Source organism: Myotis lucifugus, unplaced genomic scaffold, assembly GCF_000147115.1.
Source record: "Myotis lucifugus unplaced genomic scaffold, Myoluc2.0 scaffold_1172, whole genome shotgun sequence".
Classification (NCBI taxonomy): domain Eukaryota; kingdom Metazoa; phylum Chordata; class Mammalia; order Chiroptera; family Vespertilionidae; genus Myotis; species Myotis lucifugus.
In genome coordinates this window covers 684-72772 of record NW_005872220.1, presented here as the reverse complement: position 1 = coordinate 72772, position 72089 = coordinate 684, and the positions used below count along the sequence as shown (strand labels likewise).

The window sequence follows — 72089 nt, the reverse complement described above, 5'->3', positions numbered from 1 at the left end:
GGAACTTGAGTGCCCGCCTTCCTCCCGCAGCGCCCACTTTTCTCTTTCCCTCCGGGGCGTGTTGCGGGGGTGGGGGGAGGAGGCTCTTCTCCCCAAGTTGCCGGGTTTCTCCCATCTCCGGTGGGAGATGCGGCTCTTCCTCAGGGGGCAGCAGGCGCACGCAGAGCACACGCGGGGCCGCGAGGGCGGGTGCTCCCACCTCGGGCCGCCCCCTCGCCTCGCCCCCATCCCCGTCCTCCTGCCCGGCCAGCGCGGGCCCCGCGGAAACCGGCCCCGGGGCTCCGGCCTCTGCTCCCCACCGCCCACCGCCTTTCCCCGCGTCTTCGGGGCTGCGAGCGCGGGTGGGACCGGAAGCAAGACCCCTCCGCCTGACTGCCCCGCAGCGCCTTTCCGAGGGGGGCGCTCCTTAGGGCGGGAGGTGGGAGCCAGTCTGCAGGCGGCTCCACCCCCTGCAGGAAATTATTGTCTCTGGGGGAGAGCAGGCGGCCTCCCAGGTTGAAGGATGGCTTGTCAGAGGCCCAGGAAGAGGAGGGAGGAGGGACAGAGCCGCTAGCTGCCACTTGGTGCTGGGTCGCTGCTCTGTGCCAACAGCCCTGGGCTCAGCGCACTTACGGGTTTCTTCCTTGTCCACTGTAGCAGGAGGCTGCACCGTGTAGCAGGATACCGAACTCACATTATTCATTCCCAGCTTCTCCTGCTAAATCTATGATCTGATTTTAGTTCCGTTGTATTTACAGTTAATCTCAAGAGACTGGTTTTAATGAAATATGTAAATGCAACTATGTTTGGTAAAACTACGTATAATTTATCCTAAACACTTTTCCTAATTTGTTGTTTAACTGTTCAGTAATTATAAAATATGTGATGAATTCTGTAATGTAATTAAAAGCTGGAAGCTTTTTTTGTTTTGTTTTTTAAATAGTAGCAATGTGGAATACCATACTTCTTTCTACATTTTTCCCAGTTTGTTTTCATGCCTGTCTTTTTTTTGGCTTTTTTATTTTTTATTTTAATATTTTTATTCTTTAAAGTATTACAAAGTAGTAAATATGTCTCCTATTCCCCTCTCTGCTCCCCCCCCATGTCTGTGTTTATTGGTTATCATAATTTCCTCTTTTTCAAACGTACTCCATTGGCAGTGTTGGGAAAATTGGACAGATACATGCCCCCCAAAATGAAACTACACCACCTACTTACACCATACACAAAAATAAACTCAATATGGATAAAAAGACTTAAATGTAAGTAGTGAAACCATAAAAACCCTAGAAGAAACCATAGGCAGCAAAATCTCAGACATTTCACATAGCAATACGTTTACTGATACATCTCCTATGAAAAGGGGAACTAAGGAGAAAACAAACAAATGGGATACATCAAAATAAAAAGCTTCTGCACAGCAAAAGAAACCATCAACAAAACAAAAAGAGAGCCCACTGTATAGGAGAACATATTCGGCAATCATACATCTGACATGGGGTTAATATCCAAAATATATAAGGAACTCATACAACTTAAAGGGAAGAAAAAAATCCAATTAAAAAATGGCCAAAGGACCTAAATAGACACTTATCGAAAGAGGACATACAGTTGACCAAGAGACATGAAAAAATGCTCAAAGTCATGAATTATCTGAGAGATGCAAATCAAAAGGACAATGAGGTACCATCTCACACATGTCAGGATGGCTACCATCAACAAGTTAACAAATGACAAGTGTTAGTGAAGTTGTGGAGAGAAAGGAACCCTAGCACACTGCTGGTGGGAATGCAGGCTGGTGCAACCATTACAGAAAACAGTGTGGAGTTTCCTCAAAAAATTAAACATGGATTTGCCATTTGACCCAATGATCCCACTTCTAGGAATGTATCCTAAGAAATGCGAAGCACCAATCAGAAAGAATGTATGCACCCCTATGTTCATAGCAGCACAATTTACAACAGCTAAGATCTGGAAACAGCCCAAGTGCCCATCAGTTCATGAGTGGATAAAAAAACTGTGGTACATTTACACCATGGAATACGATGCAGCAGTAAAAAGGAAGAATATCTTACCCTTTGAGACAGCATGTAGGGACCAAAAATATCTTCATATTTTTGGATTTTTTTTTTCTTTTTGCTTTTCTGGTTGGGTATTTTTTTGCTTCTTTGTATTTCAAATCTTTGACTTGATTCTTGCGATCCTCTTGTCTGCTGTTGGATCTCTGTATATTATTCTTTATTTCAGTCAGTGTATGCTTAATTTCTAGTTGGTCTTTTTTCATATCCTCCGGGGTCTCACTAAATTTATCGGCGGTTTCTAGAAAATTCTTGAAAAACCTTATAAGTATGGTTTTTGACTCTATATCCAGTAGTTTTCTTTCGTCCATTTCTGTCATTTGTGACCTGTTTCTTTGTTTTCGCCTTTTTTATGCTTCCCTGTGTTGGTAGAGTGGTTTTGTGTGCTAGGTATCCTATAGGGCCCAGTGGCTCAGCCTCTCCAATTACCTTAAGTGGACACTCTTGGTGCACCCTTTTATGGGCTTTGTGCACAGTCTTGTTGTAGTTAAGCCTTGATTGTCGTAGGTATCACTGGGAGGAATTGACCTCCAGGCCAATTGGCTTGAGAATCAGCTATGTCTACGGTGGGAGAACTTCTGTGCTAAAGACACCCTTTTGGGGCAAGACTTGCTTCAGTGGGGCTTTGGTGCTCACTGAGTCTGCCCCCTGAGTGTGTCCCTTATGGATCTGAGGAGTTGTAATATGGATGGTCCCACTTTGACCACTGGGTACACTGGCTCTTGGATCTCTAAGGAGGTGCTAATTTAGCCTCTTCCTGAGGCTACCCAGCAGGAGCTACGAAGAGATCTTCAGATTCCCCTTCATTGTTTGGGGTTTTGAGGTGCCCAGATGAGGCCCAGCTGTGAACCAATGCAAGCTGCTCTGGGGCCTTTGGCTTTCTCTTGGAAGTTCTGGGTCTGTCTGGCCCAGCTGCGGTTTGTTAGGTAATTTTCAGATTGCAAAGGTCCAGGGCTTTCATATGCAAAAGCCTCTGCAGCTTGGGTGGGGCAGGGTCTCAGGAAATCAACAGGGCAGATCAAGCAGCTATGGGTGATCCTCAGCCCTGCCGTAAGAGGCCAGGCGTCTCAGCATCCAGTATTCACTGCAAGCACTGAGAGAAAGCAGCCCTCAGGTTCCAAGTTCGGCCCACTGCCAGACAGTCTAGCCCAGGGGTAGGCAAACTTTTTGACTCAAGGGCCACAATGGGTTCTTAAACTGGACCGGAGGGCCCGAACAAAAGCATGGATGGAGTGTTTGTGTGAACTAATATAAATTCAAAGTAAACATCATTACATAAGTTGTTGTGAGAGGCAGCAATTTCAGGTGTTTACCTATGCCCCCATCTTGGTTCTCCCTCTATGCAAGTATTTAAAGCTGAAATGAGTGTGGTCCTTTCATCTGCTCTATGGTTTCAGCATATCCAGCATTAGTTCCCAGCAGCTCAGAATCTTTAAGGAAGTATCTAAATCTAGAAATGGTGTCCATGGAGCTTACTTTGAAAGCAATGTCTGATTCAAACTTTGGCCATATATCTGGAAGAAGCCAGTGCTGCAGGAGGAGGTGGTATGAATGCAAAATGAATCCAGGGCCCTGAATTTTATTTTCAGTGCAGTATTTTCCCTTTTGATATACTATAGGTATGCTGAAGTTTCTGTAAAAATATGGGGGCCCATTTACATGTGTCTAGCCTTTCTCTCAGAGTATAATTTTAAGAAAATATTAATATAGGTTATTGGGTACATTGTATCCTTTCCCTTAAACATACTAAGCTGATGTGGCTCAGTTGGTTGGCATTGTCCAGTGCACTGAGGGGTTTCCAGTTTGATTCCAGGTCAGGGCACATGCCTGGGTTGCAGGCTTAATCCCAGGTAGGGGCATGCAAGGGGCAGCCTTTCAATGTGTTCTCCCATCAGTGTTTCTCTCTCCCTCTCTAAAAGTCAATGAAAATGTTTAAAAAATAAAATAAAGAAGATGGTGGCCACTGTTTGGGGAAAATATTTAATGGCCTGAACTTGGCTCAGGTAATGCAAATAGAATATTGCAAGTAAAGAACAGTATTTATTTGTCAACTAATTGAATATGGAATTGAGAAATGAGTCACACATTATCACCTTGGCAGTAATGAGAATGTGAAATCTAATAATATATATTTAATCCATTAGAAGAGGAAACATGAATAGTCCATTTTAGAACTTTGGAGTTGGACTTTCTGGCCTGCCATTTAGATTATCTACTCCTTGATGACAGAGACTTTCATACTAAGTTGTTTTTATTTTTTAATTGAGCTTCATTTTTTTATTGTTGACACTATTACAAATAATCCTATTCTTCCCCCTATGCCCACCTTCACCAATCACCCCCCCTTCCCTCTGGCCATCATCATACTGCTGTCTGTGTCCTTGGGTTATGCATGTACATTCTTTGATATTCCCTTCACCTTCGTTCATCTAGTCCACCCCTCCCACTGCCCCTCTGACAGCTGTCAGACTGTTTCATGTATCCATGCCTCTGTTTCTATTTTGCTGGTCAGTTTATTCTGTGCATTAGACTCCACATATAAGTGAGATCATATGGTATTTGTCTTTCTCTGACGGGCTTATTTCACTTAGCATAATAATTTCTAGGTCCATCCATGCTGTCTCAAAAGGTATGAATTCCTTCTTTTTTACAGCCACATAGTGTTCAATTATGCAAAGGTACCACAGCTTTTATATCCACTCATCTACGGATAGGCTATTTCCAGATCTTGGCTATTGTAAATAATGCTGCTACGAACATAGAGTTGCATATATACTTTTGAATTGGTATTTCAGTTTCTTCGGATATATTCCCAGAAGTGGAGTCGCTGACTCAAAAGGCAGTTCCATTTTTATTTTTTTGAGGGAACTCCATACTGATTTTCCATAGTGCCTGCACCAGTCTGCATTCCCATCAACACTGCGTAAAGGTTTCATTTTCTCCACATCCTCACCAGGACTTGTTTGTTGATTTGTTGACAGTAGCCATTCTGACAGGTATGAGGTGTTATCTCATTATTTAAATTGAATCTCTCTAATGATTAGTGACATTGAGCATTTTTTCACATGTCTATTGGCCATCTGTATGTCCTTTTCAGAGAAGTTTCTATTCAGGTCCTCTGCCTATTTTTAAAAAATATGTTTTTATTGATTTAGAGAGAGAGAATGGGAGAGGAAAAGAGAAACATCGGTAGAGAGCAACATCAATGTTGAGAGAGAAACATCAATAGGTTATCTCCTGCACACACTCCAACTGGGGATCCTGCAACCTGAGTATGTGCCTGACTGAGCATCAAACAGGAAACCTTTTGGTCCATGGGACAATGCTCAACCTACTGAGCCACACTGGCCAGGGCCCTTTCCCTATTTATACTTGGATTGTTTTTATTCCTGATGTTGAATTGTATACTTTATTTATATATTTGGGAAATTATCAGATGTATTTTTGCACAATATTTCCTCCCATACTGTGAGTTTCCTTTTCATTTGTTTATGGTTTCTTTTGCTATGTAGAAGCTATTTAATTTGATGTAGTCACATTTGTTTATTTTTCTTCATTTCCCTTGCCCTAGGACACATATAGGCAAAAATATTGCTATGAGAGATGTCTGAAATTTTACTGCCTATGTTTTCTCCTAGGCTTCTTATGGTTTGTGACATTAATTTAAGTCTTTTATTAATTTTGAGTTTATTCTTGTGTAAGTTAGTGGTCTAGTTTCTTTCTTTCTTTTTTTTTTTTACATGTAACTCTCCAATGTTCCCAGCACCATTTACTAAGAGATTGTCTTTATCCCATTGTACATTCTAAAATGTTCAAACACATGGAGGCTAAGTAGCATGTCATTAAACAATGAATGAGTTAACAATGAAATCAATGGAGAGGCAAAAATTACCTGGAAACAAATGAAAATGAACACACAACAACCCCAAATTGATGGGACACACAGTCTAACCCAGCCGTGGGCAAACTACAGCCTGCGGGCTGGATCCTACCCGTTTGAAATGAATAAAACTAAAAAAAAAAGACCGTACCCTTTTATGTAATGATGTTTACTTTGAATTTATATTAGTTCACACAAACACTCCATCCATGCTTTTGTTCTGGCCCTCTGGTCCATTTTAAGAACCCATTGTGGCCCTCGAGTCAAAAAGTTTGCCCACCCCTGGTCTAACCCAACACTTAAAAGAACTAGAAAAAAAAGCAGCAACAAACAAAGCACAGAGTAAGTAGAAGGAAAAAAATAATATAGATCAGATTGGGAATAAATGACAGAGACTGAAAAAAAATACAGAGGATCAATGAAACCAAGAGCTGGTTCTTTGAAAAGGTAAAACAAAATTAATGCACCGTTAGCCTGACACATAAAAAAACAATGAGAGAGGACTGAAATAAAAAATCAGAAATGAAAGAGAAAGAACAACTGACATTACAGAAATACAATGGATTATAAGCAGACCCTATGAAAAACTATGCCAACAAATTGGACAACCTGGGCAAAATGGGCAAATTCTAAAAATATACAAACTTCAAAAACTGAACAGGGAAGACTTATTCCTTCATTGTAATAAGACTATTCAGATTTTCTGGTTCAGTAATCAAAAATCTTTCAGCAAATGAAAGATTGGAGGGCTTCACAGGCGAATTTTGCTGACCATTTAAAAAAGAATGAACACCTGTCCTTCTCAACTATCCCAAAAAATTCAAGAAGAGTAAAGACTTCCAAGCTCTTTCTGTGAGGCCAGCATTATTCCAATTCCAAAACCAGATAAAGAGTACAAAGGAAGAAAATTATATGCCAGTACCTCTGATGAGCATCCTATCTAATAAAAGACAAAAGGGTAATTAACCATACCTCCGTTATGCTTCACATTAGCTAATCTATGAGATATGCAAATTAACTGCCAACAAAGATGGCGGCCAGCAGCCACACAGCTGAAGCGAGCAGGAGATTTGCTTGCTCCAGTGATGGAGGAAGCCAAGGTTCCCCGCCTGCCACGGCCCGGCTCTGAGCTTCAGAAGCAACAATGTTCCAATTATAGAAGCTAAACAAACCCCAGATACCTTCTTTCAGCCAGCTGCAGCCTCAGAGCTGGAAGCGCCAGTGAAGGCAACAGAGTTTCAATTGTAGAAGGTAAATAAGTCCCAGAATTTAAAAAAAAGAAAAAAAGGAGAGGCTAGGAGCTTCAGTCGCAGGCCAGCCTGAACACAGCCCTTAGCTTCTCACCCAGACTGGCCAGGCACCCCAGTGGGGAACCCCACTCTGAAGGGGGTGTGGCCAGCTGCATACAGCCATTAGCCCCTTACCCAGGCTTGGCAGGCACCCAAATGGGATTCCCACCCTGATACGGGACACCCTTCAGGGCAAACCAGCCAGCCCCTATCCATGCACCAGGCCTCTATCCTATATAGTAAAAGGGTAATATGCAAATTGACCCTAACATCAGAAAGGCTGGGAATGACTGGTCATTATGACACACACTGACCACCAGGGGGAAGATGCTCAATGCAGGAGCTTCCACATGGGGGAGCTCTGCTTAGCCGCAAGCCAGGGTGATGACTGCCAGTACAGTGGTGGTGGTGGGAGCCTCTCCTGCTTCCTCAGCAGCACTAAGGATGTCTGACTGCTGCTTAGGACTGCTCCCTGCTGGCAGATGGACATCCCCCGAGGGCTGTCAGGCTGCCAGAGGGATGTCTGATTGCCAGCTTAGGCCCAATCCCCCAGGGAGCGGGCCTAAGCCAGCAGGTGGTCATCCCCCGAGGGTCCCAGACTGCGAGAGGGCACAGGCCCAGCTGAGAGACCCCCCCACCAAGTGCACAAATTTTTGTGCATAGGGCCTCTAGTAGATACTGAAATCCTCAACAAAATATGATCAAGTCAGACCCAGCAATACACTAGAAAGACCATACACCATGATCAAGTGGGAGTTATTCTGGGGATGCACAGCTGGTACAATATTTGCAAGGCAATAAATGTGAAACATCACATAAACAAAATGAAAGATAAAAATCACATGATCGTGGTGTCAATAGATCCTGAAAAAGCGTTAGATAAAATCCAGCATCCATTTATGATAAAAATTCTCAGCAAAGTGGGAATAGAGACATCATCTTTCAACATTGTAAAGACCATATATAAAAAACCTACAGCCAACATCAGACTCAGCAGGCAAAAACTAAAAGGATTTCCCTTAAGATCAAGAACAAGACATGGATATTGCTTTCATGCATAGTAATGCAATTCCTAGCCACAGTGATCAGACAAGAAATAGAATGTTTTCCACTTAAACATTTGTAAAAAACCCCTCTATCCCTATTTTTTAAAAAGACAGGGCTTTGTTATCATACATTTACAATATGAGACTCATTTTATATTGACAAAATGCATCAAAGTAAAATAGCATAGTATGTTAAGTTTTTTGAAGTTGCTCCACTAGTTATTTTTATCTTATGGAATAGCAGTTTGTGTAAGAGAATCATGTACCTGGAAGCACATTTATCTATTAGGATATGTTTTAAGTACATTATAAATGCTTAACACAGGATTTTTCTTCTCATATCAAATGAAGGTGCTTGTTCATTAATCTTAAGATTTTAACCTTGCCCCCGACACATGTAATTTAAAATAATTTTATGTCAACACATATTACTTATTTTCTTGAATTCTGAATCCATTAAATTGACTTGACTTGCAAATTAGCTTCATACAGATGAATGTATAATGTGTTATGCAACAGCCATGTATGCTTTTTCCTGTAGGTTATATGTAATCTATTACAAAGTATTTTAAACTTTACTCCCCCTCATAAAAATATCTGCTTCAGAGAAGTTTATTTGATTTAGCTGGGCAGTTTAAAATAATTTTCTTGGAACTTGTATTAGCTTATTGCAAAAGATTTCAAAACAACCTAAGCGTGGTCTGGCATTCCAATAAGCCATAAAACATGATTCTTATATTTTATCACTAAGCAAACACCTTAATTTCTCAAATTCTACAATTGGTAAAAGGAGCAATGTATTATCTCTACTATTACAGTCATTATTCAAAAAGGAATAGTATCACATTTCATTTTTAAATAGCTATCAGATGGAATGCTTCAATTGGAATATTTATTATCTGTCTCAATTTAAAAATAATTAAAGAAGTGCTTAAATTTAATCTAGAAAACATGAAATATATTAAAATAAATTTCTAAGGAAAATAAAAATCTTACTGTTTCATCAAGTTATTATTAAAGTGCAGATAACTAAGGCATTGGTATATTCCTTTTGTATTATATTCTTTCTTAAGTGGAAATAGGTGTCTGTTTAAAATGTCATATTAGCCCTGGCTGGATAGCTCAGGTAGTTAGAGCATTGTCCCCATAGGCAAGGTTGTAGGTTCCATCTCTGGTCAGGGCACAAACAAGAATCAACCTATGAATGCATAAGTAAGTATAAAAACCAACCAAACGCCCCCCCCTTCCTCTCTTTCTAAATTTAATAAATTCAATGCCATATCTAAGTCACTTACCTGGTATACTTCGGTGATCACTTAGCCTAACATTTTGTGTTGATTATATTCCACAATATATTCTACATTGTACTCTTAAGAGAAAACCTGCCACTATTATACTAAAACTCTATATTCTGTAGTTTAAGTGTGTATATTCTGTATTTTACAGAATATTCTGTATTCTGTGTTTTCTATACTTCCGTATTTCAGTATCAAAATTTTAATATGTCAATCATATTCCCCTTATAAAAATGATTTAGTTTAGCTGTATATTGTCCAAAAATTACATATTGGTAAAAAGCAAGTGTCTATTTACAAAGGCCAGTGTGTAGGACTAAGAGGGGATAAAACAACTAAAAAATAAGTGCATTTAAAAATGTTGTATGCTCTAATAAACTTTAATTCTGAGTATTCTGAGGAGTACATATGCATGCATTACAGCACACACACACACACACACACCTGCAGAAGAAAGTAAATTAATGCACATGAAATAACTGCAGAACAAAAGATTATTAATTTTGAAATAAAATTCTTAAAATAGAAAACAGATTAGTGGTTGCCCAGGTTAGGAACAAGAGGGAAGAGGGTGTGGTTATAAAAGGGCAACACAGAGAGGCATCCTTGTGGTGATGAAAGCCTTTTGCATGTTGACTATTGTGGTGATGGATACACACAGAAAAAATTTCATACCACACGCACACCACACAAATAAGTACAAGCGAAACTGGGGAAACCTGAATTAAATCCATGAATTATCAAAATCAACTCCTGGTTGTGATATCATAATATATATGGGATCTTGTATTATTTCTTTGTTTGTTTGTTTTTAATTTTGTTTTATTGGTTAAAGTATCACAAAGAGTATTACATATGACATATGTCTCCTTTTTTTCCCCTTGAACTTCCCCCGGCCTCCCCTACCCTCCAGTGTCTTGTGTCCATTGGTTGTGCCTATATGCATGCATACAACCCTCCCTGGCCATCCCACTGTAGTTTGATAATTGCTGCTCTGCTTCTGTATCTATTTTTGTTCATCAGTTTATAATGCTCTTTATTATCCATAAATGAGTGAGATCATGTGGTATTTTTCCTTCATTGACTGGCTTATTTCACTTAGCATAATGCTCTCCAGTTCCATCCATGCCGTTGCAAATGGTAAGAATTCCTTCTTTTTTTACAGCAGAATAGTATTCCATTATGTAGATGTACCACAGTCTTCTAATCCATTCATCTACTGATGGGCACTTAAGCTGTTTCCAAATCTTAGCTAAGGTGGATTGTGCTGCTATGAACATTGGGATGCATATATCCTTTCTGGTTGGTGTTTCTGGTTTCTTGGAATATATTCCTAGAAGTGGGAACACAGGGTCAAATGGGAGTTCCATTTTTAAATTTTTGAGGAAACTCCATACTGTCCTCCACAGTGGCTGCATGAGTCTGCATTCCCACCAGTGGTAATGGAGGGTTACTTTTTCTCCAAGTCTTCTCCAGCACTTGTCGTTTATTGATGATAGCCATTCTGACAGGTGTGAGATGGTACGTCATTGTTATTTCGATTTGCATCCATCAGATGATTAGTGACTTTCAGCATGTTTTCATATGTCTCTTGGCTTTCTGAATGTCCTTTTTTGAAAAGTGTCTATTTAGGTCCTTTGCCCATTTTTTGATTGGATCATTTATCTTCCTTGTAAGTTGTATGAGTTCCCTATAAATGTGATAACATTAGCAAATATGTTCTCCTATGCACTGGGATTTCTTGTTGTTTTGTTGATGGTTTCTATTTCTGTGCAGAAGCTTTTTATTTTGATGTAGTCCCATTGGTTTATTTTCTCTTTAGTTTCCAATGCCTTAGGAGCTGTATCAGTGAAGAAATTGCTTCGGCATATGTCTGAGATTATTTTTGCCTTTGGATTCCTCTAGTATTTTTATGGTTTCCCATCTTGCATTTAAGTCCTTTATCCATTTTGAGTTAATTTTTGTGTATGGTGTAAGTTGGTGGTCTATTTTCATTTTTTTGCATGTATCTGTCCAATTTTCCCAACACCATTTATTGAAGAGACTGTCTTGACAATTTCTGGGTTCTCTATTCTATTCCATTGATCTATATGTCTGTTCTTGTGTCAATACCAGGCAGTTTTGAGAACAGTGGCTTTGTAATACAGCTTGATATCTAGTATTGAGATCCCACCTACTTTGTTCTTCTTTCTCAGGATCTCTGTGGCTATTTGGGGTCTTTTTTTATTCCAGAGGAATTTTTGGAAAGTTTGTTCTAGGTATTTGAAATATGCTGCTGGTATTTTAATGGGGAGTGCATTGAATTTATAGATTGCTTTGGGTAGTATGGACGTTGTAATAATGTTGATTTTACCAATCCATGAACATGGTATGTTCTTCCATTTGTTTATGTCTTCCTATATCTCTTTTTTCAATGTCCTGTAGTTTTCTGAGTAGAAGTCTTTTACCTCTTTAGTTAAGTTTATTCCTAGGTAGCTTAATTTTTTTGGTGTGATGGTAAATGGGATTGCTTTTTTAGTCTCTCTTTCTGTAAGTTCACTATTGGTGTATAGAAATGCCAGTGATTTCTTGGCATTAATTTTATATCCTGCTACATTGCTGAATTCATTTATTAAGTCTAATAGTTTTTTTATGGAGTCTTTAGTGTTTTTTATGTACAATATAATGTTATCTGCGAAGAAGGACAGTTTTATTTCTTCTTTTCAAATTTGGATGCCTTTTATTTCTTCTTCTTGTCTAATCACAATGGCTAATACTTCCAGTACTATGTCGATCAGGAGTGGTGAGAGTGGGCATTCCTGTCTTATTCCTGTTCTTAAGAGAAATCGTTTTAATTTTTGCCCATTGAGTATGATGTTGGCTGTGGGTTTGTCATATATGGCTTTTATTATGTTGGGGTATGATCCTTCTATTCCCACCTTGCTGAGAGTTTTTATCAAAAATGGGTGTTCGATTTTGTCAAATGCTTTTTTCTGCATCAATTGATATGACTATGTGGTTTTTATCTCTCAATTTGTTTATGTGATGTATCACGTTTATTGATTTGCAGATATTGTATCATCCTTGCATCCCTGGGATAAATCCTACTTGGTCATGGTGTATGATCTCTCTGATGTATTGCTGGATCCGATTTGCTCAGATTTTGTTGAGGATTTTGGCATCTATGTTCATGAGGGATATTGGCCTGTAATTCTTTTTCATTGTGTTGTCTTTACCTGGTTTTGGTATTAGGGTGATGCTGGCTTCATAGAATGAGTTTGGAAGTGTTCCTTTCTCTTGAATTTTTTTGAATAGTCTGAGGAGGATAGGATGTAGTTCTTCCTTGAATGTTTGGTAAAACTCCCCTATGAAGTTGTCTGGCCCCAGGCTTTTGTTTGCTGGAAGCTTTTTGATGACTGCTTCAATTTCTTCCAGAGTTATTGGCCTATTGAGATTCTTAGCTTCTTCCTGATTGAGTTTTGGAATGTTGTATTTTTCTAGGAATTTGTCCATTTTACTCCATGTTGTCTAGTTTGTTGGAGTAGAGTTGTCCATAGTATTTTTTAACAATCATTTGTATTTCTGTGGGGTCTGTTGTTATTTCGCCTCTATCATTTCTGATTTTGTTTATTTGGGTCCTCTCTTTTTGCTTCTTGGTGAGCATGGCTAGAGGTTCATCAATCTTGTTTATCCTTTCAAAGAACCAGCTCTTGGTTTCATTGATCTGTTGTATTGTGTTTTTGGTCTGTGGGGAGGCTGTTTCTCTCTTTTCCATGTCCCGCATGGAAAAGGAAACAGTCCATTTGCTGAGTGGAGGAGCTGAGGATTAAGAAATTAAAGAAAGACCAAGACGCAGACCAGGTCGGCGCCATCCTCTCTGATAGAGAGGCGGCACAAAGCGGCCTGAGCCACACAGCAGGTTTATTTTAAAGGCCTAGATTTACATATCTAGTTCCGCCCCTGCCTGATTAACATGTCAGCCTTATTGGGGAAGCATATTCCTAGGGCGTAGCTGCCTATGCTCTGAGTTCAGCTGAGAATAATTATAAGAAAATGCCTAGGTGCCTCCCAGGCGGCCCTCTACATTGGTCTCTATATCATTTATTTCTGCTCTAATCTTTATTATTTTCTTCCTTCTTTTCACTCTGGGATTTTCTTGTTGCTCTCTTTCTAATTCTTTGAGTTGTAGAGTTAGATGATTTACTACCACTTTTTCTTGTTTTTTGAGTTAGGCAGGTAGAGCTATAAACTTCCCTCTCAGGACTGCTTTCATTGTGTCCCATAGTTTTTGGATTGTTGTGTTTTCACTGTCATTCGTTTCAAGGATGTTTAATTTCTTCTTTGATCTCATTGGTAACCCAATCAATATTTATTCAGCTTCAGAATATTTGAGTGTTTTGGATTGTTTTTATTGTTTTTATTGTAGTTTATTTCTAATAATGTAAAAAGAAATAGAAAATAAAAACAGGAAAACAAAGAAAAAAAGAAAAAAAGAGATAACAAAATAATAAAAACTAAAAAAATAAAAATGAAAAAGTGAAGTGTTCCTTTGGCTGGCTTAAGATCCCAGTCTTCTGTACTATTGTGTTTCTCAGGTTCCAATTACTGGGACTGAGAGTCTCTCTTTAGGCCTGTCCCTTTGTACTCTCATAAGCTATTTAGGTTGTTGTTGTTTTTTTAATCCTTTGTTTTTTTGTATCCATTCAGCTACCCAATGCTTTTTCACTGGAGCATTTAACCCACTTACATTTAGGGTTATTATTGATAGATGTTGGGGTCCAATCCCAGGAGGACGAGGAGTCCCCAAAGGTGTGGACAGAGTCAGCCAAAAAGGAATGACATGGAGACAGCATTCAGTTGATCAGCAGCCTAGCCAGGATCTCTAGCCAGGATATCCAGCCAAGTTCTGTCTTTTATTGTCTTACTAGAGGCCTGGTGCACGAAAATTTGTGCACTCGGGGGGGAGGGGGTGTCCCTCAGCCTGGCCTGTGCCCTCTTGCAGTCTGGGACCCCTCGGAAGATAACGACCTGCTGGCTTAGGGTGGCAGAGGGCAGGCCCAATCCCTAACTGCAGCCCCTGATAGGGCTCAGAGCAGGGCCTATTGGGGGTTGGGGTGCCGCCCCCTATCATGCACAGAGCAGGGTGGATCGGGAGGTTATGATGCCACCACTAGTCACTCTCAGGGTAGAGCCAATTGGGGGGTTGGGGCACCGCCCCCTGTCACACTCAAGGCAGGGTCGATGGGGAGGTTGCGGGGCCACCCCCTGTCACACACAGAGCAGGGCTGATCAGGGGGTTGGGGCACTGCCCCCTGTCACTCACATAGCAGGGTCCATCAGGGGGTTTGGGAGCTCCCCCCTGTCACACACAGAGCAAGGCCCATCAGGGGGTTGGGGAGCTCGGCCCTGTCACGAACAGAGCAGAGCCGATCAGGGGGTTGAGGTGCTCCCCCCTGTCACTCACAGAGTAGGGCTGATAGGAGAGTTTGGGCACTGCCCCCTGTCACACACAGGGTGTTGGGGTGCTGCCCCCTGTCATGCACAGAGCAGGGCCCATCAGGGGGGTTGGGGCTTCGTACCCTGTCACACACAGAGCAGGGCCGATCAGGGGTTGAGGAGCTCCCCCCCTGTCACACACAGAGCAGGGCCCATCAGGGGGTTGGGGAGCTCCCCCCTGTCACTCACAGAGTAGGGCCGATAGGGGAGTTGGGGCACCGGCCCGTGTCACACACAGAGCAGGGCGGATCAGGGGTTTGGGGCACAGCCACTGTCACACTCAGGGCAGGGCCGATGGGGAGGTTATGGCTCTACCCCATCACACACAGAGCAGGGCCTGTGGCGGGGGGGTTTGGGCGCCACCCTCTATCACCCACAGAGCAGGGCCGATTAGGGGATTGCGGCGCCGCACCCTGTCACACACAGAGCCGCAGGGCGATCGGGGTTGGGGAGCTACTCCCATCAGGCACAGAGCAGGGCTGATCAGGTGGTTGGGGCACCTTCCCTGTCATGAACAGAGCAGGGCGGATAGGGAGGTTGTTGCCCCGCCCCCTGTTTCACACAGAGCTGCAGGGTGATCAGGGGGTTTGTGCGCTGCCCCCTGTCACGCTGATCCCGGTGCTGGGAGGCATATTACCCTTTTACTATATAGAATAGAGGCCTGGTGCACGGGTGGGGGCTGGCTGGTTTGCCCTGAAGGGTGTCCTGGATCAGGGTGGGGGTCCCCACTGGGGTGCCTGGCCAGTCTGGCTGAGGGCCTGAGGGCCATTTTCAGGCTGGCGGGTGACTGAAGCTCCCAACCTCTTCTTTTTTTCTTTTTTTTAAAATTCTGGGCCAGTTTTACCTCTGAGGCCTCGGCTGTTGAAAGCAGGTTTCTGGCCTTTGTTTACCTTCTGTATTTGATACAATGTTGCAGTCCAGCTGGCTGAATCCTGGCTGACTAAAGCAGGTTTCTGGGGTTTTGTTTAGCTTCTATATTTGCAACATAGTTGCTTAGAGTTGCAGCTGAGAGGCCGGCAAGTCAGGCGGGGAACGTTGGAGTCTGCTGTCACTGGAGCAAGCAAGCCTCCCTGTTCGCTTCAAGCTGCCTGGCTGCCTGCCACCATCTTGGCCGGCAGATAGGTACTTATTTATTGCCATTTTAATTCTGTATGTCTAGGTTTCTCTCTGTGTTTCTCCTTCTCATTACAGCCAGCAGTTCCTTTAGCATTTATTTTAATGCTAGCTTGGTGGTGATGTACTTGGTTAGCCTTTTTTTTTTTGGTCTAGGAAGTTTTTTCTTTGACCATCTATATTGAATGATAGCCTTGTTGGATATAGTAATCTTGTTTCAGATCCTTGTTTTTGATTACCTTGAGTACTTCATGCCATTTCCATCTGGCTTAAAGGGTTTCTGATGAGAAATCAGGTGTCAGCATTATGGGATCTCTTTTGTAGGAACAGTTTGCTTTTCTCTTGCTGCCCTTAGGATTCTCTCTTTGTCTCTAAATTTTGGCATTTTAATTATGATGTGTCTAGGGATGGGCCTGTTTTGTTTCTTCTTACTTGGGGTTCTCTATACCTCGTGAACTTATGTGCCTTTTTCCTTTACCAGGTTAGTGTAGTTTTCTGCCATTATTTCTTTAAACATGTTCTCTATTCTTTTCTCCCTTTCTGCCTCTTCTGGTAAACCTGCTCTTCTAAAATTGTTACATTCCATGTTGTCCCACAACTCCCCTAAACTGTCCTCCTGTTTTTTAATTTTTTTTGTTGTTGTTCTCTGATTGAGTGAATTTTTTCAACCCTGTATTCTAATTCACTGATTTGATCTTCAGTTTCCCCTAATCTGCTTTGTATTTCTTCCAATGTGTTCTTTATTTGTGTTATATCACTCTTTATTTCCGACTGTTCTTTTTTCAGTTACTATATCTTTTTTCATGCTGTTGAGCATCTTTACCATCATCACTCTGAACTCTGTTTCAGATAAATTTCTTATCTCTGCTTTATTTATCTCTTCTCCTAGATAATTCTCTAGTTCTTTCATGTGGGGGTTGTTTCTTTGTTTCCTCATTTTGGCTGTCTGTTTGAGTTTGTGACTATAGCTCTCAGTCTCTGGTGCAGAACACTGTTAAAGGCTGTTTCTGATTAAGTAGACCACATAAAGACTCAAAGCCTCCAGAGACTGCCTCTGCCTAGAATCGCGGTTCTCAACCTGTGGGTCGCGACCCCTTTGGGGGTCAAATGACGCTTTCACAGGGGTCGCCTAAGACCATCAGAAAACACATATATAATTACAGATTGTTTACAGTAGCAAAATAACAGTTATGAAGTAGCAACAAAAATAATTTTATGGCTGGGGGTCACCACAACATGAGGAACTGTATTAAAGGGTCGCAGCATTAGGAAGGTTGAGAACCACTGGCCTAGAGACTGATAGACTTGAATTGCCTCCAGGCAATCATCCTCAGGTGTGGTGAGATTTTTCAACAGGGTGGGGCAGTTGCTTCTGCCTGGAAGCTAATTGTTATTTTTTTGTCTCTTAGGTGGCTCCGGGCATGGTGTTTTCCAATAAGGTGAGTCAACTGTCTTCCCCCGAGGCAAGGCAGGTGTCTATGTGGGAAAGATGTCCTTTGCTGCATGAGAGAATGACTCAGCCCAGGAAACTGGGGGTGTTTGTCTTTTGAGCTCTAATCCATGAGTCTACAATCCTGGCTTCTGCTCACACAGCTCCAGTCCACTCCACCCTCCCTCTGCCAGAGCACAAGGTGGGAGACTCCACAGGGAATGTTTTGCATTGGCCCTTTAAGAAGGTGCCTGAATTTTCAGCTGTCACTCCCTGGCAGATAGCAACCTTGCTGCTTTTCACTGCCAGATGGTATGTGGGTACCCTCCTCAGTTGTGTTGCTCTCTGCTGAGGGGCCCAGCTTGGGGATTAGATTCCAGAGTTCTTAGTGGCACCCCCTTGCTCCCCCCGCCCCACCCCTGCCACAGCTGAGATATCTCTCTGCAACTTCAGTTGCTGTCTGTAGGCATCCAACCAGCCCTTCCCCACCTCTGCCCCTCCTACCAGTCTTTATGCAGTCTCCACTTTCGGTCCTTGGGTATCAGGGTTCTCTCCTGCAAGTCTTCTGTTGATTATTCAGGAAGTTTTTTTGTATTTTAGTTGCAATTCCAGTTTGTTCCTGGGAGCATGTCCATGCACCATCCTCTTACTCTGCCACCATTTTTAATCCCTGGGAGTTGATTTTCTTTTTAAAGGGTTGTCCTTGTTTTGTCTAATAAGTTTCCTCCAGCAAATTTGTGAAGTTTGTCCCTTCTGGAGTGTGCAGACATTCATGTATGTCCATTTATAAAATGTTTAAATCTTGCTTCCTAAGATTTGCTGCTGGGTCTGCATTGCTTAGCATTTAGCCAAAGATTGGATCAAAGTTCTCTTTACACCTCATCAGTTAGGACTTCCACTTGCTGATGGATCTGTGTGTTGGCTCACAAGGACATTCAATGATCAGGTCATTTTCAAGTCTGCCCTGGTTTTGCACATCCCAGAGAATGAATGAATCAGTTGTGGAAGAGTGTTCCACATGTTTCTTGGTTACTCTTACAGGGAAAACACATTAATGACAGCCTTTGAACTGGAATTGGAAAATGTTTGCTAAGGGATTTGGTAAGGCATCCATCTCTCAGTCATTTTTCATTACAAAACAAATACTAGTCTACACATTATGAATTCCATTAGCATAACTTAAATGAGTGTGCAGGAAAGCAGAACCAGGGCATTATTTGAGTCTTAGATAGGCATGAGGATTCCAAGCAATACCTTTCTACAGGGCATCTGCTCTGGGTCCAAAATTGGTTCCACAAAAATCTAGGAATGGGAAATTTTAAATTCCAATTGCTCGTTTGTCCAAGGAAACGCAGAAACTCAGAGTTGACCTAACGTTTACTCTATCTCTGGTCCATAGAGAAACTCCAGGGTCCACTGACCTGGAGTCCTGGTGACTGGTTCCTACCTCTCTGCAGCCGGGTCATGTCTTTGATCCTCAGTGCAGGCTGAATCAGGAATGCCAGAGCCTTCAGGTCACCTGTCACTACAGAGAGCCTCTCCTGTAAATCTGAGGAGCAAATAAGGTACAATAGGTCATTTTCTAATTGGGCTGCTGAAGGAGGCAAATGCTTAGTCATCATAGTTTAAACCACTCCCACACCCAAAAAACCAGTTGGTCTAGCTGAGCTGAGTTGTCTTGAGAATTTTTTGTTGTTGATTTGGTTAATTGTTCTTTTACCAATGAAGGCACTCGTCCCTCAGCAGGGACCCCTTCACCAGCAGCAATTTTTGCGGAAGGTCCAGGCACTCAGCTTCTGAGTTTCCATTTCCAAGCAATTTTGCGAACTATTGAACCAAAGAACAAAATGGCAATAAATGGCCACAGAAGAATAACTCCCTAAATTAAAATCTATGTGTTTGTCTTGCTGTAAGATGTGTTTACCAAACTTTCACATTTTCCTGGTGCGTTTTATGCAATGTTGGTTTCTGTTGCTCTTCATTTTGGCTAGCTCCTGAAATCATTAGCAAATGTAGTAGGAATGTGGTGAGCTCTTAGATAGCTGGTTTTGCATTAGCTGTTGCCTTGGGCCTGCTCCTGCTCCTGTGTGTTTCACCCACCATAGCAGGTGTGGTCCTATTGGAATTGCTGGATCAACTACTACACTAAAAGGAGTCTCTGTTGGTGTTCACATGTTTATACCAGTTACTGTGGACTATGGAGTCAACCTATTTTACCTTCCTAAGAAATGGACTAAAGATGAAAAGACAGGAGTTGCTGATAGAGAAAGATGTAAGCAAGGGGAAATGAGTATTTAGATTTTAAGTTTGTAAATCTTAAAGAATATAGAACATGTATGGAGCACAAGAGGCTTCATAATGGTGAAGATGATCAGCTCAGTAAGCGAATTACTGAAAAATTTGGCTAAAGGGATTTGAGGAAAAAATAGATATTTTATGTCATTAAAAAAATTATCTTACCCTTCAATAAAAACAGCCTCTCTTGCTTGCATTTTACTTTTCTTGTTTTTTTATTGCATCATAAAATTCCTCAATAAGACATTTTCCTGGTGAAATCTTTACCATCCAGTTTGCCTTCCCTGCACACCTTCCATAAACTGTCAACTCCTTCACCAGTTACAAAAGTACAGCTTGAAAACTTCTTCAGTCTGATTGTCAACTGTAAAGATATTAATATAATAATAATTTATAATGATAATGGAAAAGTATTCCATCACAATAAAAAATGAAAAATCCCTGATATGTCTAAAGTGGGCAGGATTTACATAAGGAAAAATACTACCACGTCGCTAATAGTGTCAACAACAAAAACAAACCAAAAATCCAAAGATGAAAGTATTGCCCTGCCTGGGAGCTCAGTTGGTTAGAGCATCATCCAGGTATGCCAAGGTTGTGGGTTTGAATCCCAGTTCAGGCACATAGAAGAAGCAACCATGAAAGAATAAATAAGTGGGACAACAGATGTTTCTTTCTGTCTAAATAAATAAGAATATTTTTAAAAGTTTATTTAAAAAAATAACTACCAAAAGATAAGAGGAACATATAATAGGACTTAAATAAATTGAGAGACATCATATGTATCTGCATATACTGATTCAAGAGATTATCAGTTAAAATTAATTCTCAAGCTAATTAAAATTTCACTAAGATTTCTTTTAAAACTTGGAATACTGATCAAAACTTCATTTCAAATAATTTCAAGGTAAACATGGCCAGGAGGAGCCAGAAAAAGCATATTAAAGAGGGGGAACATTGAAACTGTAAAACACTACAATACGTTTTATAAAGAAGTTAAAATAGTGCAGTGCTGATGCAAAAAGAATCAGACAGTTGAATGGATAAAACAGACCACCCAAAAACAAAAAACATAACCTGAGAGTTTAATGCACGGTAAAGTGACATTTTAAACTAGGTGAGAAAAGGTTTGGGACAGGTGAATAGCCATTTTTTAAGTAAGTTCTTAAATGTGAATGTTATGCCCAGATTTCAAAATCCCCAAAGACAGACCACCAGGGAGCCGAGTCCGATGCAAAAGCAAAGAGTCATTTATTCAAACTAGCTAGTTTGGTCCCTCTGCCTCCCCCACTGACACAGTGGAGTGACAGGAAGCAAGAGAGCCCGGAGTCTTGGAAAAACAAAGAATTTATAGGGCTTGGGTCAGGGGGTGGGGGCTTACTCGGACCACTGATTTGGCCGATTCCGGTTGGTTGAGTGATGGCCGGGGGGCTAATGACGCAAGGGTAGGGTGCAGCTAGGGTCTGGTTACACAGAGACAGAAGGTGGCTAGCATACTTTTGGCCTTGGGCTAGTTTCCTTGCGTTCCTATTGGCTGAGATAAGGGCTGGCTGAGCAACTGATACATTCTATGGCTTTTCCTTGAAGAGGAGTTAGGAACACGGTTATCAGCCCCGTTCTGTCCTTTCATTCCCCCCTTGTCTTGGAACTTTCGGCTCAATCATGAGACGGACTGAACTATCAACTGAACTATTTTTATACACTTCTTGACAAATTGGACTAATCTGTTAATAATGCAAGGGCCGAAAGTCAACAGCATCAGGAGGATTATAAGGGGTCCGCCGAGGTCCGCTGTCTTCTTGAGGGTGATCTGCAGCAGGTGTGCCTGGTTAGAGGTCACCTTCCAGTCAGGCTCCTTGCTGTCCTGGGCACAGAAGAAGCTGGGCTTGTGACCTGGCAGAGACAAACTATAACAAATGGCCCGGTGGAAGGGAAAGAAACCCTTTTAGTTTTAACAACCTCTATTGAAATAGGATTTTTCTTTTTTAAATTCCTCTATGGCTATCAAAAAGCTAAATTAATATTAATTTATCTACTGTATTCAATTTGGCCTGATGTTTGCATAACACAACAAGAATGGTAACTGACTACCTTTGCTGGAATTTCATGACTGAATCTTAACGTGCCCCGTAGGGCCAGGAAGCCAAGCCATTCAGCCGCCATCAGGCCTGCCTGCAGCATCTGCTGAGTTAGGTGAATCCCTCACCTGTAGTAACTCCACCTGAGCTCACACTCTAGGCTTTAAGGCCCATCTCAGTAGCCCTCCTACTCGTTGCGGCCCAGAGTGAGTGGGGGTTCCGCAGGGATGCAGAGGCATCCTTATTGCTCCCCTTCTACTCTTGCCAACCGCCGTTGATGGTAGGGCATGGGCCTGACGCTCCAGCGCCAGCCATCTTCAGGGCTCCCAAGCAGGATACCAGGCTTTTCCTGTGGCACTCTTATTGGCTTTAAGTCTTAAGAGCTCAGACAGGTTTCTTTAAAACATGACATTCCAGTCAAAGTTTCCAGTTAATAAAATTACTATTGAAAACCGGTCTTATTGATTTCATGCAAAGAAATGTATTGCCATGACTTATTAAGCATTGCCAGATTTCAGAGGAATTATATAAGGAGAAAAACATACTGATTTGCTCTAAGATTTTCTGATTTTTCTTGTTAGTCCTTTTAACGTTTCTCTTCTTCTTTCTAAATTTCATACTTTCAGATTAGCTTTTAAACCTTCTTTTATGTTCTTTAAAAATGCACAACCATGCCTCAGACCTTTCATTCCAAATAGGCTTTTCCCAGCTCTCTACAGCGAGGTTTGTACTATCCCTGACAGTACGGGCTGCCAACTGTTAGCTGTCTTTTAATAGAGACCAAAACCTGATGGGTATTCTTCTTTGCCCAGTTGGGCACCTGCCCTCTTGGCAGCCAGACACCCTCTACTCTTGGGGTTCACCCCACACAGTCCCCTTCCAGGATAGCCAACATACATTCAAACCTGCAAGAGAATTAAAGGTTAATATAACATATCAATATAATGAAACATAATATTGGCATCATGGCCGCTTCAGGCAGCCAAATCCTCCGCTACTAAACATGAGATATGGCAGGGCTATACAAACATTTTAGGGAGGTGACTAAAGTCCACTCTTTGATCTTTCTATATAAGGTAAAATTGTCCTTGTCTTTCTGAAGCCATGTCTATGAAGATGCAGGCATCATCTGAGTCTATTATACAATTTTCTGCAGGAATAGTCCTTTTCAAGTTGGGGTGAGTCCTGGGGTTGTGAACTTCTTTACCCACATTGAGCCCCCAGGCTGGAAAGGATGTACAGAGTCCGAGGTGGCACTGGCAGGGCATCTCGAACAAGCTTATGGGTGGCTTGTAATTTCTGTAAGAGATCACGTCCAAGTAAGGGGTACAGGCATTCTGGCATGACTAGAAACGAATGAGTTACCATGTTCTTTCTGAGGTCCACAGTCCTCTTTGATGTCCAAGGAAAAAGGCAGTTTGTCCGGTGGCTTTTAGAACTGGTGTCTTCTTAGATGTTACTGGTCCCATTGGCTCTGTCAAGACTGAATAGGCTGCTCCAGAATACACCAGGAAACTAACCGGGGGTTCTATTTATTTATAAATATTTATATCTAAGTAGACATATAAACATTAAATAAACATTTACATTTACACCTTTTCAGTGAACAAGTACTTTTACAGTCTTGGGAATTTTGGCAGATAACAGGAACACTGCCCAAGTCCCCTGATAGTGGCCTGACAAGAACAGATGTGGAGGCCTTTGGCTGGGGGGTGTAAAGTCTCCATTCTTCCTCTCTCGGCACTGCTAAGGACAGGATCATTGGAGAGGTCTTTTCACCTAGGCAAGGCTGTGCTGAGCTATCTGGGGCAAAAGTGGTTTCTGCTTCTATTAGAGGGACCAGGTCAACTGGTAAACATAGGGATTCATGAACCACCTGATGGCCGCCTAACTGACATTGGCAGGGGCGGCAGAATAGTCTGCAGCTGTGGTCCCGGTAGCTCCAATCATGGTGACTTCCTGTCCTGAGAGGGGAGCTACCTTCTGAGTAACTACCGAGTGCTCTGCCGCTATATTAATCATAAAGTTCACAGTCTGGCCCCCGTTCTTCATTTTGACCATCGGCTCATGGGGGCCCAGTTGGAAAAAGCCCAGTCTGTCCTAGTCGGTATCAGCTGCTGCCAGTCCGAGGAGGTCTGCCTCAGGCGGCTCTGGCCAATAGCGGCTGGGTGGTTTGGATGGCCTTGCCAGCTTCTTCTGGCCTGCTTCTGCCCTGCCTGCCTCTTTACTTCTGCTATTAAACTTTACTCTGTTCCTTCTTACATACGCAGAACTGGATCCAAGGCAGCAAGGTTTGAGCAATTTTAAAATTTCTTAATATACATTTTATCATTCATGTTGCAGGGAGGGACCGGGTTGGCTCCTCCTGAATAAAAGAATTAATCAAAATAAGGTTTATTTTCTAACTTCATTTGTCCCTGGGTGTGGATAATAAATGACACTAATCAGATTGACATAAACGATTTAACCTTTGTTTAGGGAGGCAAATGCAAAGCATTTGCTCCCAAATGTTATTGGCTTAGGGAAGATAGGATTTCTGCTTAGTTTTCCTATTCTACTTGTCCCAGTTTACTGGTCTATTATGCATTCAATTTTCTTAAAATATATTCTGGCACAGGAGAAAGTTGTTTTGTTGTACACAGGTAGTTTAACCCCTATATAACTGGGCTTGGACCTCTGCCCAGCAAACTGCAGTCTATGAGGTCAATATGCAGCCTCCGGTTCTTCTAACCCAATGAGGTTTCGGCCAGTCTCTGAGTTAGACTCCTCCTCTCTTGGAGAATTTTAAAGTCCTGATGGCTCCAGGGTCTAGGGAGAGTGCCCTTTTGTTAACTCTTAGGGCCCTGCTTTCTTGCCTTTCTACCAGTTCCCTTTGTGGCAGAGCAGCAACCAGGCCTTTTTCAAGGGAATGCACTTGAAGGGGATATCAGCCCCTCCTGTGAGCCAGCTGCTCCACCTAGGGTCTCCCGGGGCCCAGCCAGAGCGTCCTCCAGCAAATCTCGAAAGCCACTGCCCTTTCACAGTGGTATGGACTCAAGCAGGGGGTTCACTGGATGTAGCCTGCAGCGAAGCGCTTGCTGGCTTCTGTCTGCAGCTGCTCGTGCCCACGAACCCTGCCCCGCAGCACGCTCGGCACCGTCAGCTCCAGCACCTCGGCATTCTCCAGCTTGCCTGCACCTCGGTGTCCGCCAGCAGCTGCTGCAGCTCCTGTAGGCTCTCGTTGATCCACGCACGCGCAGCTTCTTCTCCACCAGGGGCTTCAGGGCCTTGCGGGCAGCTCAGGCATTCAGCCCCCTCGCTTCTTTGACCTGGCTCTCAGGGGCTGCGTCTGCCTGGCAAACAGTTTTATATCACCAGGGTGGCTGCGGATTTTAACACATTTTAAATGTATTTTTACTCTTAAGATATATCTAGACCTTTTGTGATCAAACTAAGAACAGGTATTGGTCTAATTTAGCATTGGAAGGGTTAAAAAGAATAACCTAGGGCAGAGAAAGACTACATTGTTTACAGTTACTTCTTGTGGCCTTGAAGTTCATTGATAAGACCTGTTAGGTCTGCAGCCAGTAACTTAACTGCTAACGCCCCCACCCCCTTTCTCTCAGCTCAGGCCCGATTGCTTTTCCTCACAGAGTCGGCCTGGAAATATAACGGGTGTATCGGGAGGTGTCCTGCAGACAGAAAACCTGCAGACTACCTGAAATACAGTTACAGATGCTTTCAGAACCAGGATGAGGGAGGAAGGGAAAGACCAATTGAAAACAGCAAGTTAAACAAAATACAGTCACAGGCAATAAATCTCTCTGAGACCTGCAGAGCTGTAAACCCTTTGTCTACCAAACAGATAAGAAAATTATGAATAACAAGTTCTTTGAAATTTGCTACTTTGTTAATTTGCTAAGCAAACAGTTAACTTGAAAAGACTTCTCTCTTGCTTTTCTTACAAGCAATCTTGGAATTTAGCCAGCTTTTAACTCTAGCCTAGAATTTCAAAATTTCAATTTAATACAGCGAATTTACAACCCAGAAGAGAGCAACTAATAGAAATTTATATTAACTAAGTGGGCGGATTCCCCTTTAAAATTTTTTTAACATGTAATTAAGAACAGCAGGTTTACTTTGTCCCGACCTCATGATGATCGGTGACAAGAGACAGACAAGGGAGGGGGTGACCTGTTTTCACAGATCCTCACTCAGATGCCCGCCTGACCAAAGTTGTGAAGCCACACAAAGGAGCGGAGAGGGGAGGCTCCCTCCTCCACATTTATACTCTTTCACCAGATATTCATTCAGCAAAGGCATTTAGCTACCACAACATACAATTTTTCCCAATTCAGTTTGAACCTTAAACTTTTAGCTGGCAAGTCAAATATTCAGCATTTCTTAAGCAGTAACATTTTTAAGAATAAACTTCAAAAATGCAAGACATAAGTTTTTTATCATTTGAATTCAGTAAGCTTCAAGGTCCCAAGTTCCCAGCAGTTCTGGGAAACCACACCTGAGGCTGGCAAGCAGGTTTGGCCCAGCCCTTGACTTTAAAATGACCATAATGCTTAAAGGAGTAGTTTGAGTCTGTCCCATAACGTCCGTCCAGTGAGTCCACAAAATTAGACAAAAGAACACAGACACCAGACAGACAAAGACACTTAAGAACAGCCTTCCGCCCCCACGGAAGAAAACTGGACGATGGCCGTTTGCCAATCAGCGGGAGCGACCCGCCACGTCCCAGAGGTTCAGAGGTTTGAGGGGAGTCCACTCCCCTCGTGAGGGGTTTTTACACCCCTCCAGACGGAGGGCCAAGGCGTCCCCTGACTCCTCCTGCCTGAGATCCGCGAGTGCGTCCACTTAGATCTTATCAGGCACAGATTACAGAAGCGAGCTCGCACAGAACAGAACAGACAACACACAGACACTTACCGCGGTTAGCAGACCCTCCGGAGTGGGGTCCCTAGTGGGTCTTGGGAATCCCGGGCGGGCCCCCAAATGTTATGCCCAGATTTCAAAATCCCCAAAGACAGACCACCAGGGAGCCGAGTCCGATGCAAAAGCAAAGAGTCATTTATTCAAACTAGCTAGTTTGGTCCCTCTGCCTCCCCCACTGACACAGTGGAGTGACAGGAAGCAAGAGAGCCCGGAGTCTTGGAAAAACAAAGAATTTATAGGGCTTGGGTCAGGGGGTGGGGGCTTACTCGGACCACTGATTTGGCCGATTCCGGTTGGTTGAGTGATGGCCGGGGGGCTAATGACGCAAGGGTAGGGTGCAGCTAGGGTCTGGTTACACAGAGACAGGAGGTGGCTAGCATACTTTTGGCCTTGGGCTAGTTTCCTTGCGTTCCTATTGGCTGAGATAAGGGCTGGCTGAGCAACTGATACATTCTATGGCTTTTCCTTGAAGAGGAGTTAGGAACACGGTTATCAGCCCCGTTCTGTCCTTTCATGAACACCATGCTCCAAAATAAATCTGGGATTGGTTAAAGATTTATTTGGCCCACCTCTTACACAAATTAAAATGTAAGAGGTGGGCCAAAGGGGAGGATTAAGAGGCCTGCAGAAAGGTGCTTTCTTCCGGAGAATGATCACTGGTTTCTCATAAATTTGCACCTGCAGACACATATTGCCACAATCTCTGAAACCATGAAAACATCCATCTGTTGTTGCATCTGCTAAATTCCCTGGAGGTTGTCTGGGGCCAGAGGGATGTGGAACAGATATAAACTGGGGCACTGGGAGATTTAGAGGTGTTTTTAATGGGAGTTTTCTCAGGGACCAGACCTTGAGCATCCTGAAGTTCTACACCACCCTAGCCCTGGTCATAAGCAAAGACTGCTTTTTCACGGGGTAACTATTGCAAGCCTCTGGAAACACCTGGCAAACTCCCAGGGATGTTTGAAAAGAACCCAGACCTGTCCACAGACAATCACTGAGATTTTTTTAATTTTAATTTTAATTTTTGTTAATTCTCACGGAGTATATTATTTCCATTAATTGTTTCTTTGTGGAAGGAAGGGAAGGAGGAGGGGTGGGGGTGGTAGAGAGAGAAACACCAATGTGAGGGAGACTTTGGTTGACTTCCTCCTGAATGCACCTGATGGGACCAGGGATCTAATCTGCAACCTAGGTTCATGCCCTTGACCAGTTATGGAACCCGCCACCCTCTGATGCTCAGGCAGAAGCTCTAACCAGGGAGGCACATCCACCAGGCAGTCTCTGCGATTTGAGTTACTTGGGCTTTGCACATGGGCTCTGGCTGCCCTTGACCACAAGGCCCTATGCACATGCCTAGTGATGTCAGAGGCCGTTGCTTGGTTACTGCGATTCCGAGGGGAGAGATGCTAAACTGCCAAACTGCCCTGCTTGAATGCTGTGGCATGAGGTGGTTGGCTAGAGAGCTAGTATTGAGCTCAGGAGGCGCGAAAAGTGGAGGGAAGGTGAGGCTTCTCTGAAGCCCTGACTCTCCACCATGAAGAAGGTGTTTTCTTTTCTGAAAAGTCCCAGGGTGGCGGCCATGGACTCGCCCACCAATCCTGGGAGGAGTGGCATGGGAACCCCAAGGCCTCTCTTTCGAGACACAGATATGGGAGCGATCCACAAAGCTGCCAGCGTGGGCAACGTGCGGAAAGTGAAGAAAATCCTATTGTTCAGGAAAAGTGGCCTGAACGATAGGGACAGGATGAGCAGGTAATGGGGACTGGGAGGCTGGGGTCCTGGGGTCCACTGGGAGGAGGTGGGTGGACTTGGGAGAGACACCCCTTGCAGGTCTCAGCAGGTGGGAGCAGCCTCCTGTCAGCCAGGGCGCTGTAGCTCCTCCCTGGTGGACACCTGACCTGGGGTCTAGCCCTCAGACCAACTTCATGAGCAAAGACAACAACATAAGGACCCTCTCACAATGCCTCTTACAGAACACTTCACTGACAACCTTTAAGTGATGTAACTGCATATCAATAATGGAAACACAATTAAGTATATACAGTATTTTGTATTAGACAGAGGCCTGGTGCACAGAATTTGATCACTGAGGGAAGGGGGGAGTCCCTCAGCCAGGCCTGCACCCTCTCACAGTCCAGGACCCCTCACTCCTTACCGCCAGCCTGCTCACTGCTCCTTAGTGCTGCCACAGAGGCAGGAGAGGCTGCTGCCACCGCCGCTGCCCTCACCAGCCCTGAACCCAGCTCTGGCTGAGCTGAGCTCCCCCTGTGGGGGCACACTCACCACCAGGGGGTAGCTCCTGCGTTGAGCATCTTCCCCCTGGTGGTCAGTGATATCATAGCGACTGGTATTCTGCTGTTCGGTCGATTTGCATATAAGGCTTCTATTATATAGGATGTACACATTTTTACACTATAATGTTACATGCTATAGAAAAATGCATAATGAGAGAAATAATTCCCATAATCAATCACCTTCTGAGCTAAAAGTTCTTTGGATAAAATCCAATACCCGCTTTATATCAGTGTGCACCTGTGTTCTTTATGGAGGGACCTCAGAAGGAACTTTGACGTGGGAAGATGGCTGTGGTCCTGATTAAGAAGACTCACTTTCTCAAAATGTGTGCTCTTCCTATGTTTATCAATTTACAACCAAGTAAATATGTTTTAAAATTGTTTCAGTTACATGCTATCTTTCATTGATCTGGTGAAATTAAGAAAATTTTGTATAGTAGACACAGGTTTAGCCTTCTAGCTATCATCAGGTGCTATAAACTTTCAGAAAGTATTTATTTACAGATAAATAGTTGGAACAGAATGGGAAATGCCCAAACACCCCAAATATATGTAAGACTTTAGAAATTGATACTGGTGATATTTCATGTTTGTAGAAAAAGGTCAATTAAAAATGGTGGACATTTTCTGTAAAGTATTGGGGGAAAATAACTAGATTAAAATAAATTTCCAATTAAAAATTTTAAATATAGAAAATGAGAAAAGTACCAGAAGAAAGCACAAAGGTTTATTTATGCATTTTAAAAAAAATGTTGACCAAGACTTCAAGAGCAAGATTTCAGGAGGTTGATTGAGCAATATAAAAAATTCAAACCCTCTGTGTATCTGAAAATAATAATATCAAAATCAAAGAAAATGTGCTTGCAAAATATTTGCAATGTATGTGTATCAGAGGAAAAAGTATGTCTTCCTTTTACAGAGAAGCCTTTAAAATCAACAAGAAAAAACTCTAATTTGAAAGTGGACAAAGTGCTTTTTGCATAAGTATAAGTGACCAGCAGACAAAGGAAAAAATATTTAGTGTTCCTGGTAAGAAAAGGAATAAGTTAAAAGAGGAGTTAAATAATATTTTCCATCCACAAAATTTGTGAAGTTGACCAGCAATTGTCTTTATATTGCTACTTCCAATTTAAGTTGCTTTTGATTTTGAAATAGGAAATTTGATGCTGAGTACCACACTTAACATATGTATTCTCTATAAACATCAATTCTCTTTATACTAAAATATCATTATGAAATAATTAGATAAATTACACAATTTGTTTTACTCAGCACTTCTTAAAATAGCAGTGTATTAATAAGAAAGACTCAGCTTGGTTATACATACAAACAGACTATGATCTTCTGTTATGGAAAAATATGTGCAAAATGTGATAAAATTTATTTCTGAGCATTTGTATTATAAACTAGAGGCCCGATGCACAAAAATTTGTGCACTCGGGGGGGGGGGGGTCCCTCAGCCCGGCCTGTGCCCTCTTGCAGTCTGGGGGGATGACCACCTGCTGGCTTAGGCCTGCTCCCGGGGAGATTGGGCCTAAGCTGGCAGTCAGACTTCCCTCTGGCAGCCCAGGAGCCCTTAGGGGATGTCCATTTGCCAGTGGAGAGCAAGCCTAAGCTGAGGTCAGACATCCTTAGTGCTTCTGAGGAGGCAGGAGAGGCTCCCACCACCACCACTGTACTGGCAGCTGGCAACCTGGCTTGTGGCTGAGCAGAGCTCACCCCTGTGGGAGCGCACTGACCACCAGGGGGCAGCTCCTGCATTGAGCATCTGCTCCCTGGTGGTCAGTGTGTGTCATAGTGAACAGTCATTCCCAGTTCTGCTTTTAGAGTTAATTTGCATATTACCCTTTTATTATATAAGATGAACATTTCCTTTAGTGAACATATACAGACATTCTAGTAAATATTATGAATTGATTTCTCACTTTCTGTTTTTTGGAAAATTTTTTGAGATTTGGTATCTTCTGACAACTATTGGCCTCTTCAGAAGTAAAGGGAATATTTTTATGTTTATTTGATGTTTACTGTTGACACTGTTACAGATGTCCCCCATTTCACCCCCTTAGTGCCCACCACCCAGCCCCCTTCAGCCTTCACACATTGCTGTCTGTGTCCATGGGCTGTGCACATATGCACATATGTTCTCCGGCTAATCTCTTCCAGTTCCCCCACCCCTTCCCTGAGATCTGTCAGTCTGGCCCATGTATCCATGCCTCTTCTCCTATTTTGTTTGTCAGTTTATTTTGTTTGTTAGATTCCACATGTAAGTGAGATCATATGGTATTTGTCTTTCTCTGACTGGCTTATTTCATTTACCATAATACCCTCCAGATCCATCCATGCTGTGGCAAAGGGTATAAGAGCTCCTTCTTTTTTACAGCAGCATAGTATTCCATGGTGTAAATGTACTACATCTTTTTCATCTACTTATCTACTGATGGGCACTTGAGTTGTTTTTCACCTATGCCTGTAAGCACATCATGTGTGTTTTACTTCATATAGCTTTATTACATATAATATGTAAATGATTATAGATTAATCTTTTTAGTTGTGTGGTTATAAAAATGAAACATTCAAAATAGTGCCCTGACTAGTATGGCTCAGTTGGTGGGAGCATCGGCTGGTACCCCTCCTGTACACTGAAAGGTCTCAGGTTCTTTTCAAGTCAAGACTCCTATCCAGGTTTCTGGTTTGATCACTGCTTGGGTGGGGTGCCTATGGGAGGCAACCAATTGATGCTTCTCCTTCACCTCGGTGTTTCGCTCACTCTCTCCCTCTCCTTCCCTCTCTCTCTCAAATCAATTAAAACTAATTTTTAAAAAACATTTAAAAATGTTCTTTTTGTTTTATTGCTGACAGTATTACAGACTTCTCCCATTTTTTTTCTTTTTTGTCCTCCCTCCACCCAAACCCCACCCCACCAGTCAACTTTCCCATATTATTGTCTGTGTCCATGGGTTATGCATATACGTTCTTTGGTTGATCTTGTCCTGTCCTCCCACTATCACCCTGATATCTGTTGATCTATTCCATGCATCCAAAGCTCTGGATATATTTTGTTCATCAGTATGTTTTCTTCATTAGATTACACATATAAGTGAGATCATGTGATGTTTTTCTTTCTCTAACTGGGTCTTTTTCTTTAAAAAAGTAATAAAATAGAAAATATAGGAGAACCATGGCCTGTGGGGATCGGCCGAAACAGGCCGTCCAACGCCACCTGCCGCTCCTGCCTGCCACTTTGGCTCAGCCCAGCCCACTGCACTTGCCCCCACCGCTGCTCCTGCTGCTCTGCTGCAGTCTCCAGGCTGTGGCGGCCAGCCTTAAGCCCTGTATCTGGCGCCTGTCCATCAGCTGAGCCACACTCCCGCTGTGGGAGCACACTGACAACCAGGGGCAGCTCCTGTGTTCAGTCTCTGCCCCCTGGTGGTCAGTTCACATCATATTTACTGATCGAGCAGTCGCTTAGGCTTTTATGTTTATACTAGAGGCCAGCGCACAAAATTGAGTGTCCCTGCCCACTCACATGCGCTCCGCTAATCGGCACCCCCCCACACATGTGTGAGCCTCACTGTGCCCGCCTCACTGCACCCACTTTCCACAACCACCTGCCCATCGCCCAGCCACCGGCTGGCCGCCAGCCTTGCTGTGATCGGAGCTTGTGGGCTGCGGGGGAGGTACTGAGAGGTGCTCCATGCATCTCCTGGTGACTGGTCATTTGGTCATTACGGCGTGAAGGCATTATGTCCACTGGCCTTTTTATAATACAGAATAGTGGCCCAGGGCATGAAATTCGTGCACATTAAAAGGGAATTAATTAGAGGAAATATTTTAATATTGCTATTTGCCCTTTCTCTATAAAAGAAGTATCAGAGCTGAAAGAAAATTAGTAAAATGTATATGAAAATCTTCCTCCTCTCAGAGTCTGGAGAACACCACGGGACCCAGAGTCAAGTTCCCAGCCACCCGCTGCACCTCGAAATCGCACGAGACCCAGACCTGGCAGAACCCAGCCCCATTGGGCAAGATCCAGCCCCAGCCAGTCCCACCACCATCAATCCTTGCTGGGTGGGGGGGGTAAAGCCTCAGGTACCCCGGCCTGGCACCAGGGCAAGGGGCATGGCCTGAGATTACCCATCTACCCCTGCCAGGCGGGTGGCGCAGCCTCAGGTCCCCACCCTGACTCAGCACCATACAGCCGCAGGTCCCTGCTGATCGCTCATTACGGCTTGTTACAGGAACCCTGCCTCTGCTGTGGGCATAGCCATCTTGTGATGGCCTGATGGAGTGAGGGTCAATTTGCGTATTATCTCTTTATTATATATAGGACTAGAGGCATGAAATTCATGCATGGGGGGTTCCCTCAGCCCCGCCTGCACCCTCTCCAATCTGAGACCCCTCAGGGGATGTCCGACTGCCGGTTTAGGCTTGTGGGATCGGGCCTAAACTGGCACGGATCAAGCCTACACCATCAGTCGGACATCCTTCTCACAATCCGGGACCCCTGGCAACTAGCCGCTCACCTGCCTGCCTGCCTGATTGCCCCTAACCACCTCTGCCTGCCTGTCTGATGGCCCTTCACTGCTCTCCCCTGCAGGCCTGATCACCCCTTACTTCTCTCCTCTGACAGCCTGATCATCCCTAACTACTCTCCCCTGCTGGCCTGATCACCCCTAACCACCTCTGCCTCGGCCCCCGCCACCATGGCTTTGTCTGGAAGACATCCGGAAGGACATCAAAAGATGTCTGGTCTATCCAGTCTAGTTAACATATTACCCTTTTATTAGTATAGATAGATAATATTCCATTGTGTAGGTATACCACTGGTTTTTAATCCACTCATCTGCTGCTGGGCACTTAGGCTGTTTCCAAATTTTAGCTATTATAAATTGTGCTGCTATGAACATAGGGGTGCGTATATTCTTTCTGATTGGTGTTTCTTATTTCTGGTGATATTTTCCTAGATGTGGGATTATTGGGTCAAATGGAAGTTCCATTTTTAATTTTTTGAGGAAACTCCATACTGTTTTCCAAAGTGGCTGCACCAGTCTGCACTCCCACCACAGCAGTGTACAAGGATTCCTTTTTCTCCACATCCTCACCAGCACTTGTTGTTTATTGATTTGTTGATGATAGCCATTCTAACAGGTGTGAGATGGTACCTGGTTGTCATTTTAATTTGCATCTCTTGGGTGATTAGTGACTTAGAGCATCTTTACATATGTCTCTTGGCCTTCTGTAAGACATTCTGAATTAAAAATTGGATTCCAATGTCAGAGATGTTAAAGTGAGAGAATATAAGCATTTTAGAATAATTGAAATTCTGTGTTCTTTCTAATCCTTAAAACACATATGCAAAGTAGGTATAATGATATCAGTTTGCTAACTGACATGTTGTCTTTGTAAAGTGGCGGTAATAGTAATAATGATACTAATACCACAATTATTAAGCTGTTTCTTATGTGCAAGTTACTGTAGTAAACACTTTGCATAGATTCTCATTAAAACAAACAGTGGTGTCCTGTGAGATTCCTATTATTTTTATCCCCATTTTGTTGATGAGGAAATTAAGGCCCAGAAAGGCCAAGTGACAGCTAATAAGTGACAATTAAAACAGGATCAGAACCAAGTTGAGCTGAATTCCCAGGTCATCTCTCCGTATTCAAATAGGCTTTTCCTTCACTAATGTGGTAACAAAAACTAATAAATATTGTACTGTCTCCAGAAGAAAATTAAATATTTGCTTTGAAGGCATAGAGAGAAATGTTTACAATTATGTGGATATTATATGCTTTCATCTGGTGCCCTCTAATTCTCTAAGCAGTCCTCTCACTTTCATAGGACTGCTTTGCATGTGGCCTGTTGCAAGGGCCATCCGAGAGTGGTGAGACTGCTAACACGCAGACATTGCCTATTGAACCTCTGTGACATTGACAACAAAACAGCTCTCATTCATGTATGTATTAGCAACTATGTCAACATGAGGGGGGTTTAATTTAATTACTTAGAATAAAAATGAGTTTGTCTCATTTAACTAGAAGACATTGGTGAAACTTGTGGAATGTTTACTTTGAATTCCTAGAACTTATAATCTACTTCTTGGCATAATACTGACAGGCTATACAATATGACCAAGAGGAATGTGCAACCATTCTTCTAGACCATGGTGCCAATCCAAATGTAATGGACATCCATGGCAACACTCCTCTTCACTATGCTGTCCTTGGCCACAATACAGCGATAGTGGAAAAGCTACTTTCCTGTATGGCAAATATGGAAGCAAGAAATAAGGTATAGATCAAGTAACTTTATTTGAAAAATATTTGAAATGCATGTTTTCACTTTAGTTTCAAGCCTTTTAAAAATTATATGTTCTATTAATTTTAAAGAGAAAGGAAAGGAGAGGGAGAGAGAGATATATATATAGAGAGAATTATCCATTGGCAGCCTCCTGCCCATCTCGTCTGGGGATTCTGCCCACAAACTGGACATGTGCCCTGACCTCCTGGTTCAAGGGTCAGCAGTCAACCACTGAGCCCCACTAGCCTGCAACAAGGACTTTCTTTCTTTCTTTCTTTCTTTCTTTCTTTCTTTCTTTCTTTCTTTCTTTCTTTCTTTCTTTCTTTCTTTCTTTCTTTCTTTCTTTCTTTCTTTCTTTCTTTCTTTCTTTCTTTCTTTCTTTCCCTTCCTTTCTTTCTTTCTTTCTTTCTTTCTTTCTCCTTCCTTCCTTCCTTCCTTCCTTTCTTCCTTCCTTCCTTCCTTCCTTCCTTCCTTCCTTCCTTCCTTCCTTCCTTCCTTCCTTCCTTCCTTCCTTCCTTCCACACAAAGATTTTCTTTCTCACATACATACACTGAATACAATAGATCAGGCCCTATCACCATGGAAACACTCCAAAACCCAGGCAAGGAGGGCTGAAGAAATGTAGTGTCCATGGTAGGGGGCAAAGCTCTGCCTCCCAGCTACCCTTCCACCCCAGAAGGAAGAACTTCCTGTTAGTGCCTGGGAGTGGGAGATGGGCTCAGAGCCCACTAAGGCTGAAGGCCTGGGGGAGTGAAGTGATGCTGGGGCCTGGCTGCTGTGCTAGCAGGGGCTTAGGAAATGGTGCTGCTGGGGATGGGTGGGAGGAGGAGGCCTAGTCCCAGCAAGGGGAGCTGGGTGAGTGCAAGAGGGAAGAGGAAGCCCCAGTCCACAGGCAACAAAATAACAACAGGACACCACGATAGGAACACAGATTCTGGGAACCCGTACTGTAAATGTTGGAAGTGAGAGTTGGAGAAGGATGCTGCAGTTAATCTGTTGAAGAGGCAGTGGGGGGCATTTTAAAGGGAAGAACAGCCAGTGACTGCACAGGGATGAGAAGATAGGGGCTCCTTTTATTTATTTTTTCCTCCTCACCAGAGTATTTCCCCTCCTCCATTGATTTTAGAGAAAGTGGAAGGGAGCGAAGGATTGCGGGGTGAGAGAGAGAAACATTAATGTGTGGGTGCCTCCTGCATAGACCCAGACCAGGGCAAGGGACCAAATCTGCAACCCAGGTACAATCTCTTGAATGGGAATCAAACCTGGACCCTTCCATGAGCAGGCCAATGCTCTAACCAGTGAGAACACTAGCCAGGGCAAAAGGGGCTACTTTTTATTTACATTCTATATTATATGTGTAAGTTCAGTGGATCTTTTGTAAGTTTTAATGTGCAGTTTGTATATATATGTATATATATATATATATAATTTAATAAATTATAAACTGTTTTTCTGTTTATACAGGATGACTTCACACCACTTTCACTTGCTAAATATGAAAACAGAGAGAAAATGGTGGAATTTTTAGTAACTAGAGCTTCAAAAATCAATCACATGGAAAGGTACAATTGTTCATTCCTTGTTTTATATTTGGAGGGTACATTTATTAAAGCTGGGGCCAGTGAAACAATGAAGGGCTTAGTTGGAACTATTCTAAGCTGTCAGAGAGACTGAAATAAAGCTGCAGGAAAAGACCAGACTTTCTCCTTTGTTACCAGATCTGCCCCCCAAGGACACTAGAACGTCTTTGTTTAGGTAATAGAAGGTCCCATGTTGCCTTTCCCAGAGAAGTAGGCAGCAGCCTGCCTGAGACTCCATAATTGAGGTTGGCCCCTCAAAGGATCTCTTTGCCATAAGAATGAAACATTCCCAAGTGAGTTTAATTTACCTCAGGTTTCAAAATATTTTAAATTATGCCTCACATGGAAGCCAGTTAGAAAGCTCTGATTCAAAAGTAGGTTATTGGTCCTTACAATTGCTAAGGCCTCATCATGACTCATCAGTATCCATTAGTGACAGGTAGGATTCTGTCATCCAAGCCAATTGGGTGTGGACAGAGATATTAAGCATCATTCTCATAAAGATCTGCTGGTTCACAGTGCGAGTAGATAGGGAAGGGATAGTAGTGGTCCAGGCTACGTCTTGACTTCTATTAGTTTTCTGCAGTCGGCATGATTCACAACAAAAATAAGGGAACATTGTGTTATCTGACTTCATGAGGTAATGTATTTATACATACATTTAGTTGCAAGTTATATAGTAGCTAAAAAACCCTGAATTACAAACCACAAAGAAAGAATAGGTAATAACCAAAATCCTATATAATAAAAGCCTAATATGCGAAGTGTCTGGTTGTCTGTCATCCGTTCAACCAATAAAAGCATAATGTGTTAATGATATGCTAAGGCTGCTCAACTGTTCGCTATGATGTGCACTGACCACCAGAGGGCAGATGCTCCAACTGGTAGGTTAGCTTGCTGCTGGGGTCCAGCCAATTGGGACTGAGTGAGACGGGCCAGACATGCCCTGGAGCTCTCCTGTGGTCCCTCCCCGGCTGGCCAAACTCCTGCTTCCCTCCCCAGCTCCAATTGTGCACCAGTGGGGTCCCTCTGCCTGGCCTGTGCCCTCCCTCAATCCAGGACCCCTCAGTGGGGCACATTGACTGTCAAGTAGTTCCATCCTATGTAATAAAATGCTAATAGGCAAGTCAACCAAATGGCAGAATGACCGATTGCTATGACACACACTGACCACCAGTGGGCAGAAACTTAACACAGGAGCTTCCCCCTGGTAGTCATTGCACTCCCACAGGGGCAGTGTCACTCAGCCAGAAGCCCTGAGATGGCCTCATGAGTAGCAAGCACAGTGGCAGTGGCGGGAGCCTCTACCACAGTGATTCCCAAAGTGGGCACTACTGCCCCCCGGTGGGCGCTGCAGCGATCCAGGGGGCGGTGATGGCCACAGGTGCATTTGGGGGCAATGAGTAACTGCTATTAAAATTTTAAAAAAATTAATTTCCAGGGGCTGAGTAATATTTTTTCTGGAAAGGGGGCGGTAGACCAAATAAGTTTGGGAACCACTGCTCTACCACCTCCACTGCAGCACTAACGATGTCCGACTGCTGGCTTGAGGGCAAGCCTAAGCCAGCAGTTGGACATCCCCCGGGGGCTCCTGGACTGCGAGAGGGCACAGGCCAGGCTGAGGGACCCCGCTGCCCCGAGTGCACGAATTTCGTACACCGGGTCTCTAGTTAATATTTTCTGAGAACTGCAACATTTGAATGTTAGAAACTATGAAAAACCCACATTGGGATTCCATTGGGATTCTAAATTAGTTTCAAAAAATAAAGCTCATGATGAGAGTTTTCCTTTGCCTTGCTGTTTCTCCAAGCATCTCTTTTTGCTGTCTTATTTCGTTTAATTATTCAAACAACCTTCAAAAGTAAGGTAGTAAAACTCTTATTTTGTAGAGGAGGACCTTGAGCCATAGAAAAGTGACTTGCTTGACAAAAAGTAGCTGTTGGTTATAGAACAGGGATGTCTGAGTTCAAGAGACTTGCCATTATGTCAAGTTAACTCTAGTTAATTCACCAAAATATATTACCCTCAAATCATGACTGTTTCATGCTTTTTTTTAAAAAAATTACATGCTTCATAAGAAGTTTGTAGAACTTACAAGTTTGAAGTGTATAGTAGAATTAAAGTTTTAATATTGACTCTGATGTTATCTGAAATATTCTAAGAATTTACAATATTAGGGAAATATTTTATGTTTGTATTGACAGAGTAATATTATTTATAACCTTTTTTATTGATAGCGAACAACAACTACCTTCGAAATATAAAGAAAGACCTATAAGATCTTCTGACGATAGCAATCTTGGTAAGACTTCTGATAGTGAATTACTCTTGGTGGTCCTACCATGGGTGAATTAAGAGTAAGTTTTCCTAATGAAAGAGCAATAAAAGAAAACCCACAAATAATGTGTAAGTTGCATGTATAGTTTTTCTTAATCTCTTCCTTAATAGAATAGTATTCAGTATTATTAAAACAGTTAATATAGGTAATTTTAAAACCTGGGGCAACAGTGTTTGAAAAGAGGTTCATTTATTTAGTCCTTAACCCTAAAATCCTATATGATATCTTTATGTAAAAAAGAAAAATGACTTTAAGTTACATTGTTGTATGTTTCCTCTATATTCACTTTGTAACTAATTGGACTTGTTTTAAAAATGAATCTTTTGTTTAGTTTTTACAGCCAGTAGATTACATTGAGTAAATGAAAACCTGTTTTTTCATAGTGATTTGTCTCACTAAAAAAGTCACCAAAACTGGGAACTCAATAATACTTTCCTGGTACCACAAACAAATGGCAAACAATAGGAACTACAGCACTTATTAGTGTGTGACAATCTCAATGAGATTGTTTTTCTTGATTTCAGAGAGGAAGGACAAGGAAGAGGCATAGGAACATCAATGATGAGAGAGAATCATTGATCAGCTGCCTCCTGCACACCCCACACTGGGGATCGAGCCTGCAAAGGGGGCCTGTGCCCTGACCGTGAATCGAACTTTGATCTCCAGTGTCATAGGTCAATGATCAACCACTGAGCTGTGCTGGCAGGGCCCAAGGAGGTTATTTTTCAAAGATACCTACCAACAGCACAGAAGTCAGAAAGGCCAAACCTGTGGAGAATCATGGAGTATTTCATATATAATGCCAACACGATCTCACTGTTATCACCTTTATTCCTCAGAGGTCAAAACAGAATGAGATATGATGATTCAGTAGAACAAGATGTTTCCTTCTGTTTGTTGGATAATTGTCAGGACATTGTCATTTCTTAGAACAAGATGCTCTGTTACCATTGATCAGAAAGTAATCATAATAAGTATTCAAATAACCCAATTCAGGACTCTACAAATTACAATAAAAGTACAAAAGTGTTTCACAATGACAAAAATTCCATATTGCTACCCAGATGTGGCTCCTAGTTCATTGTGCAATCGGAAATGTATGAGGACACCTTGGACTTGGTAGACCTTCATCAGAGGACTTGTGTAGGCCGGTTTTGCAACTTTTAGGAAATACAAGGATGAAATGGTGTTTTGACCCTGAAGTTTCTCATAATATGAGAGCGCCGTCCCTGGTTTATTTCTGTTTTATTTTGTGTTTTTTTTTCAGCAGAATTTTCCATTTTTTTTTCAAAATTTAATTATTAATTTACTTACTGGTCTACTATTTAACTCTTAGGTGCCTTTTAGGTACTGAATGACATTCTTATGTTGCAGAATTGAAATATTTTAAAAACACAGTCCCTGCCCTCTAAGAATTTGTTAATGTCATTGTCATTCCTATTACTTACTATACTTTATTCAGTGCTTACCAGGTGGTAGAATGCACTAGGACTTTATAATTATCTTTTTTTTTATAGTCACTTTAAGTCCATGATGAGAATTAGAGTTTTAAAAATGTGGGTGAGGCCTTGGGGTGAGGCCTTGGCCCTGTAGGTCAGTCCTTAAAGCATTGTTACCAATTTCATCCCTGGTCATGGTACATACCAGAACCAACCAATGAATGCATAAATAAGTGGAACAGTAAATCAAAGTTCTCTCCTTTTCTCTCTCTAATCAATGTTTTTAAGTAGTTAAAAATCAAATAAAAATAAAGGTGTGCTTGCACCCCAGGCCTTCCTCCCTTTCTTTTCCCACAGGGATGCATCTCCCAAACTCTGAGGGACCCCAGGAGGCTTACAACCAGAGCAACAGTGGTCAGTTGCAATTTATCCCGGGCAAACCCTCTAACCTGTCCCCAAGACCCTCTTTTGTCTGACTACTTAGTGAGCCTAGGCTCACTTCCCATCCCTTTCTTGTTTCACGATCCCCAACTTTAATAAATGTCCTCTAAAATTCACACACACACACTATAAAAATTAAAAAAATTAAAATGTGGGTGGGATTTAAAGTAAGCATGCAGATGGAGGAGAAGTTTGCCAGGTAAAGGGCCAGAAGGGTTATGTTTGGCAGGGGGAACAGGTATTGCGATTACACGTTAGGCAGCAGGAACAGCAGGGCAAGAGCTAAGATGTACACCTGAAGTTTATGGGATTCACGAGCAGTACCGTTTCAATGTGAAAATGTGCACTACGGGAAAGGTTGGGAATGAGGTGAGTGCTTAGCTAAGGCAGCCTTATGAAAGCCGTTAGTACTACAGAAAGGACTAGATCTTATCTTGAGATCTTGGGAACTTATCAGATAGAATGCTGTTAGCTTCAGATAATAGGTGGCCTAATTAAGAGGCTGAAACAATAGGAACCAGGATTGTTTTGGTGGCTCAGTGATGACATAAGGATCCCAGGTGTTGTCCCTTATTCAGCTGTGAGGTTGTCAGTGTTTATGTCTGCTTTCCTGGTCAGTAATTGGCTATGGCTCCAAAGCAACCTATTCTCATATGGCAATATGTGAAGGCCAAAGCACTGCTTTGTTCATTTTTAAATTTTTTAAAGTCTACTTGGCACACAATATATTACTTTCAGGTGTATGACATAGTGGTTTGACATTCACATATCTTATGATGGGTTCACAATGAAAAGTCTAGTAACCATCTGTCACCGAGCAAAGTTATTACAATAATTAACACATTCTCTGTGCTGTGCACTAGATCCCAGTGGCTTACATATTTTATAACTGGAAGTTTTCACTTCTTATTCATATTCTTTATTTCATCCCTCTCCTCAACTATCCTCTGGCAACCATCAGTTTGTTCTCTGTAGCTACAGGGTGTGTTTCTGTTTTGTTTGTTTTGTTGTTTTAGATTGCACAGGTAAGTGAGATCAAACAGTATTTGTCTTTATCTTATTTCACTTAGCATAACACCCTTTTGGTCCATGCATGTGGTCCTAAAAGGTCCTAAAAGGCAAGATTTCATTCTTTTTTATGTCTGAGTATACATGTATATACACACATATATAATCTTATATATATATACACACACCTTTGAACCAAGGTATATATATATATGTATATATATATATACCTTTGAACCAAGGTGTATACTGCACCTTCTTTATTCATTTATCTATGGAAGAACATCTATGCTGCTTCCATATCCTGGCTATTGTAAATCTTGCTGCAGTGAATATGGGTGTGAATATCTTTTCAAATTCGTGTTTATGTTTCTGTTGGATACATATCCCGAAGTGGAATGGCGGTTCTATTTTCAATTTTTTGAGGAGTGTCCATGCTGCTTTCCACAGTGACTGTACCAATTTACAATCACTTGAACAGTGCACGAGGCTTTCTCTTTTCTCCATATTCTCACCAAAACTTGTTAGTTATTTATATTTTGATGACAGCCATTTTGAGAGGAGTGAGCTGGTACTTCATTAAGGCTTTCATCTGCATATCCTTGGTTAGTGATGTTGAGATAAATGCTTTCTTTAACTTAAAAAAAAAACGAACAGACTGTCAAACTACAGCAGGAAGACTGGGGAGGGTTGGAGGGGGAGGGGGTAAGAGATCAACCGAAGGACTTGTATGCATGCATATAAGCATAACCAATGTACACAAGACACTGGGGGGTAGGGGAGGCTGGGGGAAAGTCAAGGGGGGAAAAGGAGACATATGTAATACTCTTTGTAATACTTTAAGCAATAAAACAAATTTTAAAAAAAGAATAATAACCAAGATTGAAATGTAATTGAACTCTTTATGTGATTAAAATGTTTTGAGAAATTAATTTACACATCAAAAAATATGGTTTTATTGATATTTAGTGAGAGAGGATAGGAAAGGGAGAGAGAGATGGAAATAGCAATGAGAACCATCACATTGATCTGATGCCTACTGCCCACCCCTTCTGAGTATCAAACCTGAAACCCATGTGGCCTGAGTGGGAATAGAACCAGCGACCTCTTGGTGCATGGGACAATGCTCAAGCCTCTGAACCACACTGGCCTGGCCTATGTGTTTCCTGTAAATAGGGAGAAAATGGACAGACTTTCAGTTGACTTCCTCTAGCAGTGGTTCTCAACCTTCCTAATGCCGCGACCCTTTAATATAGTTCCTCATGTTGTGGTGACCCCCAACCATAAAATTATTTTTGTTGCTACTTCATAACTGTAATTTCGCTACTGTTATGAATCATAATGTAAATATATGATATGCAGGATGTATTTTCATTGTTACAAATTGAACATAATTAAACCATAGTGATTAATCACAAAAAAAATATATAATTATATTTGTGTTTTCCGATGGTCTAAGGCAACCCTTGTGAAAGGGTTGTTCGACCCCAAAGGGGTCTCGACCCACAGGTTGAGAACCACTTTAGAGTAAAGTTTTATAGGCCTGAGTTACATCACATGCTTATTCCTAAACCAGTTATTGGTAAACTAGGTACTGTGATGAGCATAGTATAATCATTTCCCTTTTTGGAGCTGGGGAGACACCACCTTCTTTGTGTATCAGGACAGTAAATGTCCAAATACAGTTGTGGTTGTCCAGCAAGAATGAAGACTGACGTAGGGAGCCAGCAGTGTTTACTGCAGGGATTCATGGGAGTTTTGATTGGAAGAGGAACAAGATGAGATTTGATTATGGCCCTCTGGTTGTGATAGGACGGAGGGATCAGCAGGCTTTTTCTGTAAAGGGCCTGATTTTAGGCCGTGTGGTCTGCCATATCTACTCAAGTCTGCCATTGTGGTGTGAGGGCAGTCCTAGAGAATCTGTAAGTGAACAAGCATGGCTGCGTTCCAGTGAGATTTTATTTGTAAAACTAGATGGCAGCTCGTATTTGGCCTGTGGGCCCTCCTTTGCTGACTGACCCCTCATGTAGTGGGTACATAGAAGGAAACCACATAAAGAAACGTGGAGACAAGGGAAGCTTTTGCCTCCTTGGACTAGCATCAGTCCATTATGAAGTTTTCACCCATCCATACAGAAATGAGTCAGGAAGCTATATTTACTCCATTTGAAATGTTGGTTTTTTTTCTAGGTCTATGTCTTTTTTTCTGCTTAGAAAAATCTTATTAATTTGATATGGAACAATAATAGTCCCTATGAAAGCCATTTCTTAAGAGCCCATGTTTGACTAGGGCAGTTGACAGTAGCAAAATAAGTGGAGACAGTAGGAGGCTAAGTTCATATGATTTCCTGGTGATTGCATGCAAAAAGTGGCGAGGAGAAAGAAATCTAAGGTGACCGATAAGTTTCCAGGTGGTGCACTGGCATTTAGGTCAGACATGAAGACTAGGACTTTTTCATATGAGCAAGAAAGAGCAACAATTCAACTGGAAAGAGCAGTAAGTTTCCATACATGTTGAGTTTGATGGAATATCCATGGATATCCCTACATTTTAGATACAATTTCTTTGACTTTGACTTGGCCTGCCAACAACTGCCTTAAACAGGTGAACCATGATTTTAGTTTTATTATAAATTAGGAACGAGTTAGGGAAGAATTCTGTAAGCACAAGGATACTATTATACTAATATGATAATTATTGTTTTTCTGTAGTTATCACACTTACTTGATTGATTCATAACTATTCTAAAAAGGAGTTAAGCCCTGCTTAGTTGAAGAAAATTGTCAGTGTGATGTTTTCCTTTTCTTGAGCGGAACTTCCATGTTATAGAACATGTTGCCAATCATTAGGGCTCTGGATTTTCTATTCTGAGGAAATAGGGTTGTTGTTTGTTTCACATTGTTTTCTGACATCATTGTTTTATTTATCCCTTTCTATGCCTTTCTTCCAATAGCTGCAGATCTACAGGAATCTCCAAAACAAGCACTGAGCAAAACAAAATCAAAGACAGGTATTCTGTGCAATCAGCTTCCGACTGTAATTATATATAAAACCTCAAATCAAATAATAACAACTTCACATAATGCAATTTTGTTAAAGATCCTAAACCCACACCTAAGTTTGCTTATTCACTAGAGAGATTTATAGGACTCAGCATATAGTTGTGCTCATACCTGAGATTTATTACAGGGAAAACCAAAGTAAAAACAGCAAAGAGAAAAGGTTTGCCTGTGACAAAGGGTGGAGGACACCAGGCACAAGCTTCCAAGAGTCCTCTCCCTGTGGAGTTACCAAGAGGTCTTCATTGCTCCAGGGTCAAATTCTGACAACACACGTGAACTATGTCATCTACCAGTCCGGTTAGACTCAGTGCCAAGGTTTTATGTCATGCTAACCACATAGGCATCTTCCCCATAGCATGTACCAAAATTCCAGATTTCCAAAAGGAAAGCCAGTGTTCAACATGAACACCATTGGTTGTACAAAATGTTTAGGCACAGGGAGCCTCTATTATCAGTTTGGAAGATATGAAAACCCTGCTCGGATTCAGATTTTCAGACACCAACTGAAGGCTATGCGTTTAAGCAGGACTTTCTAAGGAGAGCAGACTTGAGCCTGCTGCATGAAATGTTTCTGCACAGCAGGTATAGCCCTGACCGAATCTTTAGCGCTCATCTACAATTTTATTTTAAAAGCAAGTAATATAACATGGTACTAGTTTCAGTCACATCATCCATAATTGCCTGCAATGCTGATTACATTTGTGACTCTCGGTGAGTATTTAACAGGTATTTGTACATAAGTTACTAGTGCAATATTAGGGAATGATAAATGTTTCTTTTTATCCAATTACCGTTTCAAGATAATTTTTAGATAAAATCAGCATAATAATTTCTGATTTAAAATTAGAATAAAAAGTGTCTTTTAATTACAGATAAACAATCACTTTTTATTTGTGTTACACTAAATCCCCATTTATAACCAAGTAAGATTGGTATACTTTCCAATTATTTTCTTGTCGTAGTTTACAATTAAGATTATTGGCTTTATTTATGTCTTTCCATATGCTTCACTCAATTTGGGATAATACCCATATTCTGATCTTTATGTTAATTTCTAAGGTGACTGTGTCTTGAAAATAGCATTAATATGTTGATATATATTAATAGCAGATTCAGCGGATACATTTTTTAAAGAAAAATTAATAAGCCTTATTTTTTGAGCTGTTTTAGATGCACAGCAACATTGAGCTGAATGTACAGGGTTCTCATCAACCCCACAGCCCCTACACACACAGCCTTGCTCATTTTTGACTTCCTGCACCAGAGAGGTACATTTATTACAACAGATGGACGCGCATTGACACATCATTATCAACGAAAGCCCATAGTTACCTGAAGATTCACTCTTGGTGTGTACATTCTATGGGTTTTGACAAATGTATGATGACACATATCCACCATCAAGAGTATCGTATAGAATTGTTTCATTATCCTAAAAATTCTCCCTGCTCTGCTTATTCATTCCTACCTTCTCCCTAACCCTTGGAAACCACTGAACTTTTTTTTTTTTACTGTCTCCATAGTTTTGTATTTTCCTGAGTGTTGTATAGCAGGAATTATGCAGTGGGTATCTTTTTGAGTGTTTAAAAAATTAAAATGCTAAGGTAATTGGATGTAGTGATCCAAGATGTTCTTTGAACTTTGTGGTTTGTTGTTGTTGTTCATCAGCATAGGCTATGATGACATATGTGGTACAAGCTGAAAGAGAATGATTTCTGTAGGCATTTGCCACCTAATGTTGAGGGTTGAGAAAAATGACCTCACGCTCTACTGCAGAGCACTGACTGTCTGGAACACCCTGCTCTATGAGCTGGGACAGATACACTGTAGCAATGAAAGGAAATAGTCTCATGGGTTCTACTTTATCAAATTGGACTCACAAAGTCTCTCCTACTTACCTTGCAACTAGAGTCTCGATGCATGAAATTGGTGCAATGGATCCGACGCACGCGGTTTTGGAGGCTGCCTCGGCCCCCGCCCGCCACAACAGCAGCCTCTGCCTCGGCCACTGCCGCCACGGCTTCATCCGGAAGGTCATCTGGAAGTACGTCTGGATGTCCAGTCTAATTAGCATAATACACTTTTATTATTATAGATTGGAAATGGGGCCAGAAAGAGTCTGCTTCCTATGTTTTGCTGTGCTCGAAAGTGTAGTGTCTAGTGACCAAGCTTCCTTTTGATGGAGTGTTCCATACTAAACTGGCTGTATTCACTGAAGAGCTGGAGAAGTCATACTGTGCTATGCAAAATAATGTAACTGCTCCTAAGGGAAGGAGTCCAGAAAACTAATGCTATTTAAGTTTGACATTGTTATTCTATGACTAGAGGCCCCGTGCACATATTCATGCACAGGAGGAGTCCCTTTGGGTGGCCTGTGGGGATCGGGCTGAAACCCACAGTCCAACTCTGCCTGTAGCTCTTACCTGCCACCCCTGCTCATACTGTGGGCTGGCACCCAGTTAGTATCCAGAGAGGCTCGTACGCCAGCAGCAGTGCTTGCCACCCCTGAGCCCTGCATCTGGTGCCCTCCTGAGTGGAGTGGAATGCAGGATTGGGTCGAAACTGCCTCTCCAACTTCCCCTAAGGGGTCCCAGATTATGAGAGGGTGAGGCCAGGACAAGAGACCCCACCAGTACATAATCAGGGCTGGGAGGGACCTCGGGAGGGCTCCAGGGTGTGTCCGGCCCATCTCACTCATTCCTAATAGGCCAGACACCTGCAGCAGGCTACCTATTGGTTAGAGTGTCTGCCCCCTGGTGGTCAGTGCAGGTCATAGCGAGCAGTTGAGCTGCATTAGCATATCATTAGCATATTATGCTTTGATTGGTTGAACAGTTCACCGGACTACCAGACACTTAACATATTAGGTTTTTATTATATAGGATTCTGCTTCTACTAATGTTGCCATTTTCTGTCAGCCTTATGGGATTTGGTTGGGATTATGTTCATTGTAGATAGCAGTTGATAGGTAGGTATCAAATTTTGAAAGAGCCCATTCTCTTTTATTCTTGGATTTGGTATATTTAAAAGGAGAAAGTAAGTGTTGTTAATGGCCTACTAATAATATAATTAATAGTCCCTCTGGTATAGTCTTTGTGTGTGGTCCTAAAGGAATACTTAATAACAAAGCATTACTCTGATACTTTTAGTGTCTTGTATTTTTCTATTGTTGTTTTAAAATGAAATGTATTTTACTTTTTCCTTAATAGTGCATGAGCTCTCTGAAGAAGACCCATTATGCAGGTAGGATTTTATGGGTTTTTAAAAACTATAAGTTACCTAAGGGAAAGCAGAGAAAAGAAACTAAAAGTTCTAGAGTGTTCTACTATGTGCTAGACCCTATATTATATATAACCTGTGTTATATAATCATCACAATAGCTGTCAATGTAGCTGTGTATTGTAGCCTACTTTTTATTAATGAGGCAACTATAATTCAGGGAGGTGGATGAATTGACCCATGATTCTGTAGTTAGCAAGTGGCCAACCCATGATTTGACTGTCAACCTGTTTGACTTCCCAGTCTATTCTGTTGTCCCTCAGCATACACTGATAAGTTCGTATGTAGTGCTGGCATTGAGATATAAATGTGAATCAGACCAACCCAGAAAGTGAAGTCTGATTGTGTGTTAACTCTGATTTAGAGATTTCCTAAGAGGCTTAATTAATCTAAGCATTTATCTTACTCTCCTTGACAATTGTAGTGGTAAATAGGACCTTGCTCTTCCTACCAAAGCTTTTAGGGCCCTTCTCAGTTAGCTATGGCCACAGAACCAAAGGTTGTACCTAAGCAAGGCCTCATCAGTCAAGCGTTGTTAGGTAAAATGATATCTATTTTTTTTGGAATGAATTACAGTGGGGCCTTGACTTACGAGTTTAATTCGTTCCGTGACGGAGCTCGTAACTCAAATTACTAGTATGTCAAATCAATTGTGAACGAGTGAGACACGTGATGCTGGGCTGATGTTGTGGCGTTCACTGTGACATTTGCTGCACCAACTAGTGGTGGGGTATCTGAAGCTGGTTCGTAACCCGAATTTTAGCTCGCAACTCAAAGCAAAAAATGGACTGAGAGACGGCTCATATCTCGAAAAACTCGTTAGTTGGGACACCCGTAAGTCAAGGCCCCACTGTACTTACCTGTAAGTAAAGAATATCTATGTATAGTTCATGTTATATTAATTAAATTCAGCGTGTATTTAGAGGATATTTCTAATTAATTCCTCTATTTACTGACTTCCCAGCCTGGTTTTCTCTTTAGGCTACGACCTTTGCCTAGTTGTATGAGGTATTTTCCTTGATCCTATGGTATTTTTTCCTCTTCCATGAATTTTTGATTTATTTTATTTTATTCTCTGCTTTTTTAGTGTTTCTTTCATTGTGTTTTTTCCCCCAATGCTGCCAGCTATGGTGTTCTCCATTTTTCTATAGACAGAATCAAAGGCACATAGAATTTCAGTAGTTTAAGGAAGCCTCATAATTAATTAAACAAAACTGCCTCTAGCTATTCAACCTGTGTTTAATATCATGGCTAACTAATTGTTGGCATAGAATACTGGAAATGAAAAGAGATTAAAGTGACTCATTGGGATATATAAGGTGGTGAAACTGACATAAATTCAGGTTGCTAAGTGTAATACACTACCTTCTTTATCAAATCTGTAGGAAAGTTTCATAATAGAAATATGGGGAGTGGTAGTGAACACAGTCAATAGGGGGTAAAAATGGAATTAGCAGGAGAATCCCAAGTTTCAAGAGGAACAACACTAGGTTGGGATTGAAGATGAGAATATTGGTGTTTGTGACAAATTAAAGGTAAGTTTTAATAAGGAAGGCCATAGGATGTTGGGAGTTCTCTAGAAAGGCAGATTAAAACATGAGGCTCAAGGAAGTCCTGAAGACTGCTACTCTTCTATTTGTTTGTTTAATAGAAGGAAATAGAACCATTCAAGTTTTCTTTACAAAGATATTTAAAACATTGGAGCCACTGGAAAGATTCTTTTGATCACAAATAGGACTGTGGTCTCATCAACCTGAACTCTGACTCACAGAGTGGGACTTAGGTACCCTTGAGTCCTAGGGTGGGCTCAAATGGAAAAAAAATAGGAGCTCTCTGTTTCCCTGGCAAACAAACTAAATGGAGTCGGAGTGATCCACTCATTACATAGGCGTGTTACCCAACTCCATTACTGATGTGACATCTAGTCCTTCCCCTGCCCAACTCTCTGTGTACATGGGAAGCACATCAGCTAATTGGGGTTGATCCTCATGGGGCTACACACAGTATACAAGCTGCTGTTCAAAGACTGACCCCATGTGAAGTAATTCATGCCAGCTCGGTGTGGTGCCTGCCCAGATTTCTTTTTGGGTTTCTGCTTGTGGAGCTAACTGGGTCATGCTCTGAAGCCCCCCACTGAGTGTGTTGGTTCTGGGGCCTCTTGGGAGGGACTCTCTTGCAAGTCAATGTCAGTCTCTGCCTGTGATTTCCCCTGGGCTACCTGTGTGGAACAACAAAGCGATCCAGCTTGTGACTGCCTCTGCTGGGCCTGGGTGCACCTGGAAGGGGCCAAGCTGCAGAGCAATGCCTCCTTCTACCAGCACCAAGCCCATGGGGCAGCTAAGCAAAAAGCCCAAGTCACTCCGAGATCCACCTCCACCTACCAGCTTTCTGTTGGGGCCAGTCACTGAAAGAGCTCCTGTTGGTATGTGAGTTGCATGAGGTAAGTGAGTCATCAGGTAGGTGCCAGTGGTGTTTACCATGTTGTTGCAGATTCAAACTCGGCTTCATTTTTTGGTATTAAGCCCAGTCAGCAAAAGTCCCAGGGTACACAAATGCCAGTTATCACCCACCAGGTACCTGTGGACCTTTGTGTTTGATGGGCCTCAGGGAGTCATTAGGGTAAGGCCAGCAGAATTCATCAGGCCCCCAGGTATCAAGATTTGGCTGTGTGAAGAGAGGGCTCAGCACTGGAATGGTGGCCTCAGTTAGACCAGCAAGGGAATAAAAGCCCCAACCCAAAGTCACACGACTCAATCTCTGATACCCCCTGAGTCCATCCCGACCTCCTTAAGAGACCTCCATGAAAGTGTACACCATGGGCCCAGGCAGCTGGCTCCTTTGTACTGTATAGCTTTACAGGGTCGGGGACAAGGATTCAGGATGTACGTTCCCCAGGCTGAGGCCCTAAGGAAGGGAGGGCTTGACCCAGGGGTGATGGCATCTGGGAGAGGGACTCAGCACAGGGAGGGCACCCAGAGGCCATCCCCTCAGCTCTCTCCCAGAGCCACACAAAGCAGTCTCTCTTCACATGACTCCCAGTGCACTCTGAGCCACCCTTTCTTCATAGGCCCCAGGGTGAGTGGTGGGACCTTGTGTACCGGACCTTTAAGAGGGCTCCTGGGTTCCTAGCAGACTCCCACCTCTTCTGGGAGGGCAGAAGCCCTGCTGATTTTCACAGCCAGATGTCCTGTGAGCTCCTCTTCCAGGCTCTGGTTCTCAGGGCATTGTGATCATTTTCAGAAGATGACCAGGGAGGGTCTACTAGGGACCGAGGGTCTGCTTGAGATGGAGAAACAATTTTGAGAGAGGTTTCTTCTCCTTCAGGAAATGTTTGTAATGCTGCAGAGACAGACATTCCAAATGCATCTTTCCTTCACAATCAAGCATTTTACCTGTCAAATTAGAAGGCATTTGTCTTAAGCTTGCTCCTTCTTTAGAGTTATCACGTAGTGGCTCTTCCTCAGGGCACTCAGTCATTTTGAATTTTACAGAAAATTCATGTGACCTCTGCTTTGACTCATCTTCCGAAAGTAGTAAGTTCTTCCTCTGCTCTAATGTGCCTTGTTTGACGCACATTTCCTCATCCTTTTGCACAGAACGGTGTCCTGAATATGCAGATGTGTCCTCTTTGTCACATGCCCTATTTATTTGTGACTCTTGAGACATTTTTTCTAGATGCAAAGGTGGAAGATGAATATGCTTGCTTTGATTTTCAGATGTCTTTGCTGTTGGGGTATATGTTTTTGAAATAATTTATCCTTGAGTAATCAAGTATGGACAAAGATAAGTTAGAATATAATTAAAATTTAACTGTTAGGATTCTTAATTTATGATTAGTTACTTCCAATCACAGGATTGAAACTGAGAAGTAAGGAATAATAATAACTTGCGTTGGTCTAAATAAAAATAAAAATATGAACCCTCACACCTAATTTTGCCACTATTGGAATTATACAATTTATTAGATGCTAAATCTATCAAAATTAAATTACTAGCTGAATTTTAACATTACAGATGCTTCCTTCCTCACTTAAAATATTTCACCTCACCATATCCTAACAGTGAGCCCCTAAAGTGCAGAATTTGTTAGGGGTGCTCCAAGATGGAGGCAAAAGAGGTGAAAGTCACACTCACCTCCTCCCTGGGCCAAATTGGAACGACAACTAAATTATATAACTACCAACCTGAAGACTAGCTGAACATTAGTCTTATACCCAAGATCTACAGAAGACGCCTCAGCTACACTGGCAGGAAGGACAGAGTTTCCAAAAGGGCTGGCCCCACATCCACTTGTGGTGGCTGAGAATGCAGAGGCATGTCTCAGGGCAATGGTCCCCCTGAGGAGCATGTGGTCTCAGCCACACGCTGGGCTCCCACCCTTGTTTCAGGAGTCTGTGCCCTCATAAGCTGAAGCTGTAAATGTTCTGGAGCCTGCAGAAGGGTGATCTGGGAGTGGGAAGGCTAGCAACATAAGCATTTGTTTTTTGACATTTGGATATATAACATTCAAACATTTCAGGAACTTCCTGTATAGTTTTAAGGTAAAAGGAAGGAATGGGTTCTTCTTAATAGGTGGTTTCCATGCTAAAGAAGCAAGCCTGCCATGTTTGACTGACATCCTTTAGTCTCTGGACCAGAGACAGATGATGAGGAAGGGACAGTGTATCTTCCTACCTTGACTTAGGTCATCAGATGTGTTCCAGTTTAGGGAATAAAAGTTATGTCCGCCATTAATTGGTGAAAACAAATTAATCTCAGGCAGAGTGTGTCTTCATTAAATAGCTCACAGGTTGGGAGAGGTAGCAGCAGAAATAGATAATGGAAAGTGTTTAAAAAAAAAAAAACAACAAAAAACTAAGGCCCAGTGTTAATTATATTAAGAATCTTTATTTGATATATAGATAGCTGATTTTTCACTTAAACTGTTTTGTTGTTTTTTCAAAGAAATGGACTCACTCATTTGTGTTGTATATTTTACTACAAATCTCGCATTATTGATTCATGCCCTACATCAGACCATGAAGACTTGAAGGTAAAGTGATCTCTTGTGAAATTAATTTTCCTGTTCTGAATTGAATTATGTGTATCACTTACTCTTAAAGTTTCTAGTGGCTTCCCTATCATTGTTTTATGTTTGCAATGCAAAATTAGTCATTATTGTTAAATCCTTCAGTGAGGAAATATGTTTTGAATTGATTTTTAGAAAGAGGAAAGGACTGGGAGAGATAGAGAAAGAGAAACATTGATGAGAGGAGAAACGTTGATTGGCTTTCTCCTGCATGGCCAATCATGGGAATGAACTGACAATCTGTGTATATGCCTTGACTAGGAATTGAACCCGTGACCCTTCCATGCATGGGACAACACTCCAACCACCAAGCCCCACAGCCAGAGCAGAAAATATATTTATTTTATTGCATGGTTCTTTTTATATACAATGTCCACAAAAACGTGGGTCCATTGAGACACAAATCAATCAAACAGGTGGTTGTCAGAGACTTGGGTAGGGGGATGGGGAGTCTCTATTTCATGGGAATGAGGTTCCTTCTGGAGAGATTGAAAGGTTTTGGAACTAAATAGAGGTGATCATTGCATAGCATGGTGCATGTGGCAAATGCTACTGAATTTTTACTGGTTTACTTTATGTTTGGTGAACTTTAATCATTAAAAAAAAATACTGTCATAATCAATCAGTCAAATGAAGATAATGTTACCCCTTTTAAAACAAGCCAGTAGACTCATTTAAAACATGTCTCCTGGTGAAAGGTTACATTGTTAATTTGAGATTTTTCCTGTTTCTTGATGTAGGCCTATATTGTTGTGAATTTCCCTCTTAGGGTTGCTTTCATATGTCCCATAGATTTTGGGTTGTCATATTCTCATTTCATTTGTCTCTAGGTATCTTTTGATTTCCTCCTTGATCTCATTGTTAACCCATTCACTTTTTAGTAACAGGTTATTTACACTCCATGTGTTTGTGTGTTTTCAGTGTTAATTTGGTAATTGATTTATAGTTTGATACCATTATGGTTGGAGAATATGATTTTAGAGAGAGAGGAAGGGAGAGGGACAGAGAGATATAAACATTGATGAGAGAGAAACATAAATCCTCTGACTCCTTTATGTTCCCTGAAGGGGATTGGGCCCACAACCTGGGCATGTGCCCTGAAAAGGAATCAAACCAGTGACCTCTTGTTTCCTGGGTCAATACTATCTCCTATCTCCTCCCTATCTCCTCCTTCTGGTACTCCTATAATGTGGATGTTGCTATACTTTGTGTTGTCAGAGAAGTCTTTGAAACTAGCCTCATTTAAAAATATTTGTTTCCTGCACTAATGGGATATTACCTGCTATCTTGTCTTCTACATCAAAGATTCTATTTTCACCCAGCTGGCATGGCTCAGTGGTTGAGTGTCAAACTTTGAACCAGGAGGTCACGGTTCGATCCATGTCAGGATATATGCCAGGGTTGCAGACTCTGAACATGTTTTAAACAAAATGAGGAGAGTTTTTATAATGATACAGAAAATAAAAAAGTAAGGACCCCAGTAGTTATGTCTGAAGTGAAAGAAGAACAAGACTTTGCTATGCAGATGAAAAAAATATGACCACAAATACCACGGATTGGAAATTAGGCATGTGGGGCGTGCAGGAGGCAGATGATCAATGATTCTCTCTCATCATTGTGGTTGTTTTTTAAATATTTTTATTGATTTTAGAGAGGAATGTAGAGGGAGTGAGAGACAGAAACATCAATGATGAGAGAAAATCATTGGTTCGATGCCTCCTGCACATCCCCTACTGAGGATAAACTGGAATCAAACCCAGGACCCTCAGTCAATGCTCTATCCACTGAGCCAAACTGGCTAGGGCTCGTCATTGATGTTTTTATCTCTTCCTATCCCTTTCTCTCTGAAATCAATCAAATGTATTTATTTTAAAAAAGATTCTGTTCTCTGCTTCATCTAATCTGCTACTGATTCCTTCTAGTGTATTTTTCATTTCAGATATTATATACTTTATGAGTGGTTATTTTATATGGTTTCTTTGTCCTTTTATATACTTGCTATCTCTTTGTTGAAGTTCTCACTACATTCCTTGATCATCGTTGTAACCATGTTCTTGAACTCTGTAGCTGGTAACATCTTTCCTCCGTTTTATTTGGTTTGTGTGTTTTTTTTCTGAGGAATTCTCTGTTTGTGTTTTTGGGTTTTTTTTGTTGTTGTTTTTTCATTTGGATTATATTTCTTTTTATCCCCATTTTAGCTGCCTCACTGTACTTGTTTCTGTGTATTGGGTAGATCTGCTTTGCCTTGCATTCTTGGTATAATGGCCTTATGTATTAGGTGTCTTGTGAGGCTCATTGGCATATTCTTTCTGTCACCTGAGCTAGGTGCTCCTGGAATGTCACTTGTGTGTGTTATTGTGTTAGGTGAGCCTGCCTTGGTAGAGTTTTCATTGCTGTTGGCCTGTTCATGGAAATTGGGCATTGTACCTACACCTCATTCTAGTGATCTGAAAATCAATCTTTGTGGCTTGTCTGTGGCAATGATTCAATTAAAAAGCCATGATATGTCTGCTGTTACAAATACTTATAAGGAAACAAAGCCAAATCAAGACTTGTTCCACAAGCCATTATGTGCAGATAATTGCAGTGCTAATTATTGTAAAAGCATGGACTCTAAATTAAAAGATGAAGTTCCTCTGCACTGCACAATGACAGAACACCTGGAGTACCTATAATAATAAAAGCGTGATATGCTAATTACACTGGACAGCCGAACAACCTTCTGAATGTCATTCTGGACGTCCTTCCAGATGAAGCTGCAGCAGCGGAGACCAAGGAAGAGGTGGTTAGGGGTGATGATGCAGGCAGGTGAGCAGTTAGGGGCTATGAGGCAGGCACGCAGAGTGGTTAGGGGCGATGAGGCAGACAGGATAGCCATTAGGGCTGAACAGGCAGGAAGATGAGCAGTTTGGGGTGATCAGGCAGGCATGTAGAGTGGTTAGGGGTAATGAGACAGGCAGGCAAGTGGTTAACGACAATCAGGCAGGCAGGCAGGCAGGCAGAGGGGTTAGGAGTGATCAGGCAGGCAGGCAAGTGGTTAGGGGCAATCAGGCAGGCAGGCGAATGGTTAGGGGCAATCAGGCAGGCAGGCAGAGGTGTTAGGGATGATGAGGCAGGCAGGCAGAATGGTTAGGGGCAATGAGGCAGTCAGACATCTCCTGAGGGGTCCCGGATTGTGAGAGGTTGCAGGTCGGGCTGAGGGACCCCCCTCCCCATGCATGATTTTCTTGCACCAGGCCTCTAGTATGTAAATGAAGAACTACAGCAAGATATACAAAGGCTTAAGAATGACATAGACATGGTAAAAGTAGAGAGCCTGGCTTGGAAAAAAGAGAAATTTCAACTTCAAAAAGAGGTATAATTTCATTTGCTTTTGTTCTCTTTACCAATTCTCTAATCCATTCTCATTTTCCACTACTAAAAAAAGTTTGTGTATAAAATGAGTTTGTCTAAATATGTAATTCTGCCGGAACCGGTTTGGCTCAGTGGATAGAGCATCAGCCTGCAGACTGAAAGGTCCCAGGTTTGATTCCGGTCAAGGGCATGTACCTGGGTTTCGGGCACATCCCCAGTAGGAGGTGGGTAGGAGGCAGCTGATCGATGTTTCTCTCCCATCGATGTTTCTAACTCTCTATCTCTCTCCCTTCCTCTCTGTAAAAAAATCAATAAAATATATTTAAATAAATAAATAAATATGTAATTGTATATTTAAGTAGATTCTATCAACTAAATAATAGTTTAGGAAAACATTCTCAAGTTTGTTTTTTAATTATCTCTCTGTTAGTCGTCCCTATGAATTGGGAAACTAAGTTAGCTTTGTACATGTGACCTTCTGAACCAGTGAAAGTATAAAGGAGATTGCTAAAAAAAATGTAATAAGCACTAGAGTTTTGTTTTGTTTTAAGTCCTTTGGTTTAAATATAAATTATATCCCATAGCCTGGCTGGTGTGACTCAGTGGTTGAGCATTGACCCATGAACCAAAAGTTTCCTGTCTGGATTCAGGGTCAGGGCACATGCCTGTGTTATAGCTGGATTTGCAGTAGGGGGTGTGCAGGAGGCAGCCAATCAAAGTTTATATCTCATCAATGTTTCTATCCCTCTCCCTTCTGCTCTCTTTAAAATCAACTTAAAAAACACCCATAAATTGCATCCCAGAAACAATAAAATGGAAGTTATGACTGAAAGAAGGGATATAAACAAATAGCCCCAGCTAAACTCATCTATTTTTGTGCTATAGTGTGTGCAATCTTCGATGGTTTAATGAAAACCTTGGAACTTAGAATTCCAATATGATCACTTCAAGATATTTTTATTTTATTTTACTTTTTAGTTATTGTTTCTGTTCAATATTATTTTTATTAGTTTCACATGGACAGCATAGTGGTTATTCATATACTTTGCATCACAGCCCCCCAAATTTGAAGTACCCACCTGCACTGTACCTAATCATTGGAATATTATTGAGATATTTTAATAACAAACATATATACTTTCATGTATATTTGTTATCACCACTCTCATGTGTTTGTTGAGTCAAACCTTTATGTTGTTTAATAAAGTATGATACTGCCATAACAAAACAAAACCTTACCATTGTGACAGCATGGATAGGCCTAGAAGGTATTATGCTAAGTGAAATAAATCAGACAGAGAAAGATAAGTTCTGCGAGAGTCCACAGCCAGTGTGGCTTTCGAGGGTTCTAAGGCTTGGAGGAAGAGCTAATGCACAAATGATACACAAGATGAAATATTATTTTTAATACTGGGATAACCAGAGGACAACTTAACCATAGCAGTCAAGTTCTCCCTGTTGCTCCTTTCCCGGCTGCTTTTATTAGCTAGAATACACAATTGCCTTTAGGAATGCAAACAGACATATCAATGGTAATTGTTTATTAAACAGTAAGATTGTCAGGTTTGGGGGAATTTTGCTTTAGGCCATTGAGTCAGCAGCAGGTAACAAAATGTAGATATTCATCCTTTGAATGTCAAAAGGAGTCCTGGTCAGCCTTCTGCCAGACTCCTCACATTTATATCAGTTACTGTTAATCTTGGTCTCCAGCAAAGTTCCATCTGATTTCACGTACTAGTATATGTGGAATGTAGAAAGTAGAATAGATGATCTAATAAATTTAAAACAGACTCATAGGTAACAGAGATCTGACTGAAGGATGCCAGTGGGAAGGAGGTTGGTGGACTGGGTCAAAAGTAAAGAGATCAACAAGTACAAATTGGTAGTTACAGAATAGTCACAGGGATGCCAAGTACAGCATAGAGAATATAGTCAATCATATTATAATAAGCATGAATGGTGTCAGATGAGTATTGAAATATCAGGAGGATTACTTTGTAAAGCATCTGATTGTCTAACTATTTGCTGCACTACTAAAACTAATACAAATAATGTTGAATGTGAATTGTAATGGAAAGATTAAAATATATAAAACCATAGAATACCAACCATAAAATACCTTCCAAAAATAAAAGCATAGCAATTATTATTTTTAAAAAATATTATTTATTTTTCTTTATTGATTAAGGTATTACATATATGTCCTTATTCCTCCATTCCCCCCCCCTCAATGCTCATGCCCTCACCCCCCTGGTGTCTGTGTCCATTGGTTATGCTTGTATGCATGCATACAAGTCCTTTGATTGATCTCTCCCCTTTATTCCCACCCTCCCATACCTTCCCTCTGAGGTTTGAGCATCTGATCAATGCCTCTCTGTCTCTGGATCTGTTTTTGTTCATCAATTTATGTTGTTCATAATAATCCACAAATGAGTGAGATCATGTGATATTTATCTTTCCCTGTCTGACTTATTTTGCTTATCATAATGTTCTCCAGCTCCATTCATGCAATTACAAATGGTAGGAGTTCCTTAATTTTTACAGCAGCATAGTATTTTATTGTGTAGATGTACCAGTTTTTTAATCCACTCACCTGCTGATGAGCACTTAGGCTGTTTCCAAATCTTAGCTATTGTAAACTGTGCTGCTATGAACATAGGGGTACACATATCCTTTCTAATTAGTGTTTCTAGTTTCTTTTTTTTAAAAAAATATATTTTATTGATTTTTCAAAGAGAGGAAGGGGAATAGAGAGCCAGAAACATCTATGAGAGAGAAACATCGATCAGCTGCCTCCTGCACACCCCCACTGGGAATGTACCCGAAACCAAGGTACATGCCCCTGACTGGAAGCAAACCAGGACCCCTGAGTCCGCAGACCAACACTCTATCCACTGAGCCAAACCGGTTCTAGCGGTGTTTCTAGTTTCTTGGGATATATTCCTAGAAGTGGGGTCACTGGGTCAAATGGCAGTTCCATTTTGTTTGTTGAGAAAATTCCATACTATCCTCTACAGTGGCTGCACCAGTCTGCATTCCCACCAGCAATGAAGGAGGGTTCCTTTTTCTCTGCATCCTCTCCAGCATTTGCCATTTGTTGATTTGTTGATGATAGCCAATCTGACAGGTGTGAGATGGTCTGTCTCCGATGATTTGAGCATGTTTCCATGTCTCTTGGCCTTCTGTATGTCCTCTTTCAAAAAAATTTTTTGATTGGATTGTTTATCTTCCCTTTGTTAAGTTTTATGAGTTCCCTGTAAATGTTGGAGATTAAACCATAATGTTGGCAAATATGTTCTCCCATGCAGTGGGCTTTCCTGTTGTTCTGTTGATGGTTTCTTTTGCTGTGCAGAAACTTTTTATTTTGATGTAGTCCCTTTTCTTTATTTTTTCTTTAGTTTCCACTGCCCTAGGAGCTGTATAGGTGAAGATATTGCTTCAGTATATGTCTGATATTTTGCTGCCTGTGGATTCCTCTTAAGATTTTTATGATTTCCTGTCTTATGTTTACATAAGTCCTTTATCCATTTTGAGATTATTTTTGTGTGTAGTGTAAGTTGATGGTCTAGTTTCATTTTTTTGCATGTATCTTTCCAATTTTTCTAACACCATGTATTGAAGAGACTGCCTTTATCCCATTGTATGCTCTTGCCTCCTTTGTCAAATATTCATTGAGCATAGTTGTTTGGGTCAATTTCTGGGTTCTCTATTCTCTTTCATTGGTCTATCTGTCTGTTCTTATGCCAGTACCAGGAAGTGTTGAGAACAGTGGATTTGTAATACAGCTTGATATCTGGTATTGAGATCCTCCTACTTTGTTCTTTTTTCTAAAGATTGCTGCAGCTATTTGAGGTCTTTTTTTATTCCAGATGAAATTTCGGAGAGTTTGTTCTAGTTCTGTGAAATATGCTGTTGGTATTTTAAGGGGGGAGGTGCATTGAATCTATAGATTGCTTTGAGTAATATGGACATTTTAATGTTGATTCTACCAATCCAAGAACATGGTATGTTCTTCCATCTGTTTTTGTCTTCCTCTATCACTTTTTTCAGTGTCCTGTAGTTTTCTGAGTACAGGTCTTTTACCTCCTTAGTAAAGTTTATTCCTAGGTATCTTAATTTTTTTGGTGCAATGGTAAATGAGATTCTTTTTTTAATCTCTTTTTCTGAAAATTCACTATTGGTGTGTAAAAATGCCATAGATCTTTGGCATTAATTTTGTATCTTGCTATATTGCTGAAATTGTTTATTAAGTGTAATAGTTATTTGATGGAGTTTTTAGGGTTTTTTCTATGTAAAATATTATGACATCTGGGAATAATGACAATTTTAGTTCTTTTTTTCCAATTTGGGTGCCTTTTATTTCTCCTTGTTTGATCGCTATGGCTAGTACTTCCAGTGCTATGTCGAACAAGAGTGGTGAAAGCGGGCATCCCTGTCTTGTTCCTGTTCTTAGGGGAAATGAATTTAGTTTTTGCCCATTGAATATGATCTTGGCTGTAGGTTTGTCATATAAGGCTTTTATTATGTTGTGGTATGATCCCACTATTCCCACTTTGAGGAGTTATCATTTTGACATGTATGTTATTATCATACTAGAAACCCAGTACATGAATTCGTGCACCAATGGGGTCTCTTGACCTGGCCTGCAGGATCAGGCTGAAGTCAGATCTCTGAGATCTCTTGAGGGGTCCTGGATTTTGAGAGGGCACAGGCCAGGCCGAAGGACCCCACCAGTGCATGATGAGGGCCGGGGAGGGATGTGAGAGTTTGGCTGGCATGGGAGGGGCCACAGGTGGTTGGCCATCCAGGGGGAGGGACCACGGGAGGTTGGCCGGCCAGTGGGGAGGGTCCACAGGAGGTTGGCCAGCCATGGGAGGTTGGCTGTGGGAGCATACTGGCCAGCAAGAGGAAGTTCCTGCATTGAGTGTCTGCCTCCTGTTGGTCAGTGCACATCATAGTGACCAGTTGACTGGTCGCTCAGTCATTCAGTCATTTGGTCACTTAGGCTTTTATATATATAGATAGGTCACATAAATTATTTTCAATCCTCCCATATAATAAAAGGGTAAAATGCAAATTGACCCTAACAGCAGAACAACCAGAATGACCTCTGGACCAGTCACTATGAGGCACACTGACCACCTCTTGGTCTCTTTCCCTGGCCAGCAGGCTCCAATTGCCTGATGGCCACCCATGGCAGGGGAGGGGCTGGTGAGCGGGCAGGAACAGCCAACCTCTCGGGCCCTTCCCCCAGCCATCAGGCACTAATCACCTGAGGATGAATGGGGAACCAGCAGTGGGTGGCGGTGGCGGGTGGGGCAGCTGGGGAAGATGGCCCTGATTACAGGCCAGGCTTTGGGACTGTACCTGCACATGAATTTTGTGCGCTAGGCCTCTAGTATCTAATAAAAGAGTAATATGCAAATTAACCATCATTCTGTCACTCCGTCACAAAGATGGCAGTGGGAGGCCACAGAGCTGGAGTGAGCAGGATGCTTGGGTTGCTCCCGGCAATGGAGGAAGCCAAGCTTCCAGCCTGCCCTGGATAGGCCTGGGCTCCACTCAAGGCTACAAAGTTTCAATTATAGAAAATAAATAAATCCCAGATACCTGCTGAAGAAAAAAAAGTAGAGGCTGAGAGCTCGGGTCACCGGGGGGCATGGCAAGCCTGAAAATGGCCCTCATCCCCTCACCCAGGCTGGCCAGGAACCCCAGTGGGGACCCCGACCTTGAAGGGGGTGTGGCCAGCCTGAAAACAGCCCTCATCCCTTCAACCAGGCTGGCCAGGCACCCAAGGGGGACCCCCACCCTGATCTGGGACACCCTTCAGGGCAAACCAGCTAGCCCCCACCTATGCACCAGGCCTCTATCCTATATAATAAAAGGGTAATATGCAAATTTACCCTAACAGCGGAATGACTGGGAATCACTGGTCACTATGATACACACTGACCACCAGGGGGAAGACGCTCAATGCAGGAGCTGCCCTCTGGTAGTCAGTGCGTTCCTACAGGGAGAGCTCGGCTCAGCCACAAGCCAGACTAACAGCTGCCAGCACAGCGGTGGTGGCTGGAGCCTATCCCGCCTCCTCAGCAGCGCTAAGGTTGTCTGACTGAAGCTTAGGCCTGCTCCCCACTGGCAAGGGCTCCCACACTGCCAGAGGCATGTCTGACTGCCAGCTTAGGCCTGTTCCCCCGGGGAGTAGGCCTAAGCCAGCAGGTGGACATCCCCCAAGACTGTAAGAGGGCACAGACTGGGCTGAGGGACCTCCCACCCCCGAGTGCACAAATTTTTGTGTACCGGGCCTCTAGTAAACTCAATATTTGTCTCCAAAGAAGCAAACTGAGTTTTGAGTTGGAAAGAGATTGAGATATTATGCTCCTTATAAGAAAAAGTGGATGCCACCTCTTATTACACTAGGCATTAAATTACTTTTCAAAAGTTATACTTAATTTATGTGATTAATTTGATGAGATTTTGTTTATTTATCTGATTCAGCATTATAGAATTATATCCTTTCTTTTGGTGCCATAAAATGCTAGGTAATGCACCTTTAAGAACTTTGGACAGATCATTAAACCTTGGTTTCATTTCAGTTATCAGTAAATATGGGGCTAACATAAGTAGATGTCTACTTGTATATCCTCTAGCTATAAGATTTTATAGTGATTGTTTGTGAAATTATGAAAGCATTACTTATTTTCCAGAATTGTACACTAACTAACAATTCATTGATTTTACTCTCCTTCAGTGTTATGGTAAACTTTGGTTAATATATATTTTGAATACCACCACTTTTTGATACCCTCAAAGATCTTAGAAAAATTAGTTTTAAAAGGCAACGAGGGAAGGAATAGCATCCTGCAAAAAGAGGATATCTTCCTATTTGTTACTGATGCACAATGTCATATCCTCTAAATCTAGTGGGTAATGTAAGACCCAAGTGAGAAAGACAAAAGGGGCAAATTTTGCATATTTTGTCTTTTTATTTCTTTGTCTCTGTTAGATAAACATATAGGTCACATATATTATTTGCAATAAACTTAATATTTGTCTCTAAAAAAACTGAAACAGAAAACTGAGTTGGTTTTTTAATTTAAATTCTTAATTGTTTAAAGTATTACGTATGTCTCCTTTTTCCCCCATAGACTTCTACCGGGCTGTGCCCAAGCCTCCCAGCACATACCCTCACCCCCCTACTGTCTGTAGCCATGGATTATGCTTATATGCATACATATATGTCCTTTGGTTGCTCTCTTACCTTCCCCCCCACACCTCCCCTGCCTTCCCTCTGAGGTTTTATTGTCTGTTCAATGCTTCTCTGTCCGTGGATCTATTTTTGTTCATAAGTTGATGTTGTTCATTATATTCCAGAAAGGAGTGAGATCATGTGATATTTATCTTTCTCTGACTGGCTTATTTCACTTAGCATAATGCTCTCCAGGTCCATCTATGCTGTTGCAAATGGTAAAAGTTTCTTCTTTTTTATAGCATCACTAGAGGCCTGGTGCATGAATTCATGCACAATGGGGTCCCTTGGCCTGGCCGGCCAACTGGAGCTGTCTTGCCCAGTCCCAATCAGGGCAATTGGGGCCATCTGTGTGTGTGTGTGGCGGGGGGTTGTATTGCGAAGGTTGGTCAGCCAGAGACAGGGGCCGATCGTGGCCATTGGTGGTGGGGTAGGGACAGGGGTGATTGGCCGGCTGGGGGTGGAGAAGAGGGACACGGGACGTTGGCCAGCCAGCCGCGATGGGGGCCGGCCCATGGGGGGGCCGGGAGGGAGGAACCACAAGAGGTTGGCTCTGGGAGTGTACTGACCACCAGGGGGCAGCTCTTGCATTGAGTGTCTGCCCCCTGGTGGTCAGTGCGCATCATAGCACCTAGTGGTTTGGTCACTTAGGCTTTATAGAAATATAAATAGAACTAGAGGTCTGATGCACAGAATTCATGCAAGGGGCTCAGGCCTCACAGCCCCACCTTTGTCCGGAAGGTTGTCCAGACCATCATTCTGCTGTTGGTCTAATTAGCATATTAGCTCTTTATTACATAGGAATCCATTGTGTAGATATGCCACAGTTTTTTAATCCACTCATCTGCTGCTGGGCACTTAGGCTGTTTCCCAATCTTAGCTATTGTAAATTGTGCTGTTATGATCGTAGGGGTGCATATATCCTTTTTTTTGTTTACTTGAGGATATTTTTCCATTGATTTTTAGGGAGAGTGGAAGAGAGAGGGAAAGAAAGAAAAAACATTAATGTGAGAGAAACACATTGATTGGTTGCCTCCTGCACAAGCCCAGACCAGGACCAAGGCCGGGGAGGAGCCTGCAATTGATGTATGTGCCCTTGATTGGAATTGAACCCAGGACCGTTTGTTCCAAAGGCTGATGCTCTATCCACTGAGCCAAACTGGTTAGGGCCATACATCCTTTCTGATTGGTGTTTCTTATTTCTTGGGATATATTCCTAGAAGTGGGATTACTGAGTCAAATGGGAGTTCCATTTTTAACTCTTTGAGGAAACTCCATAATGTTTTCCACAGTGGCTGCACCAATCTACATTCCCACCAGCAGTGCAAGATGATTTCTTTTTCTCCGCATCTTCACCAGCAATTGTCATTGTTGATTTGTTGATGGTAGCCGTTCTGACAGGTGTGAGATGGTACCGCGTTGTTGCTTTGATTTACATCTCTCAGATAATTAGTGACTTTGAGCATGTTTTCATGTCTCTTGGCCTCTGTATGTTGAAAAGTACGTATTTAGGTCCTTTGCCCAGTTTTTGATTGGTTCGTTTATTTTCCTTTTGTTAAGTTGTATGAGTTCCTTATAAATTTTGGAGATTAAACCCTTATCGTATATAACTTGGTAAATATGTTCTCCCATGCAGTGGGCTCTCGTGTAGTTTTGTTGATGGTTTCTTTTGCTGTGCAGAAGCTTTTTATTTTGATGTATCCCATTTCTTTATTTTCTCCTTAGTTTCCATTGTTCTCAGTGTTGTGTCGGTAAAGATATTGCTATGCCATATGCCTGATATTTTACTGCCAGTGGGTTCCTCTAAGATTTTTAAGGTTCCCCATTGTGTGTTTAACTCCTTTTTTCATTTTGAGTTTGTTTTTGTGTATGCTATAATGTGGAGGTCTAGCATGTATCTGTCCAATTTTCCCAACACCATTTATTGAAGAGACTGCCTGACTCCATTGTATGCTCTTGCCTCCTTTGTCAAATATTCATTGAGCATAATGGCTTGGGTTGATTTATGGATCCTCTGTTCCGTTCCACTGGTCTATATGTTTGATCTTGTGCCAGCACGTGGCAGTTTTGAGAACAGTGGCTTTGTAATATAGCTTGATAGTTGGTATTGTGATCCCTCCAACTTTGTGCTTCTTTCTCAAGATTGCTGTGGCTATTTGGGGTGAGAAAACTGAGTTTTAAGGTACGTTTTGATGATATGTGAATAGCAGCACAAAATTAAGAAAGCTCTTTGAGAAAACTTGAAAAATTCTGCTTCTTTATTAAAAAAGAAATGAAACAGAATTTATAACAATTTTAATCATAAAATTAAACATACAAAATATTTTTATTGATTCAAGTCATAGCAACTAAACTAAGATTCAAATGATCAAATTAATGAAGTATTTTTAGTTAATAAAGTAATAACAATATCCTCAATATCAAACTTTCATCAAAGGTTGAAGAAAAAAAAGAGCAGAAAGTCAGTAAAAGGGAAACATCCAGAAACATGTACGATGGTGCTGATGACAGTGACAGTGATGGATTGAGTCAGCAGAGCAACAGTGAACAAACTGATAGGCAGCAGGTTTCTATTATGGAGAATGAAGAGTCTGACAGGTAAGCCTACAGCAGTACTTAACAGTAGGTAATCATTCTTTTCCTATAAACAAATTCCAACTTGAGCTAATATTCCTGATTACCAAATTTTTTATTTTTACTAGAGAGAGCAAACCTTGCTTGTAATCAGAAAGATGCAAATCAATGAACAATGAGATACCATTTCTTGAACTAATAATGATACTTATTTTATTAAAGAAAATAAAAACCAGAATTGGCACGTGGGAGGAAAAGGCATTCTCATGCACTCTCGGTAGATGAAATTGGCACTTTTTTTTAAGGGAAATTGACAAGTATTTCATTCCTTTATCCCAATAGCTTCACTTCCAGAACTAGATCCTACAGGAAAACCTACAGGAAAACATGACTTGTATAAACACACACATACACATTCAAAGGACATTAATTATATAATATATATATATATATATATAAATATAGATAGAGATATATATATAGATATAGATAGATATATATATATATATATATATATATAGATATAGATAGATAGGTAGATATAATATGACATAGATGTTAAAGATATATAATATACTCATATGCATGTATGCTAAGGATATTTCTTACAACATTGCATACCAAAAAGTTTCAGATAGTGTAAGTACCTATCTATAAGGAAATGTATTATTATACCCACAAAATAATGTAGTGTGCAGCCAATGGAAAAAAATGAAGGTAGTTCTGGTCTACAGTATAATGATTGTTTCACAATGGAAATGTATTTAAAGCATTGGGTTTATATCATGTCTTAAGCAAATTTTGTGAGAATACTTTTAATATCTGCTCAGGTATAAAAGTCATATGCAACACTGGCACTCTACTTTGTTTCTATCTAAATTGCTAGTTACTAGTTTTTTGTGTTTTGTTCCTAATACTGGAGTGCTCAAATATTGGACACTCAAATTAATATGAAAGCCCAGGGATTTCACAAGGCAGTTTGTTCCATGTCTTATCTACAAAGTAGAGGCCTGGTGCATGAAAATAATGCACTCGGGTTGGGGGATCCGTCAGCTTGGCCTGCAGCTATGGGGAGCAGGCCTAAGCCATCAGTTGGACATCCTTAGCCCTGCAGCAGAGGCAGGAGAGGTTTCTGCCACCGCCGCTGTGCTCACCAGCAGTGTGCCATGCTTCTGGCTGAGTGGCACTCCCCTGGGGGAGCGCACTGACCACCAGGGGGAGGCTCATGCATTGAGCATCTGCCCCCTGGTGGTCAGTGCATGTCATAATGACTAGTCGTTTGGCCTTTGCCTTTTATTATATAGGATTTCGATATATTGAGTAAAATCTATTAAAACACATCATGAGGCTAATCTGCTAGACGAGGGCTAGACAGACCTTTTCTGTAAAGGGCCAGATAGTCTGTAATACAGTCTCTATGAACCATCAGGTCTCTGAAATCTGTCATAGACACTAGGTAAAGGAGTGGGATTGGCTGTGTTCCAATAAAACTTTATTTACAAACACAGGCTCTGGGCTGGATTTGGCCTGCAGGCATTCGTTTGTTGACCTTTGCATTATAAACCAAGGTGCTCCTAATGTAGTGAATATTCTTTTTGAAGGTATGCATGCATACTTTTATCCTTCCTTTTTAAAAAGAATGCATTTCAGTAAGCACCACACACAATTTATCAACAGGGACATCATATTACACAATTGACAAAAATTCAGTTTGCAAAGTAAAATTATTACCTGCATGTTCCCCCTTTTATGTTACACAATTTAAAGATGACTAACTACAGTGTACTTTGTACATTTGAGTAGTGTAACATATTCTAGGATTGGATGATTTCATCTAGCAAGAAATCCTCCTGTCGTCTTAGTAAACATGAGAAACATGATAATCAGGTTATGTAATATTATATATCTAGCAACATTTCATGGGATCTTTTAGTTGTATAATTTTGTGAATTTCTTTTTTTAATACGTAGCCTGACATGTTTTAAACCAGATAGTGCCACAGGTATGTAATGAAATTTTTTAAGTATTACAAAAATGCTTCATGGTCACTATGAAAGGATTGAAAGTGACAGCTAAACATGAAGATGATGAGATCATCCAAGATTGTGCCATTTAACTACAAATGAAAAAGAAAAGGTCTATACTCACTGATTCTAATTTCCCTTCCATGCTCTCTTGAACCCACTCACATAATTTTTAGTCCCACTTCTTCTCCAAAATTGTTTATCTCAAGGTTAGTACTTATTCTCCTCTAATAAATCTAAGGATAATGTTTTAGACCTGGCTTTACCTAACCTATTAGCAATATTTGAACCAAAGAAAAACATTTTTCATTCATCTTTCAGGACTTTGAGTTTTCAGGGGGTTCAAACAGACTAACTCAGTTTCCCCCTTGCCCTTCCTAGTGTGTCCTTCTTAGTCTGTTTGGTTTCTCCTCATCTCCCACCTTTTACACATTCAGGTGTCCCAGCATTCAGTCCGTGATGATATTTCTCATGACTTTTATTATCTAATATACAATAACTAGAGGCCCAGTGCATGATTTCGTTCATGGTTGAGGCCCCTCTGGATGGTCTGCAGGATTGGGCCAAAACCTGCAATCTAATGCTGCCTGCAGCTCCTACCTGTTGCTCCCACTCATCCCGGCCCCACTGTGCCTGCTGCGGGCTCACATCCAATCAGTCCCAATTGGGAGAGGCTTGTGCTGCTGAAGCAGCACTCAGCAGCCATGAGTCCTGCATCTGGCACCCTCCTGAGGGGTGTGGCCTGTGGGATCGAGCTGAAACTGGATCTCCCTTCACCCCCCACCAGTGCATGATTGGGCCTGGGAGGGACTGTGGGAGGGCTCCAGGGCATGTCCTTGGGCCTGGGAGGGACTGTGGGAGGGCTCCAGGGCATGCCTGGACCTGTCTTGCCCAGTCCATTGGGGCCAGCTGTCTGAGAAGAGACCGCGGGAGGGCTCCAGGGTGTGTCTGCAGCAGTTGATAGTTGACAGGTCTCTGGATGACCGAACACTTAGCATATTAGGCTTTTATTATATAGGATTAGATACTAGCCTAAATGTCTACAAAAGTTACCAAATAATTTAATTTTCAAATAAAATCATAACTAATTGGATTATCACCATTTTCTACTATCCTATCTAATAAAAGAGAAACATAGTAATTAGCTGTACCTCCGCTACCCTTCCCAATGCCTAATCAGGGTGATATGCAAATTAACTGCCAGCCAAGATGGCGGCCAGCAGCCAGGCAGCTTGAAGCGAACAGGAGGCTTGCTTGCTTCAGTGATGGAGGAAGCCAATGTTCCCTGCCTGCCGCTGCCGGCCTCTGAGCTTACAGTTTGAAACATTGTTACAAATAAAGAAGTTAACAAAACCCCAGAAACCTGCTTTCAGCAGGCCAGGATCTCAGAGCTGAAGTTGAAACAGTGTTTCAATTATAGAACCCAAACAAACCAGATACCTGCTTTCAGCAGCCGAGGTCTCAGAGCTGGAGCTGAGCCTCAGAGCTAAAGCTGGCCCAGAATAAAAAAAGAAAAAAAAGAAAACAAGGACAGGTTGGGAGCTTCAGTCACCCGCCAGCCTGAAAACAGCCCTCAGCCCCTCACCCAGACTGGCCAGGCATCCCCAGTGGGGACCCCCAACCTGAAGGGGGTGTGACCAGCTGTAAACTGCCATCATTCCCTCACCCAGGCTGGCCAGGCACCCCAAAGGGGACCCCCACCCTGATCCAGGAAACCCTTCAGGGCATACCAGCCGGCCCCCACCCGTGCACCAGGCCTCTATCCTATATAGTAAAAGGGTAATATGCCTCCCAGCACCAGGATCAGCGGAGCCCAGAGGACTCTCGGCACCGGGATCAGTGTGAGAGGGGTCAGCGCCCAAACCCCCTGATCACCCTGCGGCTCTGTGTGTGACAGGGGGTGGGGCCACAACCTCCCCATCTGCCCTGTTCTGTTCTTGACAGGGGAAGGCACCCCAACCCCCTGATCAGCCCTGCTCTGTGGGTGATAGAGGGTGGCGCCCCAACCTCCCCCCCCCCACGGGCCCTGCTCTGTGTGTGACAGGGTAGAGCCATAACCTCTCCATCGGCTCTGCCCTGAGTGTGACAGGGTGCAGCGCTCCAACCCCCTGCTCCGCCCTGCTCTGTGTGTGACAGTGGGCAGTGCCCCAACTCCCCTATCAGCCCTACTCTGTGAGTGACGGGAGGAGCTCCTCAACCCCCTGATGGGCCTGCTCTGTGCATGACAGAGGGGAGCTCCTCAACCCCCTGATGGGCCTGCTCTGTGCATGACAGAGGGGAGCTACCCAACCCCCTAATGGGCCCTGCTCTGTGAGTGACAGGGGGCAGCGCCCAACCCCCTGATCAGCCCTGCTCTGTGCATGACAGGGGGTGGCGCTGCAACCTCCCCATCGACCCTGCCTTGAGTGTGACAGGGGGCAGTGCCCCAACCCCCCAATCTGCCCTACCCTGAGCATGACTGAAGGTGGCATCGCAACCTCCCGATATGCCCTGCTCTGTGCATGACAGGGGGTGGCGCCCCAACTCCCCAACCAGCTCTGCTCTGAGCCAGACCAGGGGCTGCACCTAGGGATTTGGCCTGCCCTCTGCCACCCAGGAGCAGGCCTAAGCCAGCAGGTCGTTATCTCCCAAGAGGTCCCAGACTGCAAGAGGGCACAGGCCGGGCTGAGGGACCCCCCTTCCCCCCGGAGTGCACACATTTTTGTGCACCGGGCCTCTAGTCCTATATAATAAAAGCCTAATATGCTAAGTGTCTGGTCAACTGTTTGTCTATTCAACCAATTAAAGCATAATATGCTAATGACATGCTAAGGCCATTCAGCTGCTCACTATGACATGCACTGAACACCAGGGGGCAGATGCTCCAACCTGTAGGTTAGCTTGCTGTTCGGGTCCAGCTGATTGGGACTGAATGACATGGGACAGACATGCCCTGGAGCCCTTCCACAATTTCTCTCTGGCTGGCCAACCTCCCATGTCTCTCACATTTCCAATCTTGCAACTGTGGCCTGGCCTGCACCCTCTTGCAATCCGAGACCCCTTAAGGAATGTTGGAATGTTGGAGAGACGGTTTTGGCCTGCTCATGCAAGCCAGGCTGAGGGACCCCGCTGGTGCATGAATTCGTGTACCAGGACTCTAGTACATATATATAAAATGATATGTGAGTATTTTATTTTTCCCAATTTCTAATTTTT

At 42.2% G+C, this 72089-nt stretch overlaps 1 protein-coding gene and 1 long non-coding RNA gene across 2 annotated transcripts; both read left to right on the top strand.

The window, feature by feature from the left end:
• The first annotated feature begins 39324 nt into the window (after positions 1 to 39324).
• Positions 39325 to 45288, top strand: LOC111824324. Its single transcript, XR_002827399.1, has 3 exons — positions 39325 to 39360; positions 41193 to 41249; positions 45238 to 45288. It is a non-coding gene; the product is annotated as an uncharacterized LOC111824324 (long non-coding RNA).
• A 4981-nt stretch (positions 45289 to 50269) lies between these two features.
• LOC106695372 (ankyrin repeat domain-containing protein 26-like) lies at positions 50270 to 66894 on the top strand (the record flags this gene model as incomplete). Its single annotated transcript, XM_023748164.1, has 3 exons — positions 50270 to 51065; positions 53570 to 53657; positions 66734 to 66894. Coding segments are annotated over exons 1-3 (254 nt in total), but the record flags the coding sequence as incomplete, so codon positions are not given.
• Between the last annotated feature and the right edge of the window lie 5195 nt (positions 66895 to 72089).